The sequence below is a fragment of the Cyprinodon tularosa genome, unplaced genomic scaffold (assembly GCF_016077235.1).
Source record: "Cyprinodon tularosa strain WSP-4 unplaced genomic scaffold, ASM1607723v1 ctg107, whole genome shotgun sequence".
NCBI lineage: Eukaryota > Metazoa > Chordata > Actinopteri > Cyprinodontiformes > Cyprinodontidae > Cyprinodon > Cyprinodon tularosa.
In genome coordinates, this window is record NW_024037860.1 from 4,283,304 (window position 1) to 4,355,392 (window position 72,089).

The 72,089-nt window shown below is 39.9% G+C and overlaps 2 protein-coding genes across 2 annotated transcripts; both read right to left on the minus strand.

Annotated features, from left to right (window-relative positions):
• Positions 1–33,199: 33,199 nt before the first annotated feature.
• LOC119785684 (synapse differentiation-inducing gene protein 1-like) lies at positions 33,200–37,528 on the minus strand. Its single transcript, XM_038288451.1, has 3 exons — positions 37,354–37,528; positions 35,593–35,820; positions 33,200–33,709 (listed from the first exon to the last, which is right to left on the minus strand). The coding sequence occupies exons 1-3, from the start codon at positions 37,480–37,482 to the stop codon at positions 33,551–33,553; spliced, it is 516 nt and encodes a 171-aa protein (XP_038144379.1). The 5' UTR covers positions 37,483–37,528; the 3' UTR covers positions 33,200–33,550.
• Positions 37,529–41,636: 4,108 nt separating this feature from the next.
• On the minus strand, positions 41,637–60,141 carry LOC119786429 (phospholemman-like). Its single transcript, XM_038289774.1, has 8 exons — positions 59,984–60,141; positions 46,828–46,885; positions 45,649–45,681; positions 45,450–45,473; positions 45,210–45,284; positions 45,081–45,114; positions 44,948–44,991; positions 41,637–42,308 (listed from the first exon to the last, which is right to left on the minus strand). Exons 2-8 carry the CDS (start codon positions 46,859–46,861, stop codon positions 42,289–42,291), a joined length of 264 nt encoding a protein of 87 aa, XP_038145702.1. The 5' UTR covers positions 46,862–46,885; positions 59,984–60,141; the 3' UTR covers positions 41,637–42,288.
• Positions 60,142–72,089: the final 11,948 nt, after the last annotated feature.

Genomic DNA, 72,089 nt, shown 5'->3' on the forward strand with positions numbered 1-72,089 from the left:
TCTGCTGCCGTCCTGTCACCTCTGGAATTGGCATCACGAGTCTGAAGGAAAAAGAATAAAAACAAAACAAGTTATTTCTGTTTTCTGAGACTTTTTGGTCCTGATGAGAGCCTTGAGAACTACAGAGCAGATGATCAAGGTATTTCATAGGTTTGACTAGATTAAGGAAAATAGCTCCTGCTTGGTGCCTTCAGAGTTTCCACCCCTTTTTTAGGTTTTGAGGTTTTGGTCTTAGTTCTGGAATAAGGATGAATTACATATAGTGTTGACTCTCCATTTTTCTAAGCTGTGATCCTTGCAATAAAATACCCTATAAAATATCTTTAACACAATATGGAATGTATGTGCCAGACCAACACAAGGTGATGCAAAATGTAAATAAAATAATGGAATAGTCAAATAACACCTGCTTGATATGTATGAAATAAATATTCTCAATGAATACTTTGCCCCATAAAACACCTTGGCATGCTCTATGAGGTGGCGGACGATCACAGAAGTTTTATTTGATTGGGGTTTTATTGTATTGTTTATAGGTTCTCTTCATTTCTTTGAGCAACTTTAAAAAACTGAAAATCCTACACAAGGATAAAGAAAATGCAAGCTGAGAGTGAGTGACTTTACAGCTGTCCATAACTCCATAATCACACCTCAATAAACCTGTGTCAGGGCACTTTTTTATGTCAACAAAATAAAACCGCAGTAATTTGAGGATATAAAAAACTGGCAGATCAGATTCAACTGGAAGTTATACGGCTTAGCGGCCGATGTTTGATGCCACAATTGTATAAGGAAAATTAAAACCACTGACTGACCAAACAAAAGTTATTACAAGTTTCCCAATAATCCCCCAATATTTGCCATCATTGTAGAAACAAGTTAAAACTAATCAGTGCTGAAAATTATATCTAATCTATAGATATTGTTGACATCTGTCCCTGATTGACCCTGGTATCCACTTTTGGATGTGGGTATTACTATACACCGGTGCGCAATCTTCAATAAATGGCGGCCGTTCATTCACGATCGCATGCAGGCCAGATGAAAATCCATGTCTTATCTTGCCTCTGTCTTAACCTGGCTGATCAGATCTTGTGGTGATGGCTGCACCAACCTTTAATAATTTTGTTAGATTCTATAGGGAAAATGAGCCACCCATTTCCCAAGCATGTTGCAGGCATTGCTTTATTTTAAATGCCAAAGCAGACTGTTCAAGGACCAGCTGTCATTCTCTCTGTAGAATAATTCATTTTACGACCAGTGGTCCACACACACTACCTACAGATCAACATTAAAATGACAAAGACTGGGCTATTTGAAGAGGACTGAGAAAAAATTCTGATTTATTCTTTTCCTACTTTTAATGTGCTGCCAAGATATTTTATGTTTTACTTTTATGTGATGTAAAGGTATGGCTCTGCTCAAACGTTTCCAACCCCGCACATCACCTGCTCGAACGTAGTATTGATTTGAGAAGTTATGATATATCTGCATGTATTCAAGATTGTAAGAATGTATATATATATATATATATATATATATATATATATATATATATATATATATATATATATATATATATATATATATATATATATATATATATATATATATGTATATATATGTGAAATATATTCATTTAAAAAAATAAACAAGAGTTGGGTGTCATCATGATTTTACAGATTTTGTTTATCTCCACAGTTAGAGTTATCCGTCAAGGTGCAATATGTTATATTATACACCATCATTTTTATGGATATGAATGGTGGCCAAATAATCTAATCTTTTCTCTCATAATATTTAATCTATTGCTTAGAAATTTGTCCTCTTCATTCAACTATCCCTTTAGATGAAAACATTTAAATCACAAGATCACTAAGTTTTAAACTCTGTTTAACAGCATGCATTTTACATTGTTCTGCCTTGGGCTTCAAAGTGCCTTTTACATCACCTAATTCCTGCTTGCAAGCTTGAACTCTGTTCAGCATTAAAGAGTACTGCTGTTTTAATAGCCTGCTGTGGTATATATTATTTAAAACTGGTTTATCTTTTTTAGGACATTTTTGAATCATAGGCAGAATGCATGGAAGAATGTAGTATAAATTGAATATACTTACAGCTATAGAGTTGACAAGAGCAGCTATTCCCAGGGGCAGGCAGCAGCAGAGCATGGTGAAGATGGAGTAACCCAAGTAGTCACTAACAGGGATTAATTGAGGATATGTTGCAGGCTGAATCTTTATAATGGCTGGCTGACATTGTTGCTCCCGGCCCAGAGGGTAAGACTGTTGGTTTTCCTGCTGGCCAAATTACAGAACCACCCATCTGTTGTGAATATCCGTAACCATGAACAAAACAAACATGAAAGTCCTCCTTAAACTTAAAGTGACATTTTTGGAAATAAAGAAGTACATAATAAATTTAATAAAAACAATAAATAAAAAAAGGTCATGCATAATGGTTTAGCCTTTAAAATGTATTTGGGGCATTGATATATATATCCATATGCTGAGGCAGAACCTCAGCATATGGATTTATCTTAATAGGCACACACATAAATACATACTTTAATTTAACAATGATCTTACTTACTTTTGTCTTATATCAGAATAAAAGGCAAATACTGTGGATGCTGATATTTACCTGTGGCTGTGCTGAGTATGGGGGGGCTGGGGGGGATGCGTCCTGGTTAGCTGATGATGAAAAAAGGACGGTGGAGTTGTTATCACGGCTCCATTTTATTTCAGTTCTCATTGCCCTGTTGTTGTCCATAATGTAGCTGTGAAGACTTGAAGCACCTGCTCCCTCCTATTTCTTTACAACAGCTCTACTGGGCTGTGAGTGCTGAAGAGAGGCATCAAAAATTATCTTTATATCCGTGTTTATGGTGGTGTTACGTAACAGAAATGAAACTGTTCCTATTGTGAATTTCCGACAGATAAAATAGGAGAATCTATGAATTTCCAGATTTATCTGATTAGTCGAAGAAGGGTTATGTTTCAATCCCCATGTTCTTTAGAAGCGTGTGTTGTTCTTGGTAACATTTGGAGCACTGGACCTAAAAAACGTATTACCAGATCCCTTTTCCATTTAAAATACATAAATAATCTTTGCTGAAATTTTTTACAGTTTTTATACTGTTTCAGATTTGTTCTGGAATTGCATGTTGTTTGTTAATGTCAATAATGTGTTGTAATAAGGGATTTTTTGTTTAGACTCTTATTTTAGCAGCAGTACTTTATATTGTTTAGATCCTTTTGTGCTTATTTTAATCTCTCCTCAGGTGCTTAGTTTAGTAAAATTTGTACAGCGTTAATCTCTTTCATTTCTTACTTTTTCTCTTGTTCCATTTTTCTCATCTTCTTCGAGTCCACTCTGTCATGGTTTTATTTTGCCTTCAGACCTACATGAGACGTTTAGGAGATTTTGAGGCTCAATGAGAATACCTCAAATCGGTAAGGAAACTTAAGCTACTTTGGAAGTGCATGGTCGCCATAATAAGTGCTATCTTAATAGTGCTGTTAGTTAGGAAGGAGCTAGGACCAAGAAGCAGTAGGCCTACGTGTCTCCTAACATTAATAGAGATATTATAATTACCTCCTGATATCCATAGCCGTCGCTAGTAGCTATGTCCTTTGCTTGGGAGATTGTATAGGCATGGCCCACTTCACAGAGTTAAATAAGAACACCTTATTTTGTGCCATGTACTGTGTGTTAAACATGGAAATGTCCCAATTTTCTTATTTTTTGGGAGTTTTTTCAACTGAATGCTTCAACTCCTTGCTACTTTTGTGTAGCTTTGTTTTTATAATTCTTTTCCAGAAAGATGCTGTCCCAGTTTGACCAGCATCATTCATGTGTGTCCATAACTTAATGGCATACGTAATGCAAAAGACTGAATTAAGCACAGCAGTCCAGATATCTAGGCTGAATCCCAAACCAGCCACTAAACGCTAATAACACTCAGCACTAAACCTCTGTTAACGTGTTCCCGCTTAGGATCTGCCACATTAGGTGCCAGGCTCAATGGAATTTTGCAGCAAGTGTAACGCCGAACAAGTGGCGAAGGAAACACGTGCAATTATATGTAAGTTCTGCTGGATTAGCTGCATCTGACAGAATATCCCAAGTTAGGAAAACGACGCTACCCACTCAGGACACTTTGAATACATTGAACCGCCAGCTAGAATATCAGAACCAAGTTTTACAGAATTATGCTAGCTACATGGCAAATGCTAACGCTACGCCTGCAGCCCGTCCAGTTCCGAAACCACTTCCGCCACTCAGGTCACCGTCCGTGACGTCATTTCCTGAGTTCCGTCCGAGTCCTCCTGAAAGATTTTCAGGTAATCAAAAGGATTGTAGAAGATTTTTCTTTCAGTGTCGTTTACTTTTTGAACACTCACCTGGCAGTTTTCCCAATGACAGAAAGATTTCTTTCATTCTCTCTCAGCTTTCTGGACGAGCCCTTGAATGGGCGGAGGCAAGGTTCTCTTCTGAGTCCAGTTTTTCATGTACTTTTTCTGAATTCATCTCTGAGTTTTCTCAGGTTTTCAACCATGACTCTGATAAAACCATTTATTCCCGAGCCCTGCTAGATTTGAAACAGGGAAAGTCAACAGTAGCTGAGTTTTCCATTGACTTCCGGGTTAAGGCTGCAGCCTCAGGTTGGAACGAGTTCGCACTTAAGAGCGCATACTTTAAGGCCCTGAATGACAACATTAAAGATGAACTCGCCACATTAGACGAACCAGCTAGTTTGGAGGATTTAATCCTACTGACTATCAGGTTGGATAACAGGCTTCGGACTAGAAATCTCTGAAGACAGAAAGACCGAAATGTTTTTGTTTCAACCCCTGCATCTGATAATGTTTCTGTTTTTCCTGGCTCCCCAGAATCCGTTTCCAAGCCGAGGTCAAAGGATCTGTCTCGCCCAGCTCCCGTCAAGGTATCTTATTTCTCTCCTTCTGAAGGAGCGGAAGGTGAACCCATGCAAATCGGACACACAAGGCTATCTCCTGAAGAAAGGCAACGAAGATTCAGAGCTAAACTGTGCCTCTACTGTGGTGAGACTGGACACTTTATTGCTTCTTGCCCGACTAAATCAAAAGCCTGGGCCCTTCAGAGGATGTGAGGAGTCTGATGGGCCACCTAAGAAAGAAACCTAATTGATTCTGAACTGGTCCAGCAGCTAAAGATTGAGACTGTTCCTTTAATCAAACCCCTCCGAGTCTCTGCCATCGATGGAAAGAAATTACATCAAGTTACTCATCAAACACAACCGTTGGAACTGTTGATCTCTGGAAACCATCGGGAAAAGCTAACCTTTTTGTTTTTCCTTCAGCTTGTTCCCCCCTGGTGTTAGGATTCGAATGGCTGGAGCGTCATAACCCCCACATCAACTGGGCTGAACGCCACATTGAATCCTGGTCAACTTCCTGTCACGAATCCTGTCTTCGTTCTGCGGCTCCTACTATTCAGTCCCCTAGAGGTAGGGGGGAGATGGACTCTCCTGACCTTACTTCTGTTCCCCCTGAGTACCATGATCTGGCTCCAGTTTTCAGTAAGGTCAGTGCTACGTCTCTTCCACCTCACAGACCATATGACTGCGCCATAGATCTATTACCTGGAGCCCCTCTTCCCAGCAGCAGGCTGTATAACATTTCCAAACCAGAACGAGAGACTATGGAAAAATACATAAACGAATCCTTGGCTGCTGGAATAATTCGTCCATCTTCATCCCCTCTCGGTGCTGGTTTTTTCTTTGTGGAAAAAAAGGATGGTTCCCTGCGCCCCTGTATAGATTACAGAGGTTTAAATCAGATCACTGTGAAAAATAAGTATCCTCTACCATTACTGGCTTCTGCTTTTGAACCTGTACAAGGTGCTACAGTGTTTACCAAACTCGATCTGAGAAACGCCTACCACCTTCTCAGAATAAGAGAAGGGGATGAATGGAAAACAGCCTTTAAGACCTCCTTAGGGCAATTCGAGTATCTGGTCATGCCCTTTGGTCTCACTAACGCTCCTGCCTGTTTCCAAGCTCAGGTTAATGACGTCCTCAGAGACTTTTTAAAAAAATTTTTTTTTGTTTACATCGATGACATTTTGATTTACTCCAAGAACCTCTCTGATCACAAAAAACATGTTCGTGTAGTCCTTCAGAGACTGCTGGAGAATAAACTTTTTGTGAAAGCCGAAAAATGTAAATTTCATCAAAAGTCTGTCACTTTCCTAGGGTTTGTGCTCGAGGGTGGGCAGGTGAAGCCATCAGAGGACAAGATAAAGGCAGTTCTGGAATGGCCTACGCCTGAAAACCGCAAGCAACTTCAGAGATTCCTCGGTTTTGCGAACTTCTACAGGAGATTCATCAAAAATTATAGCCAGACAGCCCTACCTCTCACAGCTGTTACTTCTGTTAACAGAACTTTTCAATGGACTCCTGAAGCCGAAGAGGCCTTTAATAAATTAAAGAAACTCTTTTCCAGCGCCCCCATTTTGGTTCAGCCAGATCCAACGAAACAGTTCATCCTCGAGGTTGATGCATCTGATTCCGGTGTTGGAGCTGTGTTGTCTCAGAAGTCTGATTCTGATCATAAAACTCATCCTTGTGCTTTCTATTCACGCAGACTCTCTCCAGCCGAGCAAAATTATGAAGTTGGAGACCGAGAACTTCTGGCCATTAAGCTCGCCCTGGAGGAATGGAGACACTGGCTCGAGGGGGCTGAGCATCCAGTACTGGTTTGGACAGACCACAAGAACCTGGCCTATATTCAGTCGGCAAAAAGGTTCAATTCACGGCATTCAAGGTGTTCTTTATTCTTCTCTCGGTTTAATCTCATCATTTCATACAGACCTGGTTCCAAAAACGTCAAGCCCGACTCTCTCTCTCGTCTGTATTCGTCTGATCAACCTGAGACACCAGAACCTGTTCTTCCCGCCTCATGCACTGTAGGAGCCGTTTCCTGGGAGATCACTGATTTGATCAACTCTGCCCTGGCCTCAGAACCTGACCCAGGTAATGGTCATCCTAATAAAATGTATGTTCCTACTTCCGTCAGATGCCGCCCTAATCCAGTGGATGCACGCAGCAAAATTTTCGGCCCATCCTGGAGTAAGCAGAACCATCGCCCTCATAACCAAGCGATTTTGGTGGCCGTCCTTACATAAGGACGTTAAGGAGTACGTGCTGGCTTGTCCCATCTGCGCCCGAAATAAGACCTCTCACCAACCACCTTCTGGCCTGTTACATCCTCTACCGGTTCCAACCCGTCCCTGGTCGCATATCGCCGATGATTTCGTCATTGGTCTTCCGATTTCTCGAGGTATGACTACAATTCTAACCATAGTTGATCGATTCTCCAAGGCCTGTCATCTGATTTCCCTCAGAAAGCTCCCTACTGCATTCCAGACGGCTCAGCTTCTGGTGAAGCATGTTTTTCGCCTCCATGGTATCCCTCAGGAAATCCTCTCAGATCGTGGTCCCCAGTTCATCTCTCAGGTCTGGAAAGCTTTCTGTTCGGCTCTAAACTGCAAATCCTCCTTAACTTCTGGTTACCATCCTCAATCTAACGGGCAGACGGAGAGGATGATCCAGCAACTTGAGTCCGCTCTCCGCTGCCTGACCTCAAATAATCCTTCTGACTGGAGTCAATTTTTAACCTGGATTGAGTATGCACACAACTCTCTCAGATCTGCCTCCACTGGTTTGTCTCCCTTCCAAGTGTCTCTAGGTTATCAGCCTCCACTCTGTCCTGCAGACGAGAGAGAGATATCTGTAAGATCTGTCCATCATCACATCCGTCGTTCCCAGCGTATTTGGAAGGAGACCATCACTGCCCTCACCCGTTCCTGTGTCTACCAAGAGGTTTGCGGACTCTAGAAGACGTCCGGCTCCCAACTTCACCCCTGGCCAAGAGGTTTGGCTGTCGACCCGGGACATACCTCTGAAAGGTATGTCCAGAAAGCTTTCCCCGAGGTTCATTGGTCCTTACAAGGTGGATCGAGTCATCAATCCCTCTGCTGTCCACCTACATCTGCCTCCTTCTCTTCGCATCCACCCCACATTCCATGTCTCCCAGTTGAAACCTGTAATTTCCAGTCCTTTGTGCCCACCATCCGACTCCCCTCCACCCGCCCTGGACATCGACGGACATCCGGCATACACAGTTCGCCGGATCGTGGACTCCCGTCGGCGAGGTCGCGGGTGGCAGTACCTCGTCGACTGGGAGGGCTACGGTCCGGAGGACCGCTCCTGGGTTCCTGGCTCATATATCCTCGATCCGTCATTGATCGAGGAGTATGAGAGTTCCCTCCCGTCCACTTCCTCGGGACCGCCAAGAGGCGGTCGTTGTGAGGAGGGTACTGTTGGGATCTGGAGATTCTCCACCTTTTCCAGCAGAGTGCGCTGTGGATCCTCCTGGGCTGGAGCCCTCCAGCACAGCTGACGCTCATCAGCTCATCAGGAGACCGGCCTTTATAAGCAGCTGCCAGACCTTGCTTCGACGCCGCAGTGTTAGCCAAGTTTGATTAGCGAACCTGAGCCTCTGAATTTACTAATAGTTATCTTCCTAGAGAAACCTTATTCTAATTGCCTCTGTCTTCTCGCTCCTAGGAAACCAGTCTCTCGAGAGAAGCTCTGGATGAGCTTAACCTTTGCCTGCCTGCCTGCCCTAGAGAACCAAACCTGAAGACTACATTCTGGAATCCACCTGCTGCTCTTGGGAAAGAGCTAATCACTTCAACCAAGGTCTGTTCACTGGAAGTCAGAAGTAAGATGCTGCTGCTGCCTAAGCACTCTGCTGAACCAACAGTCTCTGGACCCAACCGGTTCCCTCTCTCAGAACAAACCTGGACCTCTTCAAGGTATCCACTGAAATATCTGAAAACCCATTAACTTACCTGCATACCCAGCTAACCAACTATCCGTCTCTGCAGACACCAGAGAATCCTGCCCGGACCAGAACCTGAATCTTGTCTTGTCTGTGTGAAACTTTAATAAACTCTGTTAAACCTTTTACCAAGTCTCAGCGGTGTTCTGCATGTGGGTTTATCTCTAAACCGATCATGACAGGCAGGCCTTAGAAAAATGGTTGATTATTGTTAGGATGGTGGTCATACCTTTGGAGGTGGGTAGCCCGGTGATGAAGTCAATACCAATACGTTTCTCGCCCCCGTAACCCTCACCACCCGGCCCCCACCTTCTGGCCGTGTTTCAAAAGCCGGCTGAATAGAGTGATCGACAAAGACAAGTACCTGCTGAGAGTTTCGCATTTATTGCGACTCAACGTAAATGACGTCAGGGAGGAACGCTATCTGACAGGCCTATAAACCCTGTCAGATAACCCCTCTTCTTAACATGGGGGGAGCGGTATCTGATGTGGTGTAAATATCATCAGGCTGCATTACCTCTATTTATGGGTGTAAATTTTTTTAACAGGGCGTTCAGATCTTAGTCGAATTAATTAGTTAGATTCCCTCGTTACTAAAAAAAGGTAATGGCGTTACTAACGCCGTTTCCCCCCCTCACTGAAAATGTGACATGACATTAAAAAATTATATTCATTTTAATATCACTGCACACAAGGGGGTTGCTTCTGTTGACCTGGCCCAATCAGATGTTATTTAAACTCCTTTAAATTCATTATTTAAACATTTAAATCTCACAATAAAACAGACTCACAAAACCTAAGTTATAGAATTATGCCAATGTGAACTGGTAGTGGAATACACTCTAGCCGTTTTCTTCATCTGATTATAATGATAAAAGGTATCTTCCTGAATCTGTTGGATTTCAGTGAGGGAGAATATTGCAGGATGATAACAGTTAAGAAAAACACTCTCTTGGGTTACTTCCTTTTTAAAGCTGACAACATCAAAGCTGGGAAGAAGTGTGCATATCTAGTGATGTTGGGGTCAAGGGATGTTCACAAGCCATTTGCTGGGAAATATTGCAGGTAAAATGGGGAAATGAAAGTTGAGAAATAGATGTGATGAGTGAAGGGACACATAGCTCTAAAAGTTTAGTGAAGACTTCTGTACATCTAAATAAAAGCAATACATTTATTAAAGAATATGTATATCAGAAAAAGAAAAGATCTGTCAGTCCAGATGCATCTGTAGGAAGCAGCCACAAGATGGAGACAAACTGAGGCAGATGAAGAGAGGGTAATGGTGATTCTGTGATTATAAATGGGCTTACAGGGCAAAAGTGTGATTAAACTATAACTAGTTACTTCCATATATAGAAGGAGTTCTGAATTATGGAGTGAGTTTTTCCAGCTTTCATATATGGGCAAGTTTTACATCTAGGCGTCCCATTGATCAGTGGTGAGGGTTCCATATTTCTAAGCAGGATAAAGGAAGCTGTGTCTCGCTATCAGGGGACAGGTTAAGGAGGGGGTTGTTCGTTCTTGGTACATTTTTTATTATTTTTGCTACACAAGAGGTATTTTTTGTTAATTATCTCAGTTGTTAATTTATTTTTTCCAATAGCCTACAGAACAAACATTATTTTGTTCATAACTGAAGCTGAGTATCATGTGTTATTGGGAGTTGAAAGTCATTTTTAACTTTTATTGGTAAGTGAGGGATGTTTAGATGAGACATTATTTCTTTCATTGTGCTATTCATTCATTACAGGAATTGTTAAGCATTTTTTAATAGATACATTTTGAATAAAATTATCATTTGGTATTGGAGTTATTACTCTTGACCTTTACTGAAAAGCATTTTTAATAAACTAACTGTAAATATCATGTTATTGTAGGATTACGTAGGCCTATGTTAAGTGAGCGCATGCCACAGACATCTCTATGCATGGGAAAGGAGATTTGAAGACCCAAGACTGATGAAAATTAGGTCCCAAGACTGAGGTCCTTAAGAGCTATAAGATAAAGAATTGATGACCAGACCAAATGAGGTTTGATGGCCCAAAGAATTTGAAGAGAGAGAGTTTAGCTGCTCAGGGGGCTTAAGACATTTGTTTCTTAGGGACTCGAATAGGAACTCAAGACCAGGTTTCCTCTGTGGGTGCATCTGTTTAACTTTTAGTGAACATAGAGTCTAATAATTAGAGGATTTTAGTGGACCAGATTACTCCAATTCACAGGGAGAGTTTACTCAACCTTTGTTTCAGTCACCAACATTCTCCCCAAAGCTAACATGTTCGGGAGCAGGTTTTCTTCAGTAAACTCACAGCGTCCTCTGTCTCTGCTCTCCTCACAGCCAATCATGCTGTTTTATTTCCAGATTTGTGTCTTACTTTTGTGCATAATACAAAATAAAATCATTCATAAGGTCTGATAGACACATTAGGTTTTATGCAGAATGTGCACCGCTGCAGGCTAGTGTCACAGTCTTGGTTCTGTTATGTTTTCTTTTGAGTATTCAGATTAACTTTGCTCCATGTTTTCTAGTTTTATTTGTTTAATTCTTATTTTGTTGTGTTTTCTGGTTATATTTCAGATCTCAGGTTTTTATTTGTTGTCCTCTGTTGCCCTCTTTTGTTGGTCTTTTTTCCTTAGCTCCTTAGACTGCTCTCTTCACACCTGCTCCCAATCTGCTCGTTAGTTCTCTCTTTGTTCAGTTAGCCATAAATACTCTCCTTGTGCAGGTCCTCAGTGCTGGTTCCTCACCTAACTTCGTCTAACTCCATCTTACCTTGTCGGGATTGTTTTCCCCTGAAGTCTATATGGTTCTGGTTTGTTTTTCTTTTTTCTTGTTTGATTTTTTGGATTCCTGCCTCTGTTGTTTATGAAATCTACAAGAAACTCATCCCTCTTCTCTGCCTCTGCATTTGGGTCCTCAAACCACAACCAAACCCTGACAGCTAGGTACGTGACCAAACAGGGCACAGTAGCACAGCTGATACTGCTTAGCAGATTGCAGCCCAATGATGTGTTTTAATAATTTCATGTAAAGGTTTAATTTTTATACCAAAATTTTGCCGTTCTGAGGTGTTGTTAAGGCAAATCTGTGTTTTGCATGGTCCAATATGGTGTCACAAACCTAAAAATAATGGAGAAGCTACTAGTTAGCTTTATATATTTTTTAATATATAAAAACAATTTTCTGAGAATGTTTTTCTTTAAAAACAACCATGCAAATTAATAAACACCTAGAAAATGCATGCTAGATTATTTTCCATGTGAATCCCAGATTTTTCATTCTTCGAAAAAGTGCTTTAAATCATTCCAACCTGTCCTGACATCTGATAAAGGAACAGGACATTTAAACATTTCTAAGAGAATATTGTGACGAACTGTGTCAAATGCAGCACTTGGATTTCGAAAGGTGGTTTAAATCAGTCCAACCTGTCCTGACATCTGAAAAAGGAAGCAGGAAAACAGAATAAAGCGTCAGCCTCGATGAATGCAGTTGGCCAAGCTGTTTACCTAAACCAAGTCCTAAAAAAGGGTAGAGTGTGCCATCTCCCTCTGTCTTTTTGGACTGCAGATTAATTTTGATGTTCGGCTGATCAGATCCAAACGATTTCAAGTCCAGCTGCTCTTGGTAAGTTAAGTACAGATACAAGTCCATTATCTCAGGCCATGAGAATATCATTATCATCATATATCATCATTATACTACATAAATTTTTTAAGTACTATGATGAGCTCTAAAACCTGATTGAAGCTCTTCAAAAATGTCATTATGGTGTAAATACTCACCCACATGTTTAACAACTATGTTCCAAGAATTTCAGATTAGAAAGCACAATTAAATATTGGTCTATAATTAATGTTTGTATCTAGACCATAGTATTAACAGCTATGCCCAGTTAGTCCTCGAGGGCGGCTGTCCTGCAAGTTTTAGAGGTTTCCCTGCTTTAGCACACCCGATTCTGGTGACTGCAGTTCAACAGAAGCCTGTTAATCATCTTTCATTGATAAATAGCTGATCTGGAGCACGGTAACCTCTAAACCCTGCAGGACAGGGGCCCTCGTGGACCACATTTGGGGATGACAGATTTCCAGCAACATAAAGGTTAATCTATTATCTTCAGAATCCAAACTGTCATAAAATGCTGTCTTTTCTCAACATATCATCTGCATGTCTGTAGTTTTTTGTTTGAATTGATAAAGATCCAGCCGTGCCTCAAAGGTTGGACAAAGTTTATAAAACTACCCCCTGCATGGTCATTTTGTCTGGGAGGCTGCTTACTTACATGGGGCAAATTTTTCAATCATAATTTTGTAAACCTTTAAAATTATATTTGCAGGGTCTTTTTCACCAGAGGGCATAATATTCTACAATCATATTTAATGTTTTAGTTAATTAAGGAAATGCAGAAAGCATTTACTTTACAAATCCACTAGATGGAGCCACAGTAAACTATAGTAGTCTAAAGGCTGGTTATAATGGGAAGCTGAACACAATCAGGTGAATACTAACTTTCTGTTAATTACCCAAATTGGAAGCAACAGACTATGTTCCGTCTTATAAATCCCAATGCTGATCAAGTTCACATGTATCTTTATTCAGTTTGTAGTCTGCAGCAAGTAATTCATTAACAATTACCACGTACCCTAAGGATAACTGGATGAGAAGATGAGAAAGACACATCATCTTCCTCCTTGTAAGGCATTTATATGGTATAGTGGTTCTCCAGGCATCAATGAGGGTTAATCTAAAGATGCTTTAGAACTGATTGGTGACCTTTAGTTGATATTTTTCGAATGAGAGCAGAGGAAAATGGGAACAATGATGGAAAAACTGGGAAAACTCTACTTTGAAGAGTGAAGCAGAGAGCAGGCAGAAGTCAGAAAAGGGCTAGAAAGAAAAGTATCTCAATAACCTGCCAGATATCGGGAGATACCCCTCTACCAGGCCCACCGGGTTTGGGTCAATCAACTTGGTATGTTTCCCCAAACTGTCAGAGATGCCCACAGAGATATAGAGAAAAAGTGCTGTGGGTAACAAGCCAACTCCTGCATTTCCATGCTGCCAAATGGAAGTGTCGATTTTGCAGGAAGGGACTTCCAGCTTGCCAGAAGGATCTGCAGTGATGTCCGGGCTCAGAAGGGTCTTCCACACCCAAGGGAAAGCACCAAGCAATACCTCCACGCAGCATACGGGTAATATGTTGTGTGGCAATATGGAGCAATGGGAGCTGGGTGGTCATTTCTAGCTTTTTGGAAAATAAGAGACCGCTATCTAGATCCACATTGACAGTAGGGGTGAGTATCGGCAGAGATGTTGCGATACGATATGTATCTCGATACTTGGATCACAATACGATATCACAATATTGCAATTTCACTATATATTGGAATATTTTTTCCTATCAAGTTTAAATGTATAGATAAAAATGAAAGTACTGTGTATGTTCATCAGACGATACTGATGATTTAGTTATTTTGGTATCCATGTTTTTTGGGGTCTGAGTCAGTCCATGTCTTCCACTGTGAGTGCCTCCACTACAGATATGTTGATGCTCTGCAAAGCAAAAGAGCCCCGTAGTGTCATCTGCCAGAGTGAAAGATGGATATTATATCAGGCAGCCAAAAATCGCGATATATATCGCCGAAATGTTTTTTTTTTTTCCCACACCCCTAATGGACCTTATACAGGTTCCATCCCTAGTAGGGTGTAAGCTCAATGCATATTCATTCTTGAGCCCTGTGTACCGCTTTCCATATTCCTGGGAAATCTGCTTTGAAGTTATTTTTTTTTTTACTTATTTTTTTCCATGTTTGAATAAAAATGAGATTATTAATGTCTCTCCTTTACTGTGTAAGCATAAATAAGAAATTAAATTTCTCACCTTCTAAATCAGGGATCCCCAAAGTCGGTCCTTGAGGGCTGCTGTCCTACAGGTTTTAGAGGTTTCCTTGCTCCAGCATAGCTAGTTTTAATTGAAAGCTGATTAAAAGGCTTTTGCTCAACTACAATCATCTTAATCAGCTGTGCTAAAGCAGGGAAACCTCTAAAATGTCAGGATTTGGTTTAGGATTGTTGACCCAAAGCAGAGGCAGGAAGGCAGAAGTGAATATAAGGTTGATTTTATGATGAATACTGAAAAAAAAACGTCCAAAAAAAACAGTCAGCCAAAAATCCAAAATCCAAAAATGAAAACAAAGTTTAAAAAAATCACCAGAAAACTCAATTCAAACGATACCAAAAAAACATGGAGTCATCAGGGGAAGAACAGTAACCAGGAGGAAGGCTCAGAGAGATGAGATGGAGGAAGACAGACGAGGTTAGACAAGGACCCAGCAAAGAGGAACTGAAGAGAGAGGGCTTTTAAAGGAGACAGAGACAAAGAGAGGGCTAATGAGAAGATTGGGAACAGGTGAGGACAGAGCAAAAACAGGAGCTAGGGAGAAAGGAGAACACAAGAGGGCAACAAATGAAAAACCTGGAAGACTGGAAATAACTATAAAACACAACAAAATAATAATTAAACTACTAACACTAGAAAACAAGGAGCAAAGCAAAACTGAACACTAAAAAGAAAATATAACATGACCAAGACTACCGGTAGGACAGTAAAAAAACCAAAGAACACAATAAACTAAGAATTAAACCATAAAAACTAGGAAACAATGAGTAAAGTAAAACTGGATACTCAAAAGAAAAACATGACAGAAAACAGAAACCTAATATAAAACCTGCAGGACAGCGACCCACGAGGACCGACTTTGGGGATGCCTGTTCTAAATAAATAAAATCAACAAATGTAATATAAAATTTTTTATTTTTATTTTTTTTAAAGAAGAATAAAAATACCTTTTTAATAGAAAGTTTCTAGATTTTTAACTTAAGAGTGTCAACCTGCATGGTTCATACACCATTTTCATGGTTAAATTCCAGTACTTTCAAAAACTTTCAGAGTAATATTTGCACATTATGATGAGCTGTCAAGGATTCTTATAGGAAAAAAAGACAGCAGGTGAAATGACGCATAATTGCCTATACTCTCCAAAATGATTTAATGAATCATGTAGAGGACCAGTAGAGGTAGACTTTTGCTTCCACCGATTCCTCTCATTATTGGATCAACTACTGTGGCGTTGTGATTTTCAGTTCCACCAGACAGTTGAGTCTTATAGTAAATGTCTGCTTAAAGTTGCAGGATGCATCTTAAAAAAGTAAGCTTTACTATATTTAATAAAACATTTGATATCCCCTAACATGAAGCAGATAATTTGTGATAGTAAATAAAATAAATAAATAAACTTCCTCCGCTCCTTGCCTATGTCCAAAAAGAAAAACAAAAAATGACCAGTGCCAGAAAGTGTTTTTAGCCTCACTCCCTCTGCACAGTTTGCACATCCTCAATACAATCAGCTCAGCTCTCGGGTAGTTTTGATTTAATAGCTTATGATTGTTTATTTGAATGTGTTGTCAGAAAATATTGATTTCTCTTCTATTATATATTAATTTATCCTATTTACTCTCTATAAAAGTTTTCACTCAGTCTGTTTCACTTTCAAGGCCACACCATTCTCTTTAGGATGGTGTTTGTAGACCAGACATAGCTTCTTCCCATAACAAACCGGATTCTTTCTCAAGCTTTATTCATAACATGTTACTGTTAACCAAAGTGTCTGTAATTTGTTTTGACTCTGACTACTTTTCCATTGTTGTAAGTAAGGAGGAATGAATGCTGCCCAGATCAGAACAGGGCAGAATGCTGTGCCATAAGGACTGTATGATGAACTGTTCTCTCTTTGCAAAGATATGAATAAATGTGCCGACTGAGTGAAATCCATCAATCTCCTTTTATTTAACTAGGATGAATAGTTGAATACTGTTTTTCACAGGACAAATGCTGTCTGATCAAAGAAAATATCCTTTCCATACATTCATGGTGCACCAGTCTGTTACTGAAGGAGCTCTCCAGTTCTGCAACAGCTTCATGCATGGGGAGGGAAACATCATCCAACAGAGATTTAAATTTAGTTATGAGCCTTTTGTTTCTTACCTCCTGCAGAGTCCAAAGGGCATCCAATCAACAGAGCTGGCCCTCCTGATCAGCCTATCCAGTTGCTTTCTCTCAGCTACAGATTAGCCACTGCTTTAACAGACAGCTCCATAGAAGATGGCTGATGCCACTACAGTCATGGAAGCTCTTTAGGAGCGCCTCCTACACTCCAAAAGACCCTGGATATTCACAGGTGTCAGTGGGGTGGATCTTCTTCTGCGAAAGTCCACCACTATCTCCTTGGTTTTCCCTGCATTAATCAGACGGTGGTTCTGCTTGCAACAGACCACAAAGTTCTGGGTCCGCCGTCTGTAATCTTAGTCGTCCCCACCTGTGATGAGACCAACAGAATCGTCAGAGAACTTTGCCATGTGACAGCGCGGGGAGTTGATGGGGGAGTCTGTAGTGTAAAGGGTGAAGAGGAAGGTGCCAGCATTGTTCCATGTAGGACCCCTTACTGCAAACCAACCTATCTGAGATACAGCCCTGTGCCCTCACATACTGTGGGCGGCCAGTCAGTTAGTCCAAAATCAACTGGGACATGTGCTGGTCCACTCCTGACAGCTCCAGCTTGTCCCTAAGGAGTCCTGGCTGGATGAAGATTAATAAGCACCATACTCAAGTATTTCTAAATCTCAAAAACACAACATTAGAATTCAAGCATTTTCAAGGCTTTCAAGCATCTGTACGAACCCTGAATTAGTGATTGCAATTTTGAAGCCCCATAACCAGTTTGACAGAACAAGAAGCTGCAATGCAAAAAGGCGCAGCTGTATGCATGTGGGATACCATGCTTGTTGAATTCTGGTGTCGTTCATCTTCTACTATAGAATCCTATTCCACCAAGACTGATAAAAAAACTTTGGGTGCAACAACTTTCTTCCTATTGGATTAAATAAATATGCACTGGAGTGGACTTCATTGCAGTACAAGGATACTGACATTTGAACTTATTTAACTAAATAAAATTTAAATGGCAGAAGAGTGGATGAGTTATTTGAACTCCGTGTTTCTCCCTGTTTTTATATTCAAGATTGTGCATATAGATCAGACAGCTGACATATTTGTAGGTCAGATGTTATAAAAGTTTAAGAAAAAAGATAATAATTTCTATGCTCTCTGTCCATTTTGTTTGAATATTGTTTTAGTAGAGAAACAAGGATTTAAAATAAAAGGAATTTTTCTCTATTGTTTTATATTATTTTCACGACCATAAGGCGCACCGGACTAAAAGGCGCAGTCTCAGTTATGTGTCCCATTTCTGTATTTAACACACACATAAGGCGCACGGACTATAGGGCGCGTTTTTTATATACAGGTACATGTCCTCTCAGGTGGATTTTCCCACTTAAAAACATATTAAAACTACTTTATTCCCACTGATCACAGCAAATAAAGCTGCAAGGTGTATTTATTACAAAGTATTATTCAAACCTGGGAACCGGCCGTGTCATCATCGCTGATGACACATGGCTGTGATTACTCCTCTGATACAGTTTATTGACGCATAAATTAACTTAAAACATAGGCAGGATAATAATCTGGATGAACTGACTGCAATGATTAAATTTTCAGGTGGACTTTCTCACTCAAAAAGATTTAGATTATTTAGATGAAAAAACACCTGCCGAGGTGAGCCGTGGATGCGCCGCGGCCCAGAGGCTGCTGTTGAATTAAGTTTTCAGGTAGAAAAATAGAGCGGGAGCAAAACTGAGTATGATTGTGCTTTATTCAAGTATTTATTACAGAGTATTAATCAAACCCCTCAAAGTCCTCATCCTCTGTTTCTGAATTAAACAGCTGCGCTAAATCCGACATGCCAGTTTCCGCTTCTTCTTCGTTTATTGACGCATAAATTAACTTAAAACATAGGCCGGATAATAATCTGGATGAACTGACTGCAATGATTAAATTTTCAGGTGGACTTTCTCACTTAAAAAAATTTAGATTATTTAGATGAAAAAACACCTGCCGAGGTGAGCCCGGATGCGCCGCGGCCCAGAGGCTGCTGTTGAATTAAGTTTTCAGGTAGAAAAATAGAGCGGGAGCAAAACTGAGTATGATTGTGCTTTATTCAATATTTATTACAGAGTATTAATCAAACCCATCAAAGTCCTCATCCTCTGTTTCTGAATTAAACAGCTGCGCTAAATCCGACATGCCAGTTTCCCCTTCTTCTTCGCTGTCAGAGTCACTTTCCGTGCCGGGCGGCTCCTTGGAAATGATGCCGGCTTTTGCGAAAGCCTCTTTAGGCAAAGTCTTTTTTTAAAAATCACCATAGGCGGCAGTTTCTGTCCATTTGCGTGGCAGCCAAGCACAACAGTAAACGACGCCTTTTCATACCCCGTTGTGTGTATCGCTACAGTGCTGGTCCCCTTCTTCTCCACGGTGTGATTCACCGGGATGTCGAAAGTGAGCGGCACCTCGTCCATGTTGGTGATGTGGCTTGGCTGGATGACTTTGTCAGCGATGTGTTTGCTGCAGCAGGAGTGGAAGCTCGCCAGCTTTTCATCATAATCCGCCGGACGTCGCTGAGCAACTGTAGTCCTGGTCCGGATGGAAAAATTGCACCGTTTCATAAAACGGAAGCACCACGATGGACCTCCTTGAAAATTTTCAATTTTCATTTCTTCCACCTGCTTTACTGCTTTTAGTCGAACAGTGACCGTTGAAACGCTGGCCCCACTCGTTCTTTGCTCCACGATCCACCGCTCGAGTCTTTCCTCCAACTCGGGCCACCTCGCCTTATGTCCGCGGAAACTCAGCTGCGTCTTCTTCACCAGTTGGAGTTCGTTTTCCAGCTTCCTCCACTTGCGAACCATCGATTCATTTATATTGAATTCTCTCGCAGCTGCTCGATTTCCATGTTCCTCTGCGTAGCTGATAGCCTTCAGTTTAAACTGGGCTTCATAGGCGTGTCTCTTTGCCAATTTCAGGGTTGTTAAGACAACAATGTTCTGCATAAAGCACATACCTGTTCTTTTATACACAAGCCACGCCCACACTTCCCCCTTTAAGGTTCTCACATACTCATGGTGGTCTCAACAACGTCCGCAGATAGGGCGCACCGCACCATAGCGCGCACCCCACATTTTGAGGGAAAAAAAAGACGCTTAGGTGCGCCTTATAGTCGTGAAAATACGGTATATTATAAAATCAGTTTATAGTTTTTTTTACATTATTGATTTTAATTTTAAAAACAAATGAATGATTGATACAAATATAAATAGATTATTTCCCATTTCAGTTTTTATTTTTTTTTATACATATTTCAAATGAACATTTTGCTTCTGCTATCTACTGGGCATCTGAGAAAGGGAAAATAAAATATTCAAAAGAAATAAGCTGACCGTTCTCTTTCTGTTGCAATTTCTTTCAATCATCAATGCACACATTCAGCGACACACAGGAGCTCTTTCATGCTGGGCACGGTTTCACACCGGTGGCTTAAGCTGTTTTTATATTAATTTCAGTGTTTTAAGTGGGCTGGTAGGCATTGGTACGCATTGCCATCCCCTTTTAAGCATGTGCCCTGTTCCCCCAACCTTTCTACAGTTTACAGCTTTAGTCAGTTTATTGATCATAAAAATTGTGTTAAAAAAAAACATTGCTTTTGTGAGGTTGTAACATGCAAAAGCTTGTGTGTTTGTGGCCTGTCTACTGATGTGTGTCTTTCCTCTTTCCCTCCTGCCCTGATTACTCATTTGGTCCGCCTGTGGTGCTCCTGCTCACCCTTACCCCCACTCATACCTCCCACCTACCTCACAGCCTTCATAAGCAGGCCTTTTGGCAGTTGGCCATGCCAAATTGTCAGAAAGCCCTTGGTTAGTAATAGTGTTACACCGAGACTGATACCAGTATCAGGCGGGGACGATCCAGCACTAAAATTGTAATATCGGCGACTGCCAATAAATAGGGCACCGATACCATTTTGCGAGCCAAAAGTTTATTCAAATATTCTCACCCATTCCAGGTAGGCAATAAAATGTTCCTACTGGATTCACTTTGTTTTAGTCTTCCTTCTTCCTGCTCTTCCTGCTTTCCAAAGGTAGGCAGCAGCTTGTCAAAGCCATGATGGCAATTATTTTACATCCAAATAGTATGCAGTTCTTCATATATACACACACACATCAATTTCAAACAGGTGGTAACGGTATCTGCCAATACTGCACAGCCAGGTATCATGTATCGTATCGGGGCCAAAAAATGGCATTGGCACAACACTAGTTTGTAAGCATCTAGCGTTTCCTGGTTTTTCCTCCAAGGATTTCTGGAAGGCTCTGGTTAAAATCCCCATCTGCAAAAACCCTGCTTTCTCCATCATCTTGGAGGAACCTAAGCTCTTTATTCTAAATACTCCTTGATTCAGAGGAAGTTTTCTGTCTTAATTTACAGATCTTCTGAATCACCCGTTCAGCCACTTAATGACATTGTTTCGGATCGAGACTCTGGCGCAGCAGCAATACGTACGATAGGAGAACAGAGTCTACTTAAAAAGGTTTTATTGTTCAGACTGGAAGCAGAGAAAACAGGAAATCCAATGAGGTGTCTCACTGCAAAACAGGTAAGGTGATGAGTACGAGTTCCAGCTCATGCTGAGATGAACAGTGAGGGCAGACTTACTTCTCAGGGCTTGGAAACAGGCTAAGAGGGAGAGTAACAGTATCCACAGAGAGGAAGTGAAAAGCTAGGAGTGATCCAGTTCTTTAATTTGCGTTGGAGGGTGGACAGGCAGGTGAGCTCGGCTTAGAGGATCTTCAAAGGAAGCCTTTTGGGAAGGAGTGGAAAGCGCCGTTGAGGGAGGACCAGGAGCCAGCCATCAGCAGGTAAGTAAGACTGGTAAGTAAGATGAAGAAAACAAGTTCAACTAATTTGGAAGTCTTTTGACGAGGGACCCAGTTACCACTGGTATAGGTAACCATCTGTTGTCTGCCTCAGGGAATCCACTCCTCTAAATACTGCTTCCTTGATTGTGGCTGATGAGTACCAGCTGGGAGCTTCACCTGCCTGGCACACCCTGAAAGTGAAGGTGAGAAAACAGAAACAAAAACTCCAAACCAAAGCAGCTCTGTGGACACAACACTAACCTGCTCTCTTCTTTCCAGCGGTTCTGTTGGGAGCTGGAGAAGTTCCACCTTTCTCCAGCAGAGTCCGCCGTGGATCCTCCTGAGTGAGCCTTCTGCACAGCTGCAGCCCATCAGATCATCAGAGGATCCACTACTTAAGCTGTCTTCAGACCTTGCCTCAACGCCGCAGTGTTGATCCAGTTGGTCAGCGCCTAAGCCTAGACTCTCAGTGAATCTTTGTGACTTTTGAATCCAGCCTGGATTCTTACCCTTGTCTCTGTCTTCCAGGAAACCAGTTTCTCCCCTGCGGAGCTCAGGAAGAGCTCACCTGCCGAGCCGACCCTCAGAGCCAAACCTGAAGAACCACAGTGAACTTCCATGCAGTTCAGAACTAAGAGCTGGAAAACTCTAAGCCAAGGTCTACTCAGAAATAGAAGTAAGACGCTGAAGCAGCTTGCGGACTCTGCTGATCAACTCCTCTCCAGATCCAACAGTAGCCCTCTCAAAGCTATCTACAAGAACCCTCAAGGTACAATTAGTTACAATCTGGGAATCAAACTCCAAGGTGCAACGCTAACTGAACTGTCTCTCACGCAGACTCCGGTGAACCAGTTTCCAGGCCCGAACCAGAACCAGTCATATCAGTGTGCTTGTGCCAAAATAAACTTGTTAAACTTTTACTCCTGTGTCCGTCTAGTAGTGTTCTGCATATTTGGGTCACTCTCCGTGCACCCATCATGACAGGTTCCTGCTACTTTAGCAGGAACCGCTGGCGTGGTGTGTCAATATCTGTAAAGTGCTCTTAATGGTGTCACATAAATTAACGGGCTTGATGATTTTATTGAAGTCCGTTCAGAGCTTAGCCATTTGAAGGCGATTTTAACCCTAGTGACTTGCAGAGTAATTTGACACCAGTCAACGCAGCTGTTCCAACTGCCACTAAAAAGGGGCAAACTACCCATGGTTCCTGGGATTAAACATTGTGAAAGGGGTATAGGTGAGTTCTTTTTCTAACTTCGCTCAGTGTTTCACTATGGGAATCGCCTTGGCGTGACCAACTACGGAAGCTCCAATGACATCACGTCTGTCTGAGACAGACAGGTTGAGCCGTGTCCGTGGCTCCACCCACCAGCTAGATCATGGCCAACCTACCCGCCTCAACTCATTCTCGCTTTCTTCCCGTGTGAAGACTACAACTAAGCTCCCTCAGCGCGCTCAGGTTAGCTTGGACCTGTTTAACTGTTCTCAGGCGTTCCGTAAAGGAAAACGTCGCTGAACGCAGGACCAGGACAGGCCTGTACCGTGCTGAGTAAGCGCTTCGGCAGAAGCACTTTCTGGAACACAAACGCTGGGAGCGGTGACCGCGTAAAGGCGAGCTGTCCCTGTATCTACTCCGTTTTAATTAACGGAATAGAGAGCGCTTGTGTCAGCCGAGCTAACACGTAAAGGTGGGCTTGGTTTTTGGCTAGCAGTGTATCGCTAGCATAAGAGTCCGGTTAACGTGTTGTGGCGAACGGACTTTATATCAGTAAAGAGCTAACGTGTAGCGACGAGCTCCGTGTTTAACCACAGTCATGTCTGCGGCTCCTACCCCTGCCAAAGGTTCGGAACCGAAGGCTAAAGAGGTTGTATCCCGCCCGTGTCCAGCGTCATGCGGGGCATCTATCTCTGGGCGGGACCCTCATCCGATGTGTATAGCATGTATGGGCGCTAAGCACGCTCAGGCATCGCTGGCGGACCCTCAGGGATGCCAGCACTGCGCGTCGATGCCGGAAAGGATCCTGGAGAGGCGGCTTAGGGTGGCTGTCGCTAACAGCCAGGACTCTTGCTTCTCCTCACCTGCAGCCGTTGCGGCGGCGGGTGAAAACCATCCGCCGCTAGCCTCTAAGAGCTGGGCGGACGTGATGGAAGAGGAGTACCCGTCCACGCCTCCTCTGTTTGAGGGCCTTATGGACAGTGGGAAAATCGAGGCAGACATCGACGAAACGGAGCGTGACGCTAACTCCGACCTCCTGGAACTGGAGGACATGGAGGAGGAGGAGGAGGACTCGACCTTCCCGGGTCATCACTCCAGGCCTCCAAGCGGGGCAGAAGTCACCTCCCCGGGGGATAGTGATCTGTACGATGTGTGCAGACGGGCGGCTTTAAAGCTGAACATCCCCTGGCCTGCAGCGCAGGATTCAGAAGGAGCAGAACGGGACCTGTACGACGGTAAAAGGCTTCCACCAGCTTTACCACCAGCAAAGCAACTTTTACCAGCCGTTCCCGCTTGCATGAGAGAAATGAGCCGTTTCTGGTCCAGCCCATTTAAGAGTAAGCTTCCCACCAAGGGCTTCTCTAAGCTGGAGATACAGGGCATGGGTGAGCTGGGGCTGGCCGAACCCCCAGCTGTAGAGCCTTCAGTGGCTTACCACCTCCACCCTAACCGCAGATCGGTTTCAGCATCCTCAAACATCTCGCTCCCAGGTAAAATGGACCGCCTCACAGCCTCCATTTACCAAAGGATGTACAGATATGCGGGTCAGTCAGTGTGCTCACGGTTACACTGCTGTCTGCGTACCAAGGTGAAATCTTGGAGGAGATTGGGCGTCAACTGGACTCGGGGACACCTAACCCCAGTCTATGGGATGAGATCTGTGTGGTGAACGATCTCATCTTGCGCTCCTCTAGAGGTGCTGTTCAAGGTTGTGGTCAGGTCATGGGTCTGGCTGTCTCAGGGGAAAGAGGCCTATGGTTAAACCTGTCAGGCCTGAGTGATTCCCAGAAGGCCGAGATCATGGATGCGCCCTATGACCCGACAAAAGGTCTATTTGGCCCCTCCTTGGAGAAGATGAGGGAGACGAGTAACCTCAGAAAACAGGAGGGAGAGGCTTTTAACCTTTGTTTGCCTCGTAAGCCCAGCCAAACCCCCCCACAGGGACCCAGACCTGGGTTTGCGGCTGCTGCAGTGAGAGTACGGCAAGGTGGAGCCAAGCCTTTAAGGAGACCTGCCACACAATCCACCCAGCAAAGCAAAGCGGAGAACCCAAGACCATGGGGGAAGCACTCTTTTGCAGCGGACGCTGCAAAAAATCGTCCATCCCACCCTGGGGAGAGCAAGAAAAAGCGGGCAACCTAACCCCACTGTTAACCATCTCCCCTCTGAAGAGAAGGTTTCCAGGCACCAGGGCAAACTTCTCTGTCCAGGATTCAGATGCTCCTGTAGTTCCCAGTTCACCAGGAGGCATGTTAAATTCTCCCTCTCACGTTCAGAGAGAAGACATTTTGGGGTGGAGGACACAGTGTCACAAAACACTCCACAGCACGTTATCAGTGTCACCAAGCACTCAGCTGTGCCCCATGTTACAAAGTGTTGTTCAGGGGGAATTAGAGAAAATAAATACAGCTTTTCTGCAGCCAGGCATGTTGCCAAGGGCAGAAAGCCCCCCACAAAAAAGAAAAAAATTAACACAAATGGCTCTCTGCCACTCCCCTCTGCGCCCAGCAGAGGGAGCTCGCGCTCTTTACAACAGAGCCGAGCGCAGCAGTGCAGAGGGGATGACGTCACTCAGCAGCGACGCTTCTCCTCTCTCTGCTCGAGCAGATCAGTGGCGCGCATGCGCTGTCTCTCCATGGGTTTTGCATACAATCTCCAAGGGTTACAGACTGCAGTTTGCCACGAGACCTCCGAGATTCAACGGAGTGCTCTCCTCGGTTGCCACCGGGGATTCAGCTCACGTCCTGAAAGACGAAATAGCATCCCTGTTAGAGAAAAAAGCGATCAGATTTGTACCGGACGAGGAGGTTCGTCAGGGCTTCTACTCGCGCTATTTTCTCATTCAAAAGAAAGACGGCGTATCACTACGCCCCATTCTGGACCTGCGTGTGTTAAACAGACACTTACGCAGATATACATTCAGGATGCTCACACACAAAGCACTGTGCCGTTCCATCCGTCCAGGGGATTGGTTTGTAACCATCGACCTCGCGGACGCCTATTTTCACATCTCCATTTACCCCCCACACAGAAAGTTTCTCAGGTTCGCTTATCAGAGCGCAGCCTACGAGTTTCCGACCATCCCGTTCGGGCTGTCATTAGCCCCGAGGGTGTTCAGCAAGTGTGTGGAGGCGGCGCTGTCCCCTCTGAGGACGCGCGGGATCAGAATATTTTCGTACATAGACGATTATCTAATCTGCTCTCGGTCAAGCGAGCAGGCAGTCAGCGACTCCCTGGCAGTGATCAACCACCTCATCAACCTCGGGTTCAGGATAAATCAAGCCAAAAGTCACATGACTCCCGTGCAATGCACGGAGTATTTGGGTCTCAAAATAAACTCCCTCTCTTATCGTGTCACACTATCAGAGGGGAGAATCCTGTCATTCACCCAGTGCATGACGCGTTTTCAGTTGGGAAACGTCGTTACATTCAGACTGTGCCTGCGGCTCCTCGGTCTTATGGCATCCATGATTTCAGTGGTCCATCTGGGGCTTCTGATGATGAGGGACTTTCAGCGGTGGGTCGCCTCGCTGCGACTCTGTCCCCGCCGTCATCTGTGCCGCAGAGTAAAAGTGACACAGACATGCGTGGCGGCTCTTCAGCCCTGGAGAGACCCGACGTTTCTCACGTCGGGCGTCCCGCTGGGGACCGTAGCATCCAGGGTTACCATGACAACCGATGCTTCCCTGACAGGTTGGGGCGCAACTATGATGGGCAGAGCGGTGAATGGCATATGGTCGCCGAGAATGAGGCGGCTTCACATCAACATGCTGGAACTGCACGCAGTGTTCCTAGCTCTGAAGCACTTCATGCCATATGTGATGGGTCGCCACGTCTTGGTAAAGACCGACAACTCCACTGTGGTGGCTTATATCAACCGTCAGGGCGGCACCAGGTCCCTGCAGTTACACAGACTGGCCAGGGACATAATTATGTGGAGCAGCACCAGAGTTCTGTCGCTCAGAGCAACGCACGTAGCGGGAATTCTGAACAGAGGGGCCGATCTTTTATCCAGAGGGAACCCTCTCTATGGGGAATGGAAGCTGCATCCACAGGTGGTGGAGCAGATCTGGCAGAGATACGGACGGGCTGCCTTAGATCTCTTCGCCTCATGGGAAAACACTCATTGCCCGCTGTTTTTCTCCCTGTCAGACCCAGACGCTCCACTGGGTGTGGACGCGCTGGCGCACCCATGGCCAGACGCGTTGCTTTATGCTTTCCCTCCTCTCAGCCTGATATCCCCAACTCTAGTCAGAGTGAGGGAACAGGGGCTGTCTTTGATTCTGGTGGCTCCCTGGTGGCCATCGAAGCCCTGGGTGGCAGAGATAATCCAAGTCCTGTCAGCCGAACCATGGCCCCTCCCCGTTCGAAGGGACCTGCTGTCTCAGGCTCAAGGGGAGATTTATCATCCACACCCAGATCACCTGGCTCTCTGGGCCTGGCCCGTGAAAGGTGGAATTTAAATGCAACAGGCCTCCCCCCAGAGGTGATCGACACCATACAGAATGCTAGGGCTTCTTCTACTCGCTATCTTTACAGTGGTAAATGGCGAGTGTTTGAGGAATGGTGTGAGGAAAAACAGACCATTCCTTTTCAGTGTTCAGTGGGGGACGTGCTCTGCTTTCTGCAGAGCTTGTTGGAGAAGGGTAAGGCTTTTTCAACAATTAAGGTTTATTTAGCCGCAATCTCTGCTTGTCATGTAGGGTTTGGTGATAAACCTGTGGGGAAGCACCCCTTAGTGTGTCGTTTTATGAGAGGGGCCCGACGTAAGTTACCAGTTTCTAAGCCTCTGGTGCCATTATGGGATCTCTCTCTGGTGTTGGATGCCCTCTGTCATCACCCATTTGAACCTTTGGAGGGTGTTGGCTTAAAGTTCCTTTCATTGAAAACTGCCCTGCTCTTAGCGTTGGCTACGGCTAAGAGGGTGAGTGAGTTGCATGCACTTTCAGTTAGTCCGGCCTGTTTACAGTGGGCACCCGGGCTCTCTAAGGTGTGCTTGAGACCCAACCCGGCTTTTGTGCCGAAGGTGTTGGATTCAGCATATAGGTGTTCGATGGTGGAATTGCTGGCATTCCATCCACCCCCTTTCTCTTCAGCAGATGAGCAGAAGCTTCATTGCTTATGTCCAGTGAGAGCTTTAAGAGCTTATGTGGACAGGACAGCCTGTTTTAGAAGAGCTGACCCTCTGTTTGTATCCTGGGCTACTGCTCATAAGGGCAAACCTGTCTCCCGCCAAAGATTAGCACACTGGGTTGTGGAGGCTATATCTCTGGCATATAGGTGCGCAGGATCAGAGCCCATTCAGGGCCCATTCTACCAGAAGCATGGCCACCTCTTGGGCTTTGTTCCGTGGTGTGTCAGTTCAGGACATCTGTGCTGCAGCCAGTTGGGCTACGCCGCACACATTTGTGAGGTTTTACAGGCTGGATGTGGCCCGGCCATCGCTAGCACACTCAGTGCTTGGAGTAGGGATGTTAGGGTCCAACTGAGACCTGGGTTGTGATTCCTATCATATATGGCTTCGGGATCATCATGCAATGCGGGAGTGGGCCATATCTCCCATAGTGAAACACCGAGCGAAGTTAGAAAAAGAACGTTGGGTTACTTAACGTAATCCCTGGTTCTTTGATAACAGAGTGAGGTGTTTCACCAACACATCCCTTCTTGCATGGGCACGGAAAAGAAACCTGCCTAGAATGAGTTGAGGCGGGTAGGTTGGCCGTGATCTAGCTGGTGGGTGGAGCCACGGACACGGCTCAACCTGTCTGTCTCAGACAGACGTGATGTCATTGGAGCTTCCGTAGTTGGTCACGCCAAGGCGATTCCCATAGTGAAACACCTCACTCTGTTATCAAAGAACCAGGGATTACGTTAAGTAACCCAACGTTTTTACAGCTGACTTTAGCCATTGGTTTAGAGTCACAGTGATGAAGTCCTGCTCTGGACTAGTTGAGGTTGATTTTAACTGAATTTAAAAAGTAACAAATTATTTAATGAAAGTGATTCAAATTCATGTACATTAATTATTAAAAATTTGAAAAAATGATGGGACTTGCTTAAGATTATTGATCAGGTTAAGTACAGGACCTATAAATAATTTATCACAATTAATTGCATTTTAATTCAAAACCATATATTCACAACCTTTTCAATTAAGATAACTCTTCTTGCTTCTAATTTATGAAAGAAAAATGATGGTAATAATTAATAATTAATTATGGTAATAATTATAATTATTATGGTCTGTTTAAAACAAATACATCAATATGACTATTATAAAAACTATACAGCATCAGGGCATACAATACGTAATACATTTGTAGTAAACAGAAGTTAAAGATCCATTTCTAAAACTGTTATCATAACTGTAGCGATAACAGAGGTCTACATAAAGTGTAACGATCTTGGTTCTGTTGTTTTTCTTTAAGTTTTCAGTTTCAAGTTTGTTTTCTAGCTTTATTGATGTGTCTGGATTAATTTAAGTTGCTTAGGTTTTTCTGTCTGTCCTCTGTTGCCCCCTTGTGTTCTTTTCCCTTGGCTTCCTCATCAGCTCTAGTCACACCTGCTCCCTATCAGCTCATTAGCCCTACCTTTGTTCAGTCAGCCATAAATACACTTCCTCTGCAGTCTCTCTTTGCTGGTTCCTCGTCTTATTTCATCCTACCCCGGCTCCTCATGACTTTTTCCCCTGATGTTTCCATGGTCCTGGTTAGTGTTCAATTCTTATGTTGGTGTTTTTGGATTTCTGTTTTGATTTACATTTTTAAGTTGGATTTTTGGATTCCTGTTTTTGCTGCCTGATTTTTCATTAAACCTTCCAAGATCTCACCCCTGCCTCTCAGCTTCTGCTTTTGGGTCCAAACAAAAACCTTAAAACCAAATTGTGACATAAAGCTTTGGATTTAAAAGGTTTACATTTGGTAGTCCATGCAACATTTAGTGCAATTAAAAAACATTTACCAACGCGAATGTTTGTCACATAACAGTAGGAGCTGAAGGGTAACAGTTTACACTCCTCCAAAACCTGAACTCTCTGTGGGACTCTTTGGTCCTTAGGACCTGAGTTGTATGAAAGAACTACACAAAATATGATCATTATATTTTTTTGGTCCTACTGTTTGGTTTGAAGAATGTAGTTTTGCCGTGGTGCCCTCAGAGTTTACAACTTTGCCATGTTTGTCACCTGTTCTAGGATAAAGATAAAGGATGTCCTGTTGGTCATCCATCCTGCGTACTTTAGAATCATTTGTTTCTAAGTGATAAACACACTTTTAAAATTTCCCATAAAGCATGTGTTATTGTGTTACTGTGTTGTGCTGTGTTGTGCCATAGTGACTTGCAAAGGAATCTACACTCCTTAAAATTCACAGCATCACCAAACAATAAAATCATGACCTACAATACAAATTGTTTTATTGAAACTGTATGAGCAGCACAGAGAGGAGCAGACTTCTGAATCGGAAAGAAAGGATATGCATCTACATATTTATTTTTTCTGTTTATAAAAGGGGGACATACTTTTTTTGCATTACTCCATTTACCCTTACGTGTCTTATCTAAGTCTAGTGCAAGGATTTGCTTTACAAAATTACCCAGTTAGCAAATAGGATAACATTAGTTTGTTGTCTTTGAGTGTACATGCATCATTACCTGGCTCCTTTGTAAGCTTTGTAGGGTCCCAAGTTCATAAGCTATGATAAAACAGAGCACTATGGAGCCTTGCCAAAAATATGACAACTTAAGGCAATTATAATCAAACCAGGATTTTACTTTTTCAAATATTTCTATTTACTGCTAAAATTACTTTTTTCTGATTACTTGAGCCCAACTGTTGTTACTATAGGCTATTTTTGCTAAACTCTACACACAAATAAGAAACCTTTTAACCAAATCAGCAAAACATTACAGTTCTCTTGCAAAAACTAATAAACCTTACTTAACTCTTCAAACCTTCATAAAAAATGTATTTTTGTATCAAACTGTTAACACAAGCCATCATATTAGTAATAAGCACAGATTGTTCCAACTAAACATTGATGGTATAGGTAAAAAAAACACATCTGACTTTTGCTTTCTCTGTGGAAAGGTAGGCTATGTCACATTGAGGTCATACTTTTGTCATAACTTAGTAAACATACAGGAATCCAAAACATATGAGGATCACAACTTCAAGTGTTGGTGTTTATTTACACACATCAAATCACTGAGAAAATAAAATAAAATCAGTTGATCCCGTGTTGTCTCTCTGGGTCTGATCACAAGACTTCCTCCACATCACATGCAATGTCCTCTCGTCCAAGGCACCATGGAAAATATCTCCCGGAATGCCTGCATTCAGGCCTGACATGATGCCTGGTCAATATCCCTATATGCCTCCTACGTTGGCTGTAAAAGGGCTGTGTGTTGATAAGGATGATAGTCATAGACCTTCCAGCCCCAGGCTGAGAAGAAGTCTTCAGTCGGATTCAAGAAAGGAGAGTTTGGTGGCAGGTTGAGTGCGGTAAAAAGTGGGTGATCTGCAAACCAATTGTGGACCAAAATAGCCATATGCAAACTAATATTGCCCCATATGATGACGTGTATCTGGTCTCCTACTTCTTCACCTCCTCTAATTGTACAGTCACCACACAGACTGCTCACCTGTCGCTTATTTATAGTGCTTACTGTAGGCTGATTGTAATCTGAAATAATTATCTAAAATATCATTGTGACAGTGATCCAGACAGCTGTTTACATTTCAGCAAAAAAAGTGATGTGCTGTGCAGTGGATTGTAACTGCAGTTTGAAAAGTGTGTTATAAAATTTCAACTGAGTGCAAAGCTTTTAGTTTCGCAAACTCAGTGAGTGGTTTCGCTTTAATACGTTTTATTAGTTTTAGATATTTTTTCATGAAAATCTGGGTTAGGGGTTAAGCATTCTGAAAAAAACTATAATGTACAGTATTTGTGCTCTCCTGACTCAATAAAAAACAAGAAAAAGAAAGAAAAACTTAGTGTGTATAAAAGTTTCTTTTCAAATTAAGTTGTAGAAATTGGTTCAATATAGACAGGCATAAATTGGAGGATTCAAGAATCAAGTTATTGCGTAGTCTCCAGCCAGTCGAGATTTAACCGTTTTACGGGTGTTACTGAACCCTAGGATATTGCTAAAAGGCTACTTTTCTCCTAGTTACGCAGTAAAATGAAGCAACAATAATAAAGGTATCTAGCACAAAGACAATGCCCTGCTGTAATGAGTTTTCTATTACCACTAACTCTACACTGCGGATTCCCATAAACCTGTAAGCCCCCTCTTTTATTTCAGCAAGATAACATGTTGCTCAATAAAGCATAAAACCAGATTGTAATCAAACTTATAAAGCTAAGAGCCAGAGGTTTATTGCAACCATGGATTTGAAGTAAACCAACAAGTATCAAAAGCTATTCAAAATGTACCATTTTTGCAGTATGTTGTACTGTGTGTAAATAGAGGCTTGTGAAGGATAAGCTGTCATTTTCAGCGTAGATTTTAGAGGCAGCTGATCAAACACAAGCAACAGGTGAACAATAAAAAACTAAGCCAAAACTCATGATCTGTATTTAAAAAGGGCAATTAAGAAACACCCAAAGACTTTTATACTGACTGGTACTTTTATGTGTAATATATGACTCAGAAATTCCATCATCACATGTGGGTAAGAGAGCAAGTTCTTTCATTCTTCATCCGTCTGTCCATCCATCTGTCCTATGTCTCTATCTATCTATCTATCTATCTATCTATCTATCTATCTATCTATCTATCTATCTGTCTGTCTGTCTGTCTGTCTGTCTGTCTGTCTGTCTGTCTGTCTGTCTGTCTGTCTGTCTGTCTGTCTGTGCTTTCTTGAACATGACTCATGATCATTGTGCATAAAGAGTGATACAAGAGTGATAAAGCAGTTACAGAAAACTCATTTTCAAAGGGAGATTGCACGAACTGCTGCCATCTTGGTGTCAGTTTCTTTGCTACTGAAGTCTTTAATTTACAAATGGATTTTAGAACAAAGAAACAGTATTAGCTGGGTATTTGTTTTTATTTGATTTCATTTCCCCTTTCATCATAATGTGAGGATTTAAAGCTCTAAATATTATATGTCAGGATTTATAAAACAAACAATTTAACATCATAGAAACAAATAAAACTTCTTCATTTTTTCATTCAGGTATTAAGAGAAATGGAAATGATAAAAGTGATCAAAAATATGTTTGGATATTTTGGTAAGGATTTACAATAAACTAAGCAGGTCATTATCATTATTGTAAAGAGTTGATTTAGAAGAACAAAACATCATTAACATTTTCGGTTTGTTACATGCTCAGTTGAGCTCACAAAGGGTGAGTCACTTTCATGGCTGAAAGCATAATGGTTATTACAATATAATTTGAGATACTTCTAATAAAAATGAAAAGATGAGGTGATCAAAATTGGCAATGGAAACTGTGGAAAGACAAAAGATAGCAATAAGAGAAAGAAACTGTCGTTGCTGTTCTTGAATTTTGATCATTTTAAGCTTCTACACAGATTATGACAACACATGGCCACATGTTGATTCTATGGATATTAACTTTGCAGAATGATTGTGTATAGAACAACAACAATTATAATGGCTGTGACATAAAATACAATCCCAATTCCAAGACCAACATGGTTCAGTATCTGGGCATATTTGCTGGATTGTTCTGCTGCCATCCTGTCACCTCTGGAATTGGCATTATGAGTCTGAAGGAAAAAGAAAGAATAAAAACAAAACAAGTCATGTCTGTTTTCTGTGACTTTTTGGTCTTGATGAGAGCCTTGAGAACTACAGAGCAGACGATCATGGTATTTCATAGGTTTGACTTGGGTGGTCCGAAGTTTTTGATTTCTCTTATTTCAAATATTAATTTACCCCATTTACTCACTATAAACGTTTTCACTCAGTCTGTTTCACCTGCAAGGCCACGCAATTCTCCTGTGTGAGGGAGTTAGCTTCTTCTCAAAACAAGCCAGATTCTTTCTCAGGGTTTATTCATAACATAATAAACCAACGTGTCTGTAATTTGTTTTCACTCTCTGACTTCTTTCCACTGCTGTGTGTCAAGGGAACACATGCAGCCCAGGCAGAACAGGTCTGAATACATAGCAGTAAGGGCTGTATGATGACCTGTTCTCTCTTCGCAAAGATATGAAAATAAAGTGCAGACTGAGAGAAATCCATTGATCTTGGTTTGTTCAACTAGGGTGAATAGTTGAATACTTTTTTCCCACTACACTATATTAAGGAAAATAGTTCCTGCCTGGTGCCTACAGAGTTTACAGCTCGTTTAGGGTTTTTGAGGATTAAATAATAAGGATGAATTACATATCTTGTAGACTCTTGATTTTTCCAAGCTGTGTTCCTAATGGAACACTCAAATATCACCTGCTTGATCTGTATGAAAGAAATATTCTCAATGAATACTTTGCCCTGTACAATGTGGAGTCACACATAAAGTTAATGTGTCTTTAAAAACAGGTCAAATGAGGCTCAGTATTGTTTGTGGCCTCCATGTGGCTGTGTGACCTCCATACAACACTTGGGCATGCTCCTGATGAGGTGATGACGGTCTCCTGATCACAGAAGTTTTAATTGATTGGGATTTTATTGTATTGTTTATATGTCCTCTTCATTTTTTGAGCAACTTATAAAAATTGAAAATCATACACAAGGATAAAGAAAATGCAAGCTGTGAGTGAGTGACTTTACAGCTGTCCATAACTCCATAACCACACCTCAATAAACCTGTGTCAGGACACTTTTTTATCTCAACACGATAAAACAGCAGTTTTAAGGATAAAAAAAACTGGCGGATCAGATTCAACTGGAAGTTATACGGCTTAGTGGCAGAAGTTTGACGCCACAATTGTATAAGGAAAATTAAAACCACCGACTGACCAAACAAAAGTTATTAACGGTCTCCTAAAAATCCCCCAATATGTGCCATCATTGTGGAAATAAATTAAAACTAATCAGAGTTGATAATTATATCTAATCTATAGATATTGTTGACATCCGTCCCTGATTGACCCTGGTATCCACTTTTGGATGTGGGTATTACTATACACCGGTGTGCAAACTTCAATTAATGCCGGCGGCTCATTCACAAAAATGATCGCATGCAGGCCAAATGAAAATCCATGTCTTATCTTGCCTCTGTCTTAACCTGGCTGATCAGCTCTGGTGGCGATGGCTGCATATTCACTTTCCTTTCATCTATTGCTTAGAAATGTGTCCTCTTTATTCAACCATCCCTTGAGATGACAAAACTTAAATCCCAAGATTGCTTTCTCAACATGAGTCAAAGTGAACAGGTACTAAGTTTTAAACTCTGTTTAACAGCATGCATTTTGCATTGTTCTGCCTTGGGCTTCCCACTGCCTTTTTATATTCATATATATTTTATATTCAAATTTCTGCTTGCAAGCTTGAACCTTGTTCAGCATTAAAGAGAATTGCTGCTTTAATAGCCTGCTGTGGTATGTATTATTTAAGCCTGGTTTATCTTTTTTAGGACATTTTTGAATCATACTGTAGGCAGAATGCATGGAAGAATGTAGACAAAGTATAAATTGAATATACTTACAGCTATAGAGTTGACAAGAGCGGCTATTCCCAGGGGCAGGCAGCAGCAGAGCATGGTGAAGATGGAGTAACCCATGTAATCACTAACAGGGTATAATTGAGAATATGTTGCAGGCTGAATGGTTACAATGGCTGGCTGGCATTGTTGCCCCCGGCCCAGAGGGTAAGGCTGTTGGTTTTGCTGCTGGCCAAATCTTGAACCACCCATCTGTTGTGAATATCCATAACCCTGAAGAAAACCAACATGAAAGTCCTTCTTAAACTTAAAGTGATTTTCTGAAATAAAGTAAGAAGTAAAAAAAGGCAACAATCTTAGAGCTTTAAAGCACATGTTTCATTTCATATTAGTTATTTTTATTTATTCATGTATATTTATTGTATATGTTAAATTTAACAGATCATAATGGTTTGCATTTTGGTTTAAACTTTAAAATGTATTTGGGGCATTGATATACTGTATATATATATATATATATATATATATATATATATATATATATATATATATATATATATATATATATATATATATATATATATATATACCTGGATTTATCTTAAAGGTACACTATGCAACCGGTGTTGATTTTCCAGCGAGGCTCCCTCCAGAGGGCGAAAGTAAAAGTGCACTGTCGTAAATATGCTCAGCTGTTCTCCTGGTTTCTCCATCAAGCCAGGCGCGGTTGTTTTGAGCTTAGCAGCAAATGACTAACGCTGCGTTCACACTGGACGTAGCTGGCGCGACAGAAGCAGCGAGTTTACATGCAAAGTCAATGGTTGACGCGCGTCAAGGCGCAGCAAAAGGTCCAGCGGCGCGTTTTGAGCACCAGGCGCAGCGCGTCTGAGCAGCTGAAGCAGCGCGTCGGGTGCGTTTAACGCAGGGAGAGAGACACAGCGCTGATGATCACTCCTCTTAAACAGTTTATTGACGCCTAAATTAACTTAAAATGCAGAAATCTGCCGGCAGAATATGCAGTTTGGATTATTTAGATGAAAAACACCTACCAGCTGCCGCGGTGAACCGCTGCTGATGAAGGGATCCATACTGTCGGCGCATCCCTGGTATGTGGGGGTCTGAGCGGCTCCGACAGAAAAAATATTGAAGGCAGGATAATAATCTGAATGAACTGACTGCACTGATTACGTTTTCAGGTGTATTTTCTCACTTAAAAACATTAAAACTACTTTATTACCACTGATCACAGCAAATATAGCTGCAAGGCAGAGAAAGGATAGTGAAGCTCCGCCCAATGCGCCTCAGACACACTTTTGCACCGCGCAGCCAGAGCAGCAAAGCTGCTTCAGCCGCGCGTCAGAACAAACTGGTACAAGCAGCAAAAAGGAAGCAGCAGACGCGATTTTGCTGCTTTTGCTGCGTGAACGTAGCATAACTGCACAAAGATTGCCACTGTGCTAGCAACGAGAATGCTTTTAACTGGGGGCGTGTAGCAGTTCTCGCCGTAAAGCAAGACTGACTCTCACGAGACTTCTGAGCCTGTGGGTGCGGGTCGGTGCTCCTGCAGTTGCAAGTGCAGTATTTCCCCCACAGACCACCAGGGCGGCCGAGAATACCTTTGTTCAACCTGAAATGACTCATTTAATCATCCATAACGTTATGGAACACATTAATTAACTGAAAAATGTTGCATAGTGTCCCTTTAATAGGCACACACATAAATACATACTTTAATTTAACAATGATCTTACTTACTTTTGTCTTATATCAGAATAAAAGGCAAATACTGTGGATGCTGATATTTACCTGTGGCTGTGCTGAGTATGGGGGGGCTGGGGGGTATCCGCCCTGGTTAGCTGATGATGAAAAAAGGACGGTGGAGTTGTTATCACGGCTCCATTTTATTTCAGGTCTCATTGCCCTGTTGTTGTCCATAATGTAGCTGTGAAGACTTTAGGCACCTGCTCCCTCCTATTTCTTTACAACAGCTCTACTGGGCTGTGAGTGCTGAAGAGAGGCATCAAAAATGATCTTTATATCCATGTTTATGGTGGTGTTACGTAACAGAAATGAAACTGTTCCTGTTGTGAATTTCAGACAGATAAAATAGGAGAATCTATGAATTTCAGATTATGAAAGGTTATGTTTCAATCCCCAGTAGCAGCTTTGTCATTTCTTACAAACTTCAATCCAGCAAAAATGAAATGATGTGATATGCTTCACCTTTGAACGCAGCTTTATTTAGAAAGTTAAACAATTGAGATTTGATCAGAAGTTCATGCAGAAGCGTGTGTTGTGGTAACATTTGGACCACTGAAAACCTAAAAATTTTTATTATCTACAGTTATTATGCTTTGTTTCAAATTTGTTCTGGAATTGCATGTTGTTTGTTAATGTCAATAATGTGTTATAACAAGGGATTTTTGTTTAGATTCTTATTTTAGTATCAGTACTGTATATTGTTTAGATCCTTTTGTGTTTATTTCAATCTCTCCCCAGTTGCTTAGTTTAGTAACATTTGAACGGCATTAATCTCATTAATTTCTTGCTTCACCGTTCCATTCTTCTGTTTCTCTTGTTCCATTTTCTCATCTTCTTCGAGTCCACTCTGTCATGGTTTTATTTTGCCTTCTGACCTACATGAGACGCTCAGGAGATGTTGAGGCTCAATGAGAATACCTCAAATCGGTAAGGAAATGTAAGCTATTTTGGAAGTGCATGGTCGCCATTATACGTGCTATCCGAATAGTGCTGGTAGTTAGGAAGGAGCTAGGACCAAGAAGCAGTAGGCCTATGTCTTCTAGCATTAATAGAGATATTATAATTACCTCCTGATATCCATAGCCGTCGCTAGTAGCTATGCTGTTGCTCTAAAACCGTTGCATGACAGATTGTATAGGCATGGCCCACTTCACAGAGTTAAATCAAAATACATTATTTTCTGACATGTACTGTGTGTGAAACATGGAAATGTCCTAATCTTTTTTTTTTTGGAGTTTTTTTAACTGAACGCTTCAACTCCTCGCTACTTTTGTCTAGCTTTGTTTTTATAGTTCCTTTTCAGAAAGATGCTGTCCCAGTTTGACCAGCATCATTCATGTGTGTCCATAACTTAATGGCATATGTTATGCAAAAGACTGTCGGAATTTAGCACTGCAGTCTAGATAACTAGGCTGAATCCAAAACCAGCCACTAAACACTAATAACTCTAAGCACTAAACCATGCGTAGGGTCTGCCACATTAAGGGCCATCCCAAACCACATAGTGGGTAACGCGAGTGGACCAATCAGCCATTAAATATTGAGTCTGCATCATTGCAGGCTCCCTGGAATTTGGCAGCGGGTGTAACGCCGAACAAGTGGCGAATGAAACACGTGCATTTATATGTAAATTCTGCTGGATTAGCTGCATCTGACAGAAATTCCCAAGTTAGGAAAAATACATAATTAATCCTTAAATTGAAGGTCCTTTTTGAAAAAGTTTTGTTTGACTGGTTAGATTTATTTTAAGAAAATGGCTACATAGCTACAGCCACTGACATGAGGTGTTGCTGTGTTGCCGTAGGAACGACTGCTTATCCTTTCAGCTTCAGGGAAGAGGCCGTCCCATTCACCTTTATAGCCCCCACGTAAAATCTAGGCGCCTTCCACAGCTGTGAGTAAGACTTTATTGTAAGTGACACTTGATAGTTAAGGGTTAGTTCTTGCTCTTTAAAAAAGGTAAAAGGTGAAAGAATAGGAGGTAGGAACAGGAGCTAGAATTTGAGGTATTTTGATTGAGCCTTGGGAACAGTTAAAGAGTTTAATGTAATATCTGTAATGTACAACGATCAAACAGGTCAGGGTAGAAGTAGGGAACAGCGAGCTCAAATCAGTCTGCTTAACACAACAGTCATTTTTACGAAGCGGAAGCGTCACTGAGCATTTTTACAAGGATGCTCCCTGTCTAATGGCTGCTGCTAACAAGGCCTCTTTATGTATGAGTTTTGGGGTAAAACTTAGATAATGTGGGCATTTCTACTTGATGATCCACATACCCCACAGGGTACCTCATCCCCAAAGTATATGGTTTATGTCTAAAGAATAGAATATTTCGGATACACAAGTTATGTTCGTAACATAATGAGATGGAGGATTTTGCTTTTACCCAATATGTTTGAATACAAATGTACTTTCTACTCGATAATTCCTTAAAACTGTCTGGTTATTTCTATAGTGTATGTATTGATAACAATGATGAAGTGACAGCCACAACAACACAGAGGGATATCCCATAGGGTGTAGAGAATTTGCACAGTTAAACAGTTTGCAGAAGAAAAAAGATAAATAGTAATATGGCTGAGGACAGAGGACTGGGAAACATGTCAGATGATGGATCAGATTCTAAGACAAGACATTCCTTCACTTCCTTCTGCCTCTACACCCACGATTGTAGACCGATCCACAACCACAACCGGATCATCAAGTACGCCGGCGATACCGCTGTGGTCGGTCTCATCTCCAGGGGCGACGAGGCCGCCTACAGAGAGGAGGTCCTGAAGCTGGCTGATTGGTGCTCGGAGAACAATCTGACTCTGAACACCAAGAAAACCAACGAGCTCATCATAGATTTCAGGAGGCACAGCCCTGAGCCAGCTCCCCTCTTCATCAACGGCGAGCAGGTGGAGAGGGTTCACAGCGTCAAATACCTCGGCGTCCACATCTCTGACCGCATCACCTGGTCAGAGAACATCACCACCATCATCAAGAAGGCCCGGCAAAGGTTACACTTCCTGAGAATCCTCAGAAGGTATAACCTCATCTCCGATCTGCTGCTGGCCTTCTACCGCTCCTCCGTCGAGAGCTTGCTGACCTACTGCATCATAGTATGGTTCGGCAGCTCCACCGCTGCCGACAGGGAGAGGCTGCAGAGGGTGATAAAGGCGGCGTAGAGGATTATCGGTCGCCCTCTCCCCTCCCTGACAGACATTTACTCCACCCGGTGCCTCAGCAGAGCCAGGGCCATCTCCAAGGACAGCTCCCACCCTGGCTCCACCCTGTTTGACCTGTTGCCCTCTGGAAGGCGCTACAGGCAAATGAGGATCAGGACAAATAGACTGAAGAACAGTTTCTTCCCCCAAGCCATTGCCCCCCTCAACTCCGACCTGCACTGTCGGTCACTTTACACCTGTTTTGCACTATTCCCCCCCCCACAATCCGTGCCAGTACTGTTTACATTTCCTTTTCCTTTTAATATATTTATATTTTTTATTTTTCATTTTTTATTTATTTTACGCTAGCTGAAATGGAAGTCCCAAAAATGTCATTGTATCCGTTGCAGAATATGATGACAATAAAGGCTTTTTGACTTTGACTTAATAGATTTTAAATTTACCAGATAGTTATTCTTGAATTGTTTACATTTCAATACTATTTGCAACTGTAATCCTGTGAATATGATGTTTTTTTAGCTATAAAAATATTCTCTCTACTAACAGTGAGCAATTGGTTTCATTTACATAAATACTATTTTTTTAAATAAGTAATTCTACTTCATACTTAAGTACTTTATTAGGTAAAGAATGTGTTTACTTTTGACACATCTGAGAATAACTTCTGACCCCCCCCCCAAAAAAAAAAAAAAAAAACTAGATCCCTATCTGAACTTTATGAAAGACGTTTAGCTCTATATTTGTTGTATTTCATTAAAAGTGATGCAACAAATGACTGTTCTGATTCTGTACAAAAACAAAATTGTAGCTGACTATTGTGATATTTATTGTAAATGTAATAATTCCATTAATGCTGTACATTTTAAACTTATTATTATGAATATTTTATCTACCTTATAAACATTGTGGATTTTGATGGTTTAGCTCCCTCTTGTGGTCACTGTGTGTCCTGCAGGATCCTGCTCTCCCTACATTTAACTACATTATTTTCACACCATACCGAATTACTGCATAAAAAAAAAAAAAGTCCACTCAGTTTAATGGTTTAGCTCCCTCTTGTGGCCACTGTGTGTCCTGCAGGATCCTGCTCTCCCTACATTTAACTACATTATTTTCACACCATACCGAATTACTGCATAAAAAAAAAATCCAGTCAGGTTTGTTTTACTGTTATTTTATAGAAACAGGACTCATTTAACAGTGCAATGCACTACACTCCTCCATGAAGCAAAGCATGGAAAAAGAACACTCATTTCATAGAATTGACATTAAACACAGATTAGGTTAGGATTGTGACTAATGTCTACATTATTGTTTACCTCACACATACAGCATATATGACAGAAGTGATGACACAAAGCCTACAGTTTATGTTAAGCTCTAGGATAATTTTTTGGTGATGCGTTTGAATTATCATCAAAGTCACTTTCATTTCAGTCAGTCAGGTCTGGCAAAACGCAATGAATTATGAAGCATTTTATTCTCGTTTTGGAAGAATTCACAGACCTCTGAGTCTATGAGATGATTCCAGGAAAATCACTTCCTCAAAAACAAGGAGTCCATCTGAGTGAAATGAAAGTGACGCAGTTTTATGTACAAACTGAGAGTGATATAGAGGCAGGCTGCAGATCAGTAGCTCAGTTGTCAGGCAGGGGGGCTTCACACCTACAATCTGGTAAACACTGACTACTTTCTGTTGATTTCTCTAAATAACAGCAAAGACTGAGTTTGGTCTTAAATAAATCCCACTGCTGATCCTCTATGGTTTTCTGTTGGCTGGATGTTCTGGAACCCGTCGTGTTAATGTTATCTAGCATTCACAGGCGCGCCCTGCAAAAAAAAAAACATTGAAGGGAGGAGTTAGAGACCAGAGACATCAAACATTCCAGAATAATTTTTACATACGTCACTATTTCATATTTATTCTTCAGTCCAAAATCAATTAAAACTGACTCCAAAACACGATTTAAGGCATGAAAAAGGAATCGGGTAATATCACAGAGCAGGCAGATGTGTTCTAATGAAAGTGGAAACTATGGTTCCAGTGTATGTCTGCAGAACCCTGTAGAGTTACTGACACAGTTTTTTGTTTTCCATACAGGTCTCTAATGTATTTTGTGTACAGCAAAGCTGCAATCACTGCAAAGATTTCCAACCTCAATGGCAGTTTAGAGACTGTGTTCAACACCGGTATACATTATGGATGGTATATATCAATGTTTAGTAGGAGTTTGTGCAGCAGCTGTACTTTTTCTAATGCTTTAAAGATTCTGTCCACAAACGTATTGCTTTATACCAATCTTACCTTAAAAGGTAATGGCACTATATCTAACAATCTGTCTTAAAAACCAAAAAACAAACGATTCCTTTAATCATAGAGAAATGCAGTTTTTATGAATGAGAAAAAAAATATATGTTGTTTTCCGAAATAATTATTTGTTTTTTTACTGCATGTTTATATAAATGTTTGCCTCACAAACAACCTATGGATCCAACACCACTTACATGTACTTCTCAACTATAGCTGCATATAATCTGTAAATATTTTATCTGCTATTATCTGTCATTATTTATCCTATATTATAACCCCACTAATATATAAATAATCCACTAACTTCCCTGTATAATCTGTGTTTTTCCCCCATATTTATTAACTTTATAGCCTCTTACAATGACTACCTGATTATATATACCATTTAAAGTCCATGCATAGTCTCTGCACGTATGTAAATCAATATTTATCTCCTGTATAGCACTTCTGGATCAATGCAAACTACATTTTGTTGCTTCATACTTGTGACACCATAATGACAATTAAGTTGAATTCTATTCTATATGCTAAATGAGAACACGTCACAAAAACACAACCTGATCATACTAGGGTTTGCCGCTAAATAGAATTACTGTATGCAGATACATTTTATTTAAATATTTGTATCTTTATTTGACTAATGTTGGCTTTTTATACAAACAAAAAGAACAGAAATCAAGATATTTATATATATATATATATATATATATATATATATATATATATATATATATATATATATATATATATATATATATATATATATATATATATTTTTTTTTTATTATTATTTGGGAGAAGTTTGTGGCTCTTGTCAAAAAAAAAAAGCTCTACTGCAGTTTTAGGTCTAAAACAGTTAAGCTCAGTCAGGTTGCTCTCCAAGCGGTTAACTAATGAGTCTTTTTATAGCTGCTGCCTTCAACAGTCCCAGTCTCCTCCCTGCACCCCTCCTCCACCTGATGAACACCCAGCGTCCCACCACCTGTTGAACAGCAAGGCATCTCAGGCCAGCTCTATGAGCGCTGACTATTTGATGTTGGCATAGATGTACAAATATTTGAGTCTTTATGTGACTCTTTATGAGGCTATTTACTGTAAAACAGATAGATGAAGTAAATTAGACTTCAATATGATCAGCAAGACTAACCTGGAAATGAAATACAGAATAATCTACAGGAATCGTGTTTAATTTATTCACCAGTCATCTATAAATAGTCTTCCTTATTTTACAAATGCCAGAAAGGATGTTTACTTTGAAAAAAAAAAAAATATTTGACTGACTTGAAATTTGTAATATTTTTTCTTTTTAAAGTTTTGCTCAATTCATATTCACTGTCCACAAATAGTTTTTTTCAATAATACAATCTCAAGGGGATATTTTTTTAAACATATAATTTATTTGCAATTATTTAATGAAAGCAATAATGCATGTAGTTAGAATAAAGAATAATCTTTCTTAGTGAAAGATTCAGGAAAACAGTTTTGCATTTAAGACAACAGGTTTGATTGAAAAATAACTAATTAATTTCTAATACTGTGAAGATTTTAATCTGAAACCTATACTATGTTGCTCTAGCAATGGCATCATCCAAGCAGGGAGGGGATAAGCAAAAAAAACAAATAAACTGGAGAACATTGCAGAGAGATGATGTGTGATGCCTTCAAAAAAGATACCTTTAGTTCACTTCAATATTTTTTTTTTACTTCTTTCTATCTAAAATAATGAATGACTGATTAATGCTGCTTTAACTGAGCTTAGAAGGTTAGAAAATAAAGAAAAAATCAGAAGACTCAAATACTTTTTCTCTCCCTTTGTACATACTTTTCTTGTCAATCTATATATCAGAGAACTTTACATGATCAGCCTGATTTCTTCCTACGATATAGGTATACTGCTACTCACTTTAAATTATAAACAAGAGAACATGAGGTGATGTAAAACCAGATGTGTAATACAGTAGTTCTCATAAGTTAATAAATGTTTAGGACCATATATTTAGTACCTAAAAACATCTCTTTTCTACTAGAATACATCTCAACACATATAGATTTAAATATAATAAGAGCTGAGGACTATTTGTAGGTTATATATCTTCACATCATCAATATGAGCTCTTAGCAAACAAGCAGCTATTTGCAGATGAGTATTAATGAGTACCTTTGTCGTTGAGCATCTGCTGAGCATTGCTTCCTGTCCTCGGTCTGAAAAGAGGAGAAAACAGAAATACAATCAGTGTTTTAGCCAGAAAAATGTCCACTCTAATCTTACAGTTATGTGTCTAAAGCTTCACCTCTTCTGGTTGAACTTGCATCTGCAGTGGCCACCTTGAAGAGACAAAAAGCATGGCCCATTTTATGACGGCTGAATGTTTAAGCTATATCAAAGCCTGTTTATGACTGTTTACAGAGGAGCGTCTTACTGAACAGAATAGTGATGCCAATGAGACAGAGCACAGCAGCCAGGATGAGGCCTCCGACCCGCAGTCTATGGTAGTCTGCATAAACAAACATCGATTTCATTAGACAGTAGGCCAAATAAACACTCGCTAAAGGAACTGATTTGATATACTAATTTTCATATAAATTATAATCAAAGCACTAAAACAACTTAGAAAGTTATCATCTATTATTGCAACAATGAAAAGAGAACAGTGGATTACCAAATGTAAAGGGATCATCCACTTCTGTTGGAGGAGGAATAAAAAAAACAGTTAAAGAGGAAACATGTAGCCTAGTGTAAACAGTTTGACGAGCAAACATGGGGAGACCTTTGACCCTTGAGAACATTCTAAAAGCCCAATATGATGGAAAGGCATAAAATAGAAATAAAGGAATAAAAAAACACAGTGCTATAATTACCAGCCTCCGCCTTTACAAGCACCAGGGACATAACTGCAAGAGGAGACAGAGAGAGACACATCACCATGGTGAACCACAACCTCAAGCCTCTAACACTGTTACACAAACAGCAGGAGAAACATCTGCAGTGTGTGCTGCGGCTGAGCCACATATCAGTGGAAATATGTCTGATATAGGCCAGGTTCTCACAAGGTTATGAACATAGCAGCAGGATAAGAACAACAGCAAACTTTACTACAGGACAAACTTTTGTGATTTGTAAATAATATATATTTCAATTCCTCATTTCCTGAATTAATGAATTAATCGAGTAGAATAGATTTTTATCTATTCTACTCAAAAAACACAAATGAAAAACAAAAAAACTGATTTTTTACTTTGCTAGAGTAGAATAATTAAATGAAATAAAACATAACTCATCAAACTGATTGCTCAGATGTCCTCTAATCAATTCAGTTGATTTTTTTTTACATCTACAACAGCACAATACTGATTTAGGGGTACCTAAAGATATCGGAAAGTGCAGAAGAAAAAATAACACTGACCTATTTAGAAAAACCCAACCTTTATTTGACCTCTTCAGTGAAGAAAGGTCAACATAGACAACATATTCTAATCTTTTAACAGTACTATGACAATTTTAATCAACTAAAACAGAGAAAATGTTTCTTAAAACATACTTTATCAAGTTATTTAAAGGCTTGGAGTGTTTTTAAAATAAATTCAGGACATCCTGCTTTCTTGGTTCTAAATATACCCAACCTTTAAAATGTTAAAGACAAGAGATCGAGCCACTAAGTGAAGGCAGCTAATGATCTTCATTTTCATGAACTGGCTTCAAGGTAACAGCTAGGAGCCTTAACTTACTTTGTTTATTGTCTAATTTAAAGTGAGAGGGAGATTAAAAGGTTTATAAGAACTGGAAGATTTACAGTACAAGCAAGAGAAGGTCCTATAAACATCCTGTTAAGTTGGAGAAAATAAAAAAATAAATCTTGTTAGAGTGATATTATCCAACCAGAACAGAACTTTTATTTAATCGCATCTTTAACCTGGATTGATGAGTGTGAAAGGTCTTTATTACTTGACTTATTATTATTCATGTAATAAAAAATATCTTAAGTAGAAACTTTTTTTGTGAAAAACTGCTCAAATCAAATGATTCAGTCTTTTACTTACATGTCACCAAAACCAAAGAGCAGATCCTCGACATCTTCAGGCCTGGAAATGTTTAGGTCTGAAAAAAAACAAAGGGCGGATTATTAATGGTGACCAGTAAATAAGACACATCATTGCTCAACTTTGGCAACATAAAGGTCTGAACTCTGCCAAATACCATAAGCAAATAAATAAGTCTGAGTAACTAAAATACATTTTTTTTGTTTGACAGCTTAAACAAAGCATCAATGTAAAGTTTATGATCCTCTAAAGTCAAAACTTTAAACAAACCTTTTAGTTTCATGATTGCAGGGTCTTTAAACACAAATATTTATATTTTTAACATCAGTTGATGCTTCTGCTGTTGGAAACGCCTAATTATGCCACCACAGATTTAAACACAAAATCGAGGCAACCTCGTCTTTAATTTTCTGTGTTTTTTCCTCGGCAGTAAACAAACTCTCACAAATAAAGAAATGCAGTGTTTCCACATGGGCTGAAATGTCAGGAGATTTTCCTGATCAAGAAGGAATGAAGGAGTCTTTCAAAACCCTAAGTATCTTTTGGTAAGCTTCAGAAGTTTAATCTTCTTTGCTCTTGCTTCAGTGAAGCTGTCAGAAATACAGCGGTCAGCTTTTCTAGTTCCATGGTAATATTCTAAGCCTATTTTCTGAAGTATATGAGTGTAGAAATGGTCATATCCTGTAAAATTACTCTTAGCCAGTCAACGAAGTCTCAGATCTAATCTCTGATATTTATAAACACACTAAACTAACAAATAAACTCTACAGTTACATGTAGAAAGTCTGCATTCCCATGATCCTACCTCACATGTTGTCACATACCCCCATATTTTAACACTAACAAACTCTGATTTAAACTATGATTGTGGCTCTGGCTGAATTTTTATGGTGATTTTCCACTAGATGATGAACCTCTGGAAATATATAGTCTTTTAGAAGCTCTGACAAGTTTTCTTCTTGGGTTGATTACATTAAGCTCCATCAACTCCTGTTATCTTTTCTTTTCCCCATGAAGAAAAGTAAACCCACAGTATGATGCTGCCAACATCATGTTCCACCTGTAGGAATACCGCAGCTGGAAAACATGTATTAGTTTTTCCAACCAAAATAATTTTCCCATGGAGGACTAGCATGATTCTTTTTACTAATTGCTTTGAAACCTGAAGCCTGAGCGTGTAAGCACCCATTAGAAATCTGAAGAAAAGACATAAATATGTTTTTTTTTAAATGGCATAATGGGATGTTAATATCTTTTGGGAGATGCAAGAGCTGATACTTCTAAAGACAATTAACTCCTTTATCCTATTCAGGGTTATCAGGATGAGGAAGGTTAAACACAAATGTACAGCAAACTTTACAGATTTCAATCTTTAAAGACTGTATAAATTTGTAAATTCGCAAAAAGCTGAAAAGCTCAGGGGGTATGACTATTTTTTGCAGAGCTCTTTAAATCTTCCATGATTAACACACTTCCTGGTGCTTTAGATTCCACGTGGTATCCAAGCGGATCAGCTCCCATGTTGTTTGTTGCTGCCATGGTTGCTATATTAAGGCAGCACCAGCAGAGGCACCATATGAACACCAAGGTGCCACTCCTTAGGCAACAGTGATTTTCCACTTACAGTAGTTTTCCGATTTGGGTGCATCAGAGGAAGAGCAAACTCTAGTGAGAAGAGATTCATGCACCACTACTTGTGAAAGAGGTCTGTGAAAAATCAACACTTCAGACGGTAGAAGCTGAAAAATCTGCATTCTGGATCCAACAAACTATCTGAACAATCCACAAGACAGCTACTGTCTTTCTCTACTTTCATTAGGTTTAATTGATGCATTTTCTGCTGTGTGTAAATGTAATATCAGACAGGACTTTGCTTAATGAGATCAGAATATTGCTATTATTAAAGCTGTATGTCCTCCTGGTTGGCTGCTGATCACAGGGTGGAAGCAGGAGGACAACAGCAGAACAACAGGATGAGCACTCCTCTCCTGGTGCCTCCCCACAGCAACCCCGCGCGACGCAAGGGGAATGCAGACGATGGGAACTTGGCCAGGGACCAGTAAAGAAATAGCAAGAGGGATAAGATGTAGAAGACTGATGAAGAGCACACAGCAGGGAAAGTGGGCCTGTTAGGTGAAGCAGGGGAGAGAAATGTCTCCTCCTAACTCCACTTACAGGATCAACAGCAAATGTTTGTACAAGGTGGAGCATAGGAGAGCCTGAGGCATTGTATTCATGCAATAAAAGAAAAGAGTCCAGTAACTTGCTGGGAAAGTAGAGGTCTGTGTTGGTATGTGTCATGGAGCGGTTTTTGGCTCTCACACAAACTGCCATAAGAAAAGCGAAGGAAAAAAACTGATTTGTTGTACAAATTAAAAGGACAAAATATATTGAGATGGAGTTTTCCAACTAAGAAAAAACAGTTTCAAACCTTTGTTTAAAATATATGTTAATTTATAAAGGGTGTTAAATCAGGAAACCTAAAAAGAGGCGTATTACATCAGCAACTGGGGGTGTAAATCACAGCCATCATGGCGATTCGATTCAGTATCAATTTCCTGACCCAATGATTCGATTATTTTCGATACTCAAGAATACACCACGATACGATTCCATTAATTGGTTTTCTTTTTACCTTACAGGCTAGACAATGTTTCAAATTTGAAAAAAAAATCAATGAAAGCTGTAATATCGTTATGGATTTTATTTGAGAAACAACAGCAAATAATAGAAGTAGCAAAGTTGTACTCCACCTAGGCCTATGAAAACCTCATTCACTGAAAAATAATAATGGCTCTGTATTATAGATTCTGAAAGGCCTTGAATCAAAAAAATACTGCAAGCAGAAACAGGATAGTGGCTAAAGGAAGCGAGGTAGGAGGGTAAAATAGGTTTAGGGCCACCGCAGCATCGCAGTCAGACTTACATCCAGGAGCAAATGGATAAAAATAGACAGGAGGAAAAAAATAAATGAATCGATACTCTTGTGGACGTGTTGATGCTTCGGATCGTCGGCTGTTGGATCGATGAATCGATACAAAACGATTACTATTTACACCCCTATAGTAGCAACCATTCAAAATGGCCTTTCCCTGTCAAAGGCCAGCCGAATGGCAGCCCACTTCCCTCCAACTCCCAGCCACTGGAGTCACCCTCTCTTGCATATATCCACCCATCTTAATGTCCACAAATCATTAGAGAAAAAAATATTTTAGTACAAATATTGATGTTTAAAAAGGAATTGTAGGGGACCAGCCAAGGAAAGGAAGGAAAGTGGGGAAATTTTGAATGACTACTAGGTACTGTACATCTGGTCCACATGGTGAGCCTTTCTACCAGCAGGTGTGCTCTGTTTACAACCTTAGCAGTTTAGTTTGCTTTACTCCTGACTGTTAGGGTTTGAATGAAAGGTTAGAAGACTTTTTTATTCTTATACAATCTGAATGAGGCGGCATAAATTAAACTCAAATGGCAAGAAAAAAAAACAGAAGGCCAGCCTTGTGTTTCTGAGAGAATAAAGTTACCTTGCAGACTAAATGAATTGTCACCAAATGAATTCACAAACTCCCGAAAATACATATTGGCAGAAGCTGCATGCAATGCATCAGCCTCAAATACAGACATGGTTTGAACCAATGAACTGCAAGACGTCACTGCACTTGTGGAACAAATCAAGAATGTGATCCAGCTTCTGTCTCTGCTGCGAATGGCTAAAACACGAGATGGGAGGCAGGTGCCACTTGGTGATTTAGCCTCTTTAAACCCAACAGGTCGCCTTAAGTGGGGGTAATAACTCAGAATGCATAAAATTCCACTGCTAAAATTTATACCAGCAGGTGGAGCCATAGCACGCAACTCCAAGCTGACACCAAAAGTACAAAGCCCCACAGCTCTGGAGCTGTTATAGCTAGAGGTCTGAAATTTTCTGCAGTTGTGGTTGACATGATAGAGAACAAATATAATACAATAAAACCTGCTTTTTCTCAAGAATGTATTTAATACTGCTGAAACCAGAGGGTGTTAGCTTTCAAATAATGTGTTGCACATGTAATTTGGGCTTAGAGTTCCTAAGTTATTTGCTTTTCCATCAGGGTATGCAAAATATGCGAGGATTACCCAAAATGAGGTGGATGTTAAGAGGTTAAGGGCTGGTTATACTCCCTGCAGCAGTGTGTCGCAGTGAGCTTGTCGCAGATGTTTTTGAATTATGCCCAATATTGAAGTGTGGTCTGCACTATGTTATTCCACACCACAACACAAGAGGGACAATCACGAACTAGCTGTGGGTCTAGATACGGCCGAGGCGGAGAGGAAGTGGGGGCAAGTTTGTGTGTGAACGGAGGGACATGAAGGCGAAAAGTTGCGGGGATCCAGGTGGAAAAAGGGTCCCAGCGTTCTCGCGCACCTCGCTCTTCTAGCTGGTCCAACTTCATGAGTCGTTTTTCCATGGCAGTGTCCTGCAGGTTTTAGAGATTTCCCTGCTTTAGCAGAGCTGATTATGATAATTGCAGTTTAGCAAAAGACTTTAAATCAGCTTTAAATTAAAAAGCAAGAAAACCTCTAAAACCTGCAGGACAGCGGACCTCGAGGACCGATTTTGGGGATACCTGCTCTATGGTCTACCATGACTCTCTGCTTACATTAGCCTACACTCAATAACTTACAAGTGAAAGTTAAAAATACAGGCCTTTTCTTTCAACCTACATTACTTTACATGCTCCACCAGAAGTGGAAAATTTTTCCTCTGACCTCATTTTATTCTTGCAGTTCTGTCTTGGTACTTCTTGCTGCTCTTTTGTAAAACAACTACCCCCTCTGCCATTGCATTGGCTTGTCTCTAAAGCTAAGGTGCTACACAGCCACAGTGGATGTGACTTTCTATGAACAGGGGAATTTCTTGTGAAAAGACAAAGCCAAGACCAACTCTGCTGTCGTTCCTTGCCCCATCAACAACAAGAATACCTTTTCTGTAGTTCCCGAGGGGGTTTAAAGGTCCAAAGATTGAGCCTTAAACACAGCGACTAAAGAAGAGTGAGAGTCGGATCACAGGCAGATGAAGGAGAAAAAAAAAACAGTTGTTTTTTAAGAAGATATATTGTTTTCCCATCAGTGTAAGTTTTCTTTCAGGGGGCCTGAAGGCAATAACCTTCCAGGATTTTAGAATTTTATTCTGAAATAAAAACCCCATGGAACATCTATGCTCTGTTGTTTAACAACTGATCCTGCCTTTAAAAGCTCAGCCTCTGCTTTGTGCTCCGTACAACTTTATTAAAAATATTGTCTAATCACTGCTGATGGCCTATATCTAAAGGGAGGCTTGTTTTACCCCAAGGCCCAAATTCCCCCTGTGGAGCAACAACTCCAGCAGCGCTGCTGCAGCAATAAAGACGGCTCTGTTCGGGCTTTGTCATTCTACTCTGCCAATCTGACTGGGCTTTGTTTTCAGCTCTCATAGTGGGAATTTTTTTCTTTTTTCTATTCACATTTTCTATCAATTCTTTTTTTTCCCCTGAAAGAACTATCTGTTTAAAACCACCAAAACACATTACTTTTCTACTTTGGATGAAGTTCTGTCTCTTTTCTTTGACTCTAGTTTGTTTAAACATTTCCTTTACTCGTTCCCTTTTCCTAAACAAAAACAAAAGAACAACGCTTGCCCACACCCTGGCACGTTCATCCTTTTCCCCCTTCTCTCCTTCCCTTCAGCCTTTGAAACCCATTTATCCATTATATTACAAGCCTAGAGGCAAGGCTTCTAGGGTTTCTTCTCAGGAGCCCATAATCAGTTATTGCAACCATCTCTTCTTCTCCTCTCTTGTCAAGCAGCTCTTTTCTACCATCCAGTACTAACTCCCCCATATGGCCCCAGCTCTAAAAGCAAAACTGAGATATGTAAACTGAAAATAAAAAAGCTTGTCTGGCCCATGGAGATTATACATTAATACTTAAACAGAAATCTACAGTGAGGACGACAGACAGCTGGTATTTTCCGAAGTTAATCATATCAAAATATTTTAACCAGATTATCTTAACTGGTGCTGCTGGTCATGAGGGGTCTGTGTTGACCTTCAGCACTGCTTTAAACTAGCCAAATTAATCAGACATAATCTTCTAAGTACGAACAAGGAGAAGGAAGGAGTACATTCTGAAAGAAAGATTAAAAGGTCCTGGGAGAACCAAATCACATACCTATGACCAGCTCTTTAATTACAGTAAAACAGGCACATTACTGTGCAAAAACCATCAGCCATCTTCTAATTTGCTTTCAAGGAGTCAAGATTCTGGAAATTTTTGATGTGTCCAGGTGGTGTTATGCTTGGTTTTTAGTTACTTTCCTCTGGTTTATTCAAAACTTTATGAGTCACTCTGCACTGAACACAAACTAGCCAAAGATGTGTTTTGTTTTTTGTTTTTGTATACCTTTTAAGCTCCTTAACAACCAAGAGATAAGAGGATATGAAAACCACTGATAACATACAGTATTTCCTACGTTTTTTCTACCATGAGAAAATCAATTGTAAAAGTTGGGAGAAGAGAAGAAATCAAAGCATGAGGACTGCTTCTTTAAAAAGAAGGTTTAGATATTTTAAAGGCTAAATGATAATGCTTTATCAGCACGATTAGCTCAGCTAGCATTACTTTGAGTCTCAGAGCTATAAAGAAAATAGAGGCCTATTAAGCTTTGCCTTCCTGTAGTCTCTAAGTCCTGCAAGTCTTGTCTTCTTGCTGCTTGTATGAAACTCAGACATGTCTGAACACGTCCCTCGAAACACAACATGTATAAAACAACATAACTGATACAGGAAACACGTGATTTCTAGTCTTTTTCACATGTTCTAACGCCATCTTTAATAAAGACAATGTTCTTTTTGATAGTGTCAACATATATTTTGTTTAAAGACTTGAGAAAGAGAGGATTTCTTTTAGATTTTAAGTATTCACCCACAAGTAAAAGCCGATTAGGCTGATAATTAATTTTTTTTTTTATTGAAATCATTAAACTGAACTGAGCTGGTTGAAACAGATTCCACTTCCTCACTTTCTGTGCCTCTATAGATTTAGAGGTGGTGACATCGAAGATACGGCAAACTTATAGCCATGAAATAGAGATGACTGAAGGTTTGCTAGCAGTACAGTTCATATCATGGAATCAAAGCATAAAAAACATAGCCAAACACTGAAATGCTCTTAAAGTCGCTCTTAAAGCAGCTTTGTATAGTTCTTTTTTTGTTTATTCCACAAAAATCATTGCAAAAAAATCTGCATTGGATAAAGTAGTTTAAATTGACTACTCCACATGTTTTTAAGATGTATGCATTGTGAGCAGGGGCGGATCTAGGATTCTAGGAGGTCAGGGGCAGAGCCCTAAGGGGGAAGGTGAGAGTGTAGATTTTCTGGTAAATCCCATTCTGATGTAAAATATGACAGATTACTGGATTAAGGAAATTTCAGGCATACGACATGCTATCACACATATTTCCTAAAAAATATGGGAGGAGGAGGAGGATAGAATGGATATTTCAGCAGCCTGAAATAATCTTTTGATTTGGAAGAAATTAATTTACCTGCAAGTTTTTTAACTGTGTTTATTCCTCTCTTCATCAACAACAGATCCTGTGGATTCGGTGAAATATTATCATTATTTACCAGAGTTATGAGAGGAAAATCAAATATTTTAGCCACCTGGACTGAGCTGGGCTAAAGTGGCAGCAGCGAGAGGGAAACACTTCTGCTTCTGCCACTCTCTAGTGAATTCCAATACTGCACATTTTACTCAGATCAGCTAGAAGCTTAGATCCAGGGCTCTTGGGAAAACATCAGGGGCTGTAGCCACCCCCTAGATCCGCTACTAATTGTGGGTAATGTAGTTTTAAACAGGTTTAAAAAAAAAGAAATCTAGATTATGAATTGTATCAATAACAAATGGTTGAACAACGAATTGAGCCACCAATGAGTTCATGTGGGTCTGGGTTTCAGAATAATAATGTCTGTTCATAAAAATCGTCCTCAGTGTCATAGAAGTGGAAATAAAAACACATTAGATATTTCTACTATTTCTCTTTAGAGGCAGAATAAAGTAACTATGAATCGAATTTACCACCAGTTGTTTTAATTATTGATATAGAATTGGTGAAGGGGTTTAAGGTTTAGACCGAATGTGAGGAGTCAGGTTTGAATCCCAGTTGTGTAAGGAAGGGCCTCAGGTGTAAAAACTATGTCAACAGAGCAGCATAAAGGACACAAGCAGAAGCACGTGTTTCTGGCTCTAGCTGTAAGCTAAAGAGCTGATCATTTGAATCATGCCCACACCAGTGGATAGCAATAAAACAGCCTGGCCAGAGCAGCTGCTGCTGCTACAGCTGTTCTGTCAGCATTGGGGGTAGAATCGTCTGCTTTACTTCTATTGCCGATCTTTATTTAGACCATTAGAAACTTAAAACCAAAGATATGGTTTTCTTCTTCTTCTTCGTTTGAAGCCATAAGAGACTGTGGTATATTGCAAACATTGAGATTAATGACGACGTAAAATTATATACTTTTTTTTCACTGAAAAATATATTTAAAATAGCGTTGTTATTTGACCTTTATTACCTAAATATCGTTTGATGAGCAGACTGACACGTTTGTAGTTTAGCGACGATGCATCAATAGGCCTGTAGCCTGTTTCCCTGAATGTACTTTGGGTCGGCGGTTCCTGCGCTGTTTCTGAGGCCATGTTCAATGTGTCCAAGCTAGCAAACAATCAAAGCGCTTAATTCAAAATCGATTTTGTGGATACTCAGAAGTGACAGGCATCCAGCTCAACCCAGACTCCAAAGGAAACTTAAAGTAAAGTGAAAAAAGTAAAAAAAAAAAAAAAAACAAACAACAACAACACTTGTCAAGTAAGAGTGCAAGCTACAAGAACAAGGAAAAGAGTGCTGCAATTCTGGGTTGCAGTATCATTTTAAGTTATGTTGAAGAAACTCTAAATCATGTCACAGACTCTGCATCAAACTGACCCTATCATTGTGTTTTTTGTTTTGTTCTTTCTCCACAAAGTCTACATTTGATCACGGCTGCACTTTAAGAAATCGAAATGTGATGAAAGCTGCACAAAATGAAATTTCATTTGATACAAAATGACAATAAAGTTTGTCTAAGTCTAAGTCTAGAGTCTATCTGCCATAATTATAGTCTACAAAAAGTCTCTCTTTCATATTTCACAGAAGTCAGCTGGTCTGTACTAGAACTGGAAGAAAACAACAGAAAATATTATACAACAAGCAAATTAATAAGAGACGTCACCAAAATAACCTAATTACAAAAAACTGAACTGATTAGCAGTGGTCTAAGTGGAGGAACGCATTATAAGGCAGTTTTAGGATTGTTGTCACTGCCTTAGCATGCAGTTTGTTTACTTATACATCTGGTCTGTGCACAGCATGTATGTCCAGTTTGCGAGTATCTTTCCAACCCGAAAGCCCACATTTGACATGTGGTGTTTGTGTTCCTGAACTACAAAGGCAGCTGTCTATTTCCAGCAGCATTTTCATGCCTAAATTAGCATCAGTGAGTTCCAGAGTTTAACACACCCCTCATGGAACACATGCATACATTCAGGAATGTCTGTGTTACGGTTTGACTAAACACTTGATGTATTGATTTATTTAATGATCAAGTTATTAATCAGAGTAGAAGGAAAATGTCCTTTGACTCAGCATTTAGGGACTTAATTATATATTGAAAATTTGTCAAATAACTTGTTAAAACTTGCTGGATCCAAGCTAATGGTACCAACCAAAGATGAGTTCCAACAAATGAGGCTGACTCTATTATCATTATTATAGAAATACAACAGAGATAGGAAGAAAGTGGCCAGGCTCCATGGGGTGATGAGTTAGGCGGATAAAGTGATATAAAAAAGGAAAGGTCACAACAAGAACATTGGGAAATAGGAGGGACCAGCGAGGGAGTGTACAAGGGGAGGAATTTAGGCTTCAGGGAAGGAGAGAGACAGGAAGATGAGGGAGAGTGAGGTTGGGAAACTGAGGGAAGGAGGAGGGACATTCAGAAAGCACGAGGGAGTGCAGCATAGTCCAACCATGAGTCACACATGGAAACCACAAGTGCTTACAACAGACTTCATGTGCTTAGCTCTGCAGCCATATTGTAGAAATGGATTCATTTCAGTTTTATTCAACCCCATTATGGTTGAAAACAGCCTCAATGACCTGCTTAGACTATGATGTTAATTAATAGTTAAAAACATTATATGTGAAATTTGATGGTTTCTATATTTTTAGAAACCTTTAGAGCAGTGCTTTAAAGCTTGGAGGTCAAACGGTGAAAGCAGTGAAGGTCACAGCCATGGTGCTGATATAAAATCAATACCTCCTCATTGAGGTGTCTAAATTTGTGTTTGTGAGCCTGCAAAGTGATAAGTGGGGAGGTAAAGGAAAGAGTGGGCTCCTCTCATCCCCCTCTCTCCTCCTTTCCACCAAAGCCAAAGTGTTTCTCTCAGTTCCTCCTGTTGTTTTCTCTGAGACCTGTGATCATGTGAGGCGAGGTGAAGATGGAGAGCTAAGTCTGTCTCATCTGTGAGAGAATAAATAGCTCTGTCACTTCACACAAAAGAATCCTTAACTCTGCTTTTGCTGCTGGTATTTATTTTGCATTAATATTAAAAGGACATTTTATATATAAATATAAAAAGATCTACCCATAAACATCCATTCCTGTTGTTTATTTACTCATATTCTTACATTGAAGCAACAAAAGCAATACCTTTTTAGGAATATTTGCCTAAAATATACCAATATGCTGTGTTGTTTCTTTATTTTCTGTACAGTCTGTATCTGTAATCATGGCTTGTAGATAAGCACTGACAAAGTAAATATAAATACCTACCCTATGACAGCTTCTAGAAAGTTTTATTTTCCTTCGGCTTCCATCGGTGCTAAAATTATGTGGCAATATGTAGAGATAGCCTTTCAATCAATATCTAATGGTTTACATATTCTATTGTGATCCAGTGGAGGATCACTACAGCCTCAGAAATGGTTCCTGTCCCTTGTCCTGTTCCCAGGCTGCCCTGTGGCAAATGGCAAACAGTGGCCGCCATTTCTCTTATCAGCCGACCTTCTGTCTCTCACACAACCAGACTGCACCATGTGTTTTAAAAGCTAAGCCACTGCCATATTTAGAGGGCTTTCTTTAGGGTTAGAACTAGGACTCCAACTAACGATTATTTTACAAATCAATTCATCTGTCTATCATTTTTTCGATTAATAATCGTAACACCAAAAGTTCCCTAAAGAAGATTTTTTTTGCAAAATTAAACCAGGTGAAACTAAAACTTTCCCACTGGAGGCGTTCTGGATAGAGCATAATGACAAACAACATTTTTTTTAATCTAAAATGTGAATTTTACATTTTTTTTTTTTACAATTTTGATATAATTACTGCTCTAAATTGGTTACACTGTCAGCTTAAGACATTTTGTACCATCTTTATACTCTATTTAATGATTAATCAATTACTAAATTAGTTGATGGTCATTTCAATAATCGATTAATCCTGAAAAATTGTTTCAACCCTGGTTAGAACTAAAATGTGTCTGATTGAATTGATAAAAATCATGTCTTTATGATAAAAATTGAATGAATTTCAAAACAATTGCTAGTATATTGGATTTCAATGGGTGCAGCATTGCAATCACAGATATACTTTGTTATAGGAATACACAATATATCAGCATTAACATCTATTTTGGCTGATGTTAGACATCATTCAACACAATATATCTAAACTGTACTATAATGTAGAAAAACAATGTCTGCAGTGTTGTCCTTTTATCAGTGAGGTCAAAGCATATGGAAATAAATATCAGCAAATATTAGTTATTGTCTATAAGGATGTTATAAATATCTAATGGAAATGTCAATCCAAATTTTTATGCTGTTTTTTTCCCCTAGTTTTTCACTTCCTGGAAAAGTTGGCCATGGTCAGTTTTTAGACTTTTTCATTTTGCTTACACAATTGTAAAACAGAAAGAAATTTCGTTTGGAACAGCTCTCTGGACAATTTAATCTTCTTCTTTTTTAAAGTGCTGCCTTGAAAAATATTTGAAAATATATATATAAAAATAGTAATATAAATATATCAGTTTTTATGTTTGTTTCAAATTTCATTCCATTTTTTTCTCTCATTTTTTATATGTACACTGATTACAAAAACTAAATCATCCCTGAATAGTATATCTTTTAGGAATACACTATTCAGGGATCTGGAGAACAATAAATTGCCCTATCTGTTTTGACAAAGAGAGTTTGACCAAATGTTATTAGTGTGAATAAAGGAAACTCCAACAAAATCTGACTGGGTATACCATTTGTGTTGACTATTTCATTTTTTGTTTGTTTGTTTTTTGTTTTTTGTACAAAAACATGTCCTTAGATTCTAAAGGGGTCTTAAATTACATGTCTGCTTTGAAAGTGTTAAAATAAATTATAGCCATATGCTACAGCTGTCAAGTTGATATCTGATTCATAGATTCCATAAATGTCAATAAAAAAGATGGTTTTTCAAACTTTTTAAAGTGTTTAGAGTTTCAGTAATCCCTTTTATGTTCAAAGGTAAATAGAAAAATTAAAATATCTCTAAAACACTGCTTGTTTTTTTTTTTCCCAATATTTGTGAAAACGTTGGTTAAAGAAAGAAAGGAGGAAAAAAAGCAGGCACAGGCTCAGAAAGAGCGAGTCGCCCGCGGCCCTGGTCATAGAAGAACCGCCACTGCTCACGCGCCTAGTTTAGTGCGCGCGTGCTGCCGTCCGTCCCTCGCTAGAGAAGCAGGACAGGGGGAATAAAAACTGCTTTCCACTCCATTTCTTTAGTTTAAACAGCTTATACAGATGAGCTGGAAACATGACGATAGATGTTTATCTGTACCTTAGCTAGTGTGTAAACAACAGACCGATCACTTATTATAAAATTTAAGGTTATTTATCAAGTTTAAATAATAGTTTCTTTTTTCATTCCGCCCTATAAAGAAAGACAAAACTTAAACACGCCCTTTACCCATAAAAACAAACAAACAAAAAAACTATATTTTTGTCAGAGGAAACACAAAACATGGAGAACGTCATGAAAAAGCAGAGTTTTGTTGAAGCCTTACCTTGTAAATGGTTAAAGTGAGCAGCAGAAAGCAGAAGGACTGATATGAATGTGCGGCTGAAGCAGCGTCCTCCTCACTGAGCAGAGCCCACACCCAGCCTTCAACACTTCCCTCACACACTCAACAGGTTGGCTCGCTTTTTAACACAAAGAAGGGGGCTGTGTTCAAAGCCCTGCTAAAGCTTTGCTGGATGGTTGCTGATCCCGGTTCGGTTTCCGCTTACTTTAAACCCAGGAAGCGCCAAAGAACGGGGGGGGGGGGGAGCTGATCCAGAGTCAGCCTACTGTGCTATTGGAAAGGAAACTGTTCAAATTAGGCAGTTATAGGTTTGAGGGATCAAAATAAAGAAAATTACTACATATAGATTGAATAGGCCTTAAAAAAAACTCTCACGTACACATTTAATAAGTTTTAAAATAGTGACATTTATTAGAATTTCAACATGCATATAGCTGGGCGACATTTATTTTCACGAATTCTGTTACCACATATAAGTCAATATATATATATAATTAATCACACATCACCAATTTGAATGAACACCATTTTATCAAACTTATGATCATTTTCTAATAAAGGCCCTAGAAGCCTTCTACAACATTTGATGTCAGTTTATGCACCTGTAGAGAGGCTTATGATACTGCCTAACCCCTCTATGCTGTATTGGCAGTGCTACTAGTAATATAAGGACATATAAGGGGAAAAAATGACAAAATTGGAGGTGGAGCTATTGAGAATCAACTAATTTAGTCTTTGACATTTTAAGGCTTTTTATAATGGCGTATCAGAAATAACATGGGGATGCTGATTGCTTTATGTCTGTACAGGTAAAGCCAAATCTTCTGAGATGTGCTTCCTCCTACTGTCCCACCATGCTCCCATTCTCTCCAACCACAACCTCCCAGCTCCTCTTTGTGACTGAAACAGGTTTGTCAGGATCGGGATCAGATATCACTGTCGTTTCCCTTTTTCCGACTGGGTAAGGAGAGAGAAGGGAGTGGCAGCAGTTAACATGGCAGTCTGAGAAGGGGAGCAGCTTTTAATTCAGACCAGCTCCTAATCAGTAGAAATGTCTTACCTGGGTCTCTTAGCACATTGGTTATCTAGGACAAAAAAAAAAACAAAAAACAACAACAGATGTTTTTGCAGATATTTGTGTGATTTTGATCAATCAGTCATTCTGAAAGGCTAAACTTGTCCTTTGTTGATGACTGGAGAACTTACAGACGACAAGGCCGATTCCTCCACCTATCAACAAGCAGGCAAAGATGAGGCCTCCGATTCTTAGCCTTTCATAGTCTGTCAGACAAAGGAGCAGACACATCCAGCTTTTAGATAAAAAAAAGTCACCCACATTTTGAATAAAAGCTGTCAATGCATTTGACTTTTCTACATTCTGACCCTCTGGTGGTTTGTGTCTGATTCAATGCAATAGAAAGCTGTGTGGTCCCACTTACTGTAAACGAATGGATCTGAAGAACCGACACCAAAGCATGGATGCGTAGAAAAAAAAAAGAAAAAAAAAATGATTTAGTTACAGTTTTTAGTCAGTCATCCAAACAGCAGATTTTTGACAAATTCCATTTCCCAATTGCATCTCAAAAGCTTTAATGAATTGCAAAATACTGTGAAACTTTCACATTAGAAAACATTGCTTCTTTCAGCACCTCAGTAATTAGTTTGTTGTATTGACATTAGATGTAACCATGGATTGGCTACTGACTCCAAGGTTCATTTACAGGTTTTTAAATATTACAGATTCAAAACAGTGAAAACTTTAATATAATTCCTTTTAAAGCAGTGATTCCCAACCGGGGGTACGTGTTCCCCCAGTGGACCACGAGTGCATCGCAAGGGATACATAAAAATATGTTATTTTTGAGGTAGTAAAATAAAATAGGATTGGGATCTATTTTTCTTTGGGAGGACCCAATCGAAAAATTAAACAAGCTTTTATTCAACCAAAAACGAACTTTTTAGTATATGTGTGAGTGCACCTTAAGCTTTAAAAAAACACATCCAAACCAAGCAAAATATCAGATTGTATGAAGAGAACAGCCTGGGATAAGCTGTTTTTTTACACAGAGCTATAGGAGCTCATAATAATAATAATAATAATACATTTTATTTAACAGCGCCTTTCTAGACACTCAAGGTCACTTTACAAATAATACAAAAAATAAATAAAAAGAGATGAAAATACAAAATACAGATACAGGAACATAAAAAAACAGAGAACAAAAAAACAATTATGGATAGGGAAAAGAGCAGTGTATTCACAGATAAGCGAGCTGGAACAGATGGGTTTTGAGTCTGGCTTTGAATAAGGGGAGAGAGTCAATACTGCGGAGGTCGGGAGGAAGTGAGTTCCAGAGCTGGGGAGCAGAGCGGCTGAAGGCTCTGCTCCCCATGGTGACAAGTCGAGCTGGGGGTACAGTGAGGTGGATGGAGGAGGAGGATCTAAGGGAGCGGGAGGAGGTGGCAATGTGAAGGAGGTCTGACAGATATGAAGGAGCAAGGTTATGGATGGCTTTGAAAGTATAGAGAAGGATTTTGAATTGAATCATCAAAGCAGCTCAGGTGTTGTAATAAAAACAAAGTAAAACTATCTAAGGTGTGTTTAATGAGATGCAAGACGGAAAAAAAATAAAAACAAACTGGTTAAAAAAACCAAAGTGAATCAAGAAAACAACACATAGAAGCTAAATGATGTAACTTCACTATAGATTCTAGACTCAAATCTCCCATCTGGTGATACTGAGTCTGAATTAAACTTAAAATTGTTCCCAGATGAAAATGATACAGTTCAATGAAAAAAGAAGAAGAGGTTTGGTCTTACTTGCTTCAGCTTCCATAAAAATGGAAAACAGTGCTAGAAAAAGTAGAGAAAAAAATAATTATTTTAAAGTTAAGTGAGTAAAACTTCTTCTTTTCGAAGTTTAATTTTCCACATGTTCTATTAAAATGATTTTATATTGGAACCAGTTATTATTCTGCAATAGATAACTCTATAAATTGTCTTTTGTTCTATGTAATGTGCTTTTTTGTTTTAATTACCTGCCAGGAAAGTGACAAGAGTGATATGTCCCATCTTGAACACAACAGACAGTCAGCTAAAAAGGAGACAAAAATAAACATACATGGAGATTACAGGACCGTGAGACATTTTTCTCATCACTTTTTCTTTCCTGGTCTCTTAGTGTCCTACAGACCAGCGACACTCTGTACTTTGCCCTTTCCTCAGGAAGAATGTCCTCGTGGTGAGAGAGGTCAGTGCCTCGTCAGCAGGGTATTCTGGGTATTTGTAGAGTAAACAGCAGATCATTTTTTGTTATGGGTCGAAACCCAGCATGTCTATAGAAAACGGCCCTTCGGCTTAAACTTGACTGGAGAAAGTTGTTTAGCGACCGGCCAAAAGAAGTCATGTGATTTACTGATCTGCTTTGGTTCCACCTCTGATGCTCTCTGTTTGATCACAGTGAAAAATAGGACTGATTATCAAATACTTAGGTTTTCCCAAAGCAGATGTAATTCATATTGGTTGGTATAATAAATGGCATACCTACTAGAATTATTTTTTTTTTTTTAAAGTTACCAATTTAAGCAGTTATAGAACAATAAAACCCATTATTTTATTGTCTTCTTTCTTTCTTCTATGGTAAACTTTGCGGGCTGAAACATTAGGGAATACATGTATGGTGAAATACAAGTTACTAACTCCTTTCTGGGCTTCCTATGGCTTAATAAAATGCTATCTATCATTTTTTATTGTATATTGTATTTTTCACAGCGATTACATTTTTTATCCATGATAACAAAAAGCTAAAGCAGATGCACACATGCTGGAGTGAAATATATGTGTTTTGTGCATCTATATGCATATCCCAGAAAGGTTTAAAACTGATTTTGGAGATTAATGTGCAGTTTCATGCATTTTGATGAGAGCCAGCTCTTGCCTTTGTGACCTTGGTCAAATTAAATGTGTGTCTAATGTGTTCAAAGTTGCTGATTCCTTATTTTTCTGTATTTAACTGCCATAAGTGTTCTAAAATTTAGAATTGAAATTGCCCTGTTTGTTTCTGTGACCAGAAGAACAAAAGGCAGAAGAGGAAATTAATAAAATAATTTTTTTAGGGGGGTATGTTTAACCAGATTGGTTGCAAAATAACACATTTTCTATCTGCATCTTATCCAGCCTCCTCATCTGACGTGTTGCATCAGCATCTCTCCAGCTGAACATCAAGTGGAAACACAGATAATGCAGACGCCTCTCATGCCTCTATCTCTGTCCCTTCCATTATGACCTTCGTCAGGTGACTTCTCAGTGTTAGTATCAGGTTGCACTTAACAACTCAAGGTCAACAGGGCCTTTGTCTTCCAGAAGCCATGTGTTAAAATGCCTTCCACAACATAAAGGCATTTGTTCTGGGACCTCAAGCATCAGTGGTTTCTGCCACTCTGAAAACAAGGGTGCTTGAGTCTATGCAAAAATTCTTTAATATCCTGGGTATATAGTTAAGGAAAATAAAAAAAAAACCTAGAAAAAAGCCAGATTAGTTTCATTGAAACAGTTAATCATCATCCTATCTGTATATAAGAAAAAAATAATTGGGATCAAGTAACAATAAGAAAAACATTAAGAAATCTTTCTGTGCTAATCAATAACCAAGATCCCTCGAATGTTGTCAAGCGTTCTACTTCCCCCCCACCCCCTTACCTGAGGTGATGATCCAGGAGCAGAGGAGCGTTTGTGAAAACTCCAAGACCGTGCCAGGTTAAAAGTGCCTTTTCTTTTTTACCTGAATAAGTACCTTGAGCTCCTCCTCTTTGTTTGGGATAGAAACAATCGTATGTGCACAAGCACACTGTGAGTGTGACATGGCTGCCAGGCTGACGCATGTATGGATCGAAAGCCAGTTTTAGTGTTATTCCATAAACATCAACAAGTGCGTGTGCATAGTGGAGACTACCTTTTTTTACTCACACTTAAAAGCCTTCACAGCATTGCAAAAGTGGCCATGGCCCTTGAACTTCACTTTTTGTCACACTGAAACCAATGTAATATATTTGATTGGGCTTTTATTTGGTAGACCAACATGAGGTGGTGTTAAATTGCAAAAATGCACAAATCATTTGGAAAAAGCCAAACAAGAACAAAGATGCATCCATTAACATTAGGATTCAGATTTTTACCTAAACGTGAACCATTTGTTTTTTTCTGGGACATACACACATCAATAGCCTTGAACTAAACCATTTTTAAAGGCACTTTCATCACACCTCACACAGATTGTCTGCCTGTATTTAATTTGTATGATAAAAGTCTTTATTTGTTGACTATGATAATTGTTCACTTGAATCTAATCAAACAAGACATTTTAAATTGGAACATTGTATCAGTTCATTGTACAAAATATCTTAATACAACTATGTGGGCTTAATGTGAAATATGTTTAAAACCTGCTTACAAATTGTTGATTTCAAAAGGTCCTTTTATTCAATCAAAGCAGGCTGTTGTTAGTAACTGCATAGTGATTTCTGCTCTTGATGTTCTATCAAACATCGTCAAATAAATGATATTTTTTTTTCCATCAGACCACAACACCTTCTTTCTTATGGTTACTATGTTCTCCATCACTGATTATGGGTCATTTTGAACAGGAATTCTGGCTTTCTTACAACTAATACCTTATTCCTGACACTCGTCAATAAACGCCAGATTTGGGATCTACAAATTGTTCTCCTTTCATCAGATGTGCCCACCTGAGCTTGGGGTTTCTAGCGATCCTCCATTGTTGCCAAGCCTCTCCTTGCTGCTGCTCTGATCTTCTTTTCTGTCACACTGTTGGATATAGCCTATGCCTCACATTTTTTTACATATTAAAATATGCAGCTCATACGTCATTTTCTAGGCATCTGTGTGATAATGTGGTCATAATAACTTAAAAAGCCATATATAGGCATATACATGTAGGCTACATCATTATTAAGAGTGCTTAGGTAGTGTGCAAATTAAGAATAGGCCAAACCTCATAATATTCATCTTATGTTATACAGATGGTCTGGCTGTATTGATAAAGATTCACTCACATCGGCATGGCGAGTGCTTGAAATATCTCATATGGGGAGGCAAGTTGGTCTTATCTTCTAATTAGTTTTCTTTAGAATTATTTGACCACTTAGAGCCCTCATAAAGAGAGTTTAGAGTACTTTAACCTTCAGCTCTAGATTATCAGGTCATCCTCAGTGGATATGGCAAAACATTTATTTCTACAGTAAAAGAAGAAGGCATTTGACTACATTTATTCTATGTAAAAATATAACTTTTATAAAATGCAAAGTAAAATTTTTGGTGTGTTTAAATATGAAAAAATATTTTACTTAATTTATGTAATTTTTCAAATTCATGCGAGTTTGTACGTCAAGTTAAATGGCATACTGATCAAGTGTTAAAAAGAATAAGTTGTCTTTAGGATCTCTGCACCTTTCTCATTTTCTCTTCATCCTTAAACATGTCCATTAAAATACAAAAATTCTTGAATATTTTGACATCTAGACTAGTATCTTTGAAGCTTTTGCTCAGTATGTTAGCTTATTTATATATATAGCTGTCAAGTCAGTTATTATCCATCCCATCTATCACTGAAACCCTGCAGGTTCTGCTGTTCATCTTTGCTTTGGTGGCCGACGGTAATAAAGATTCAGATGGTGAATTTGCCTGACCTGTCTGGGGAGTTATCTTATTCCCTGATCTTAGCTGCTGAAGGCTGTTTCAGATCCTTTTAAGGTAAAATAATGATCCATTTCTCTGCTCGTTGCAACTTCATCGCCACACATTTTAGTTCAGTGAGAAAATGCTATAAATCCTTGTCTGCAGGAGGTTTATCCCTGACCACGTACAAATTATCTAAACGTCTTTGGTTTACCACTATAAAGCAAATTTCAGTGTGGATCAAAATCAGAATATCACATTTATTGTCATTGCTTTTGCTTCTTATCCAAAAGACTACTTTTTCCAGACGATTCTTAAATGTATAGGCAAGACAAAAACACAAGGGAGTGTGTGTTGCTAGACGTATTTTTCCACTCCCCCCCTTCCCCTCTCTCTACACAGGCTCCGTAGTTTTCTGGTCTCTGTGGCTTTGTCAGGTATCCAGGTATCATCCGGCGCTCCTGCTGCTTTTACTACTTGAAATAAAACTTCTAATACAGAATTTTAACCTTCTCTCAGACACTTTGAGATATAATTCATTCTCAGATTTTCAAGCCTTTCTTCTCAGTACATATTTCAACAATGTAATGATGTGATAGACTATTTTTAACTCTAACAGTAAGACACAGAGTCTTGTGTCAGTCTCTTAACAAGTGACAGCTGCCAGGAAAAAAGCTGATAGAGAGAAAGACAAATACAATATCCCAAAGTTTATGTGTGAGTGTCTGTTGTTGTTTTTTTTTTCAGTGATAACAGAAAAACAAACAACAGATTCCTGGTGCCAAGGAAGCAAAGAAATAATACCCAGAGTTAATCGCCTCCACTAAACTGTTTACATCCCCTAATTATAATGTATTTATAATGATGGTTCATTATCACATTACTATTCTAACATTTAACTTCAAGAAATATTTAACCCAAATCCTAATTTAAGGCCTAGAATACTTGAAACTTAAACCTTGTCCAGATTGTATGGCCTCTGTGGTGATAGGAGAAGAAAACATCCAAATGCTCTAGAGCCATTTATCAGAGTGTTTGCTGGTTTCCTGTGTCATTGCTAACGAGATTAGATAATGGTCACTCCGCTTCAGGACATTTATCAAGCCAAAGATTAAATTACATGAGTGCTGCTTTAATATACAGAGGACGCTGATTACAGAAAGACTGCTGTTATATGTAGAATGCTTTTACTGATCATACAGAGTGTTTTGTTATGTTGCATCCACAAACTCAACAGTTTTTTCTTTTAGACAGACGCAAAGTCGTGTATAACTATAAAGCGATAGGAAGATGATGATTTATAAGGTAGAAAAAGGGCTGTGTTAAGCAGATCATTAAACTATTTATCAAGATTTGAAAACATAGTGGAGTACTGTTAACTACATTTGAAAAGTAAAAGGAGTATTTCACTCAGTAGAAAATATCTATACGATACATTTAGAGATCATGCAGAGAATCTGGTTTCTTACCTGAACAATAAAACAACATCAAGTGTAGGAAAACTAAAGCTGTGAAGCATGGGGGTGGAATTATAATGCAATGCGAGGGATTTGCTTCAACTCTTATAGGCATGTTGCTCATAGGGAAACAGATGAAGCAAAAATTTGTAAGCTTCCAAACATCCAAACATGTTTTTTTTTTGTTTTTTTTTACAAAATTATCCCCTTAGGGAGGGTGAATTCAAATGCATCACACTTTTCAAGTGTTATTGCATGAAAAAAATAGTGTTTTCCTTACACTTTCTGGTAAAATGTGACTCTTGTTGCTCTATCTCATACAATTCTAGTAGAATAAATTAAAGACGGTGATAATAAGGTTACAAAATGTGGAAAAGTCTGAGGTATTAATGAAATTCACTGTATCTCTTTTATCAGACATTCTTGTCTATAGTAACACTGATTATCATAGGTCAGTCTGAACAACATTACATGATGATAAATCATCATGTGTCCTTCTCATTCAATCATAAAAAAAGAGACTAAAAGGGTGACCGAACCATGTTATCTGCTTTAACAAATACTTCCACAGACAGAGGTCAGTAGGAGGTCAAAATAGCAATAAAGTAAAAAAAAACTGCTTAATTGTTCCCACTTTTAAACCTTTTATTTTTCTGTTTTTGACTCTTTTTAACATTTCTGACTTTACCCTCTAACACCCGCTGGTTATAATGTTCTTAAACTGTTGTATTGTCAGGGAAAGGTCACAGCTTAATCACACGAACCAGTGAAGGTTATCTCACACGCATGGCCAGGCACACACCTCTGTTATGGTGGTATTTAAGGGTGTTTGTCCATAAACAGCACTAGTAAAGGTCTAAGCACAGGTTAGCTCACATTGCATTGAATCTGTCAGCAAAAGACCTTCTTTAGCTTCTGAATGTTACAGAAATTAAACAGGACAGGAGGAGCTATTGATAACATGATTAGCTACAAACCACTCTGCTTCTGCAAGAGCATGCTGTAGCCTTTGTTTCTTCAACAAAAAATAAAAGAAAATGCACATTTTAACTTAAATAGGAAAATGTTCATCTTCCAATGTTGCTCTTTTGAATATCTTGTTCAGGTACGCAGGAATACACCATCACCTCCAAACACTTAACAGACATGGATTGTGTCACAGTTAAAGCAAGAGCTCGGGAGCAACATGACCTCACTAACTCCTACACACATGCCCTCTTTTAGCCAAGTCCTGGGAACACCACAGACTTCCATTCAGTGGATCTGAATATAACAGAATCCCATTTGAGGAAGAGTCCAGCACATAGTGAACCAAGGAATGGATGAGCAGCTGAATCAACACGTTGCTCCATACTTACTCTGTTGTATCAGCTCAGAGACGAGGGAAAAATATCTCCTGCTGGCTTTCTCCTCAGTGCGTGTGTGAGTGTGTGTGTGCTGAGGATGTTCGTCTTTGTGAAAACGTGTGTCTTTTGCAGATTAGAACTCACAGTAGTGTTTCCTACATGATCAAGTCAGAATAATAATAAAACACTGTATTGATCTATGAAAATTTTTCGTCCAGTGTGAAAAAAGTAATCTAACCTAAAGAAATACTGCTGTGATCCTCTTGGCAAAAACAGCTGCCATCAAACATTGTGTCTAACATCTCTTTTTAAAGAAGATTCCTCACTAAGCAACAATGGAGGATTTTTCAATCATAAACATTCTGCTTTGTATCATGGAATGGAAGCATCTCAGTCAGATTTGTATCCAGGGCTAATATTGGCCACTTCTTTTTTCAATCATTCAGTTAAAGACTTCATGCACTGGAAAAAATCTAAATCTATATAGGTCATTTTTTTCTCAAAATGAGGGAGTTTGTTTTTGAATTGAGGAGATAAAATAGACATTTTGCCAATAGAGCAATACAATTTAGATTTTAAATAAGAAAACAGACCTGCATTGTCCTATTTCCATTGCATATTTATTTTCTTATTCTTATATCTTATTTTAACAGTAAAAATACTCATTCCATTGGCAATTTTTCATAATTTACCTATTCAAATCAAGGGTAAAAACATTTAATTGAAGACATTTTTGCTTATTTCTAGATCGTTTTTCCAGTGTGGTGTGATTAGGATCACTGTACTGTTACATAACCTAAGACAGCTTGAGCGAAAGATCACACTTGGTGATGTTTTTTCTTTTAAGAGCATAATATATTTTTATCTTATTTTAAGGGCAAAAATATTTATTCCACTGACAAATCATCTTTTTTATCTGTTCCAATTAAGGGCAAATACAGCTAGTTCCTGAAATGTTTCAAATATTAAAACATATTGTTCAAGTCCCAAGGAGGAAGAGCTGCCTCAGGCCTTCACAACATAACCACCATGAAAAACCTGTTTTTGGTAAATGTGAGTCATGCCTGGAATCAAGAAGCTTAAAGGAATAGTACACCCAAAACATGATTAGCCTTCATTTTCTACTCACCTCCATGCTGAACAACACTCTGGAGTACTTTTTTGATATCTCAAATGCATCTGGAGATCTGGGAGACTTCTTGCTGTCTGCTGACATTCAAATAATGGAGGTCTATGGCGCCCGAGACAGAAAGGTCCACAAAAGTCCACAAAAACTTGTCAATATTCCTCCATACTGCTCGTCCAATGTAATCCAAGTGTCCTGAGTGGGTAGCATCCAGAATTTACTCGAAACGAAGTCATTTAGAACGTTTTAGAGCCTAAACAGTAGTGTATAGGATTTCCTAATAGCGCCCCCATGCGCGCTCACGATTCTACGGAAGCCGGCAGACCAAACCAGCGCATTCAGCTCGGCAAAGAACTCATGCTCTTCCTCAACACTGAAGTCCTCAGACATTTTTCTTTCGTTGTTTCTTTCTTTGCACAGGTAAACAGCACATTTCTTCTTCTACGCTTGCATTATCGGCAGACCAGACGCTGAATGCGCACTTCCTTCCGGTTTGGTCTGCCGGCTTCCGTAGAATCGTGAGCGCGCATGGGGGCGCTATTAGGAAATCCTATACACTACTGTTTATGCTCTAAAAACATTCTAAATGACTTCGTTTCGAGTAAATTCTGGATGCTACCCACTCAGGACACTTGGATTACATTGGACGAGCAGTATGGAGGAATATTGACACGTTTTTGTGGACTTTTATGGACCTTTCTGTCTCGGGCGCCATGGACCTCCATTATTTGAATGTCAGCAGACAGCAAGAAGCCTCCCAGATCTCCAGATGCATTTGAGATATCAAAAAAGTACTCCAGAGTGTTGTTCAGCATGGAGGTGAGTAGAAAATGAAGGCTAATCATGTTTTGGGTGTACTATTCCTTTAAGGCAGTTTATTGCAGACTGAATTCAGAAAGTCTGTTTCCCATCTGGGTGGTGTGCTGTCTAAAGACTTCTTTATGTGTTGCAGAAGTAAGGCATGCATGTGGCTGGTAAAGTGGAACTAAAAACTAATGGTTAATCACAGTTGTTTCATAACTGTTTCATAAACAGCAATTTTAAGGAAGTCTGCTCTTATAGCTGAGAAAAAGCGGCAAATGTGAGCTGCTGCTTTTCAAGCTCTGTCAGCAGATTTACTATTCCCCTTTTAAAGCTGCAGTCTGTAACATTGAGAAGAGAGCAGACTTCGACTGAAAATTTGAAGAAAAACAGGTTTCACGCCACTCCCCCACCCTCTCTGCTTCACTCATGCCCCACCTCCAAGCTCCACCCCTCTCACAGCATCTGCGCGGCTACCGCATGCGACCAGAAGGGGGGGGTGGGGGGGGGGGCGGGCGGGGGGGGCGGGATTCAGCGTGTGTGAGCTGTGATTGACACTCCATCAGACGCTCCTCTGGCTGTGATTGGTTGTTTTGACTCGTCCCGAATTATTCTGTCCAGATTGAAATACAGGCAGTAGGCGGGACCAATTGAAGCAGTTTTT

Excerpts from the sequence above, each read along its gene's own strand:
- LOC119785684 (XM_038288451.1), bottom strand. The coding sequence starts at position 37,482 with ATGGACAACAACAGGGCAATGAGACCTGAAATAAAATGGAGCCGTGAT. Across the intron at positions 35,821-37,353 it reads CATACTCAGCACAGCCACAG|GGTTATGGATATTCACAACA; the intron begins GTAAATATCAGC and ends GGTTTTCTTCAG. Across the intron at positions 33,710-35,592 it reads CTCTTGTCAACTCTATAGCT|ACTCATAATGCCAATTCCAG; the intron begins GTAAGTATATTC and ends TTTTTCCTTCAG.
- LOC119786429 (XM_038289774.1), bottom strand. The coding sequence starts at position 46,861 with ATGTCGAGGATCTGCTCTTTGGTTTTGGTGACAT. Across the intron at positions 45,115-45,209 it reads TGGCATCACTATTCTGTTCA|GTGGCCACTGCAGATGCAAG; the intron begins GTAAGACGCTCC and ends TGTCTCTTCAAG. Across the intron at positions 42,309-44,947 it reads GCAGATGCTCAACGACAAAG|GGCGCGCCTGTGAATGCTAG; the intron begins GTACTCATTAAT and ends TTTTTTTTGCAG.